Raw genomic sequence first — 53,460 nt, forward strand, 5'->3', positions numbered from 1 at the left:
CAGCATGAGAAAATAATACGTAACTGATCAACACTCAAAACTTCACATTCGATTTTGCTGTTTTGTTTTTTATTTATTTTTCCCGTAGGTCTCAAAAGACTCAAAGAAAACAAAAATCAAACAGAATTTACTGCTATAGCATCCATAAAAACATGAAATGGCCAAACGAGGAGGTTGCCTCATATAATTTACACCTATAGCATGATTAAATTTGCACTTTGATGACACAACAGAAACTCTGTAAACGTTTCCCTGTAAATTTGCTGGATTTGAAACTCAATGAAAGAAGCTTGGAGATGAAGACAAGAGATAATCAGAGGCTGAAACTTATTAACACGCAAGTGCCACATGTTAACAAGAACCTCAAAGTTATGCTCTTTATCAAATTATTCAATTCCAACTCTAGAAGCCACCCTCAAAACCTAGTAGTAATCCCCAAATTTTCATCTTCAATTACTTTACCAATGCCAATATAAGCAATGAAACCCTCCATCCATTCACTAGATTGGCTTCTACTAACCCCACTATGCATTGAAATTCAACTTGAATCATCCATCACATAATTTCAACCTTTAAGCTATATTGAAAAGGATTTTAGGTGATTCACATAAGAACCACTCCAACACCGTCCAGCGACGGCAAAATTTTGAAGGGTGAAGGTTGTCTCAGTGTTGTAGTCAAAACTTACAATAAGAGATGTCAAAAATATAGTTTCAACTTTCACGTTAGGATTTACATTTAAGTGAAAAATTTATACACAATAAAGAAATAAATAAAAAGGAGAAAAACTTTAATTTTTACAAGTGTGAATTAAATCTATAGTACATAGAAGATAAAAAAAATTATGAAACACGAAAAGAGGGGTCAACAAGAACTTTACAAGTAAAGTTTAACAAAAAATATCTATAACAAAAAAGCTAAGGTCAAGAGGGTCATTTGACCCTAGCTAGCTACAACCCTTGGGTTGTCTTTCAGTGAGGATCAATATCTATCGATCTGGGCTGAGTCTTTATTTTTCTAGTTTAAATTTTTTTTTTTTTTTTGAAAGAGAGGGTTGGGAGTCCTGTATTATTCAAAATAAACTCCCGCGGCGGGGGCAAGGGTTACAGTGTTACAATTCTCGATCAAGACATCTTGAATAATGACAAGACACGTACTTTTCTACATGACACATAGCAAAGTGAGCTAATATATGAGATACCCTATGGAACACATATTGAACATTGGTTTCATTTAGTTCCTCCAGTAACGGTTTATTTTCTTAGTTTACTTTTAGGTTCCCTAATTCGGGGCCTTTGTATCATCTATCATTTGTACCCTTGTGGGATATTTGTGCTATGCTGGCCATTTAGTCTCTACTAGTCATAAGAGAAGAACTGTTCATGTGAACAGTACATGAACAATTGAACAGTACCAGACTCGCACATTTAGAATAGAGAATTCAATGAAATTTTGTTTTTCCTTGATTGAAAAACAATTAAGTGGACAGTCCACCTATTAACAAATGTGTCCATCATTCAACCCCCACCAATATCTATGCCCTAGGTAGGTGGGCATGTTGTGCAACTCCATTAGCTGTAATGGAGTAGGGACATGAGATTGGCCAGGAATCAGCTTATTGACCAACTCTCCCGAGAAAGTGCGCAATTTGTATATACAAGTCGGCAACCAATATAGCTAAGTTGTCAAAATCATGGTGACTAAATACAGCTCCCAAGTTGAATATAACAGAATGATCCAAAAACAGATTCAAATCCTATGTTCACATTATTTAAACACATAAATCGAAAGATTTCCCCGCAATTGCAACAAAGCTATGAAAAGACCTCTACAATATAAAAATCAAAGGAGGTGCTAGGTAACTATTATCTGTACAATATTTGTATCCAAAATATAAAAATGGTTCGGTCAACAGATAAAACAATTATTCTAGGGCTGCATGTGACTTGGTCTTTCTAGGCATATATAATGCCACGTGGATGATGCTTTTTACCAAATTGGTTAGAACAAGTTTTATGTTAATATAGAAAAGAATATTCTTGTGCATAGAATATATTATCTAGTTTTTAATTTTGTCAAGAGTCAGCACTGTTATGTATTGGATTGGACTGCCTGAAAATGTCAAAAATATGTTCTGAATAACCATCAAGTCCAAGGTATGAAAGAAATTTTGATGCCAAGCAACTGTAGTGTAATTGGGTACTGAATGAATGATTTTATTTTTTATTTGTTTTTTCAGTCAAGATGAATACAATGTAATATCCAGAAATAAGAATGTTCAATTCAAAACTATAAAATTTATAATATGCATGTAATTGTGGAACTCTCCATTTTTTATATAAAATGTGGCCATAGTTCTTTCTCGTTGATGTTCTCTAGCATGAGGCAACAACTAGCTCACTATACTCTTGTGCATCGACGTTGGACATGTCTAAATGATAGGCTTTTGGTCTTGTGTTGCTCTTCTATGGCATCAATATTGGTTCAAAGTCTTTTTCATGCAAGGATTCGAGACCCCTGGAGTTGCTGCAATGCTCAATTCCTTGGTTGGACTAGGTTGTGATGCCCTTGATGTGGTATTATAGTTGGACTCGTACCGGCCATCTAAAAATCGTGACGATCTTAGATCGGCTTAACTAAGAGAAAGTTGGGACTAAACTAAATTCACTACTCGAGCTCAGGTCCTAACTGATTCGAGAGCCAATGAGCGTGCCAAGTTCAAGCACAAGCCTTTTTATTTTTTTAAAGTTATATTTAATTTAATTGAAAGTTGTGTTTTTTTTAATAATTAATTATATTCAATAGCAGAAAAAAAAAATTGTATTAAATATAAGGGGACAAGAATAACTATAATATTTTAAGCTTGTAAATTGTAGTCATTTTTTATGGGTAGGTTACTCTTTTTATGGCAGAGGTGGCGGCCGTGGTCTTTTGGCGGCGGATCTGCGTATTGGATTGGAGGGGAAGGGATGGGTTTTTTGTCTTTTTTGGTCACTGGGAGGACAATGGCGACAGGATTCCTCGGTGTCAGTTCCTCAACGTGTCTATGGGAACCTGGTTCCAAGTTGTTCATTTTTGCTTCCTTGATCGCATTGGTGGTAGCGGAGGCGGGGATCGAGGAGGGGATGGTAGGATGTGGTCTCTGTCAAACTGGATCGGGGTCGAAGATCAAACCCTAACCCTTGGCTGGGTCGATGATCAGGCCCGTACTGGCGGCGGTGAGCCTAGGTTGCTGGTGGATCGAGGTGGCAGGGATGGGAGGTGGCAGGTGGGCTTCTCCGGCATCGTTGGTTGGTGGTCGTGGCTGTGGTGGGGCGGCGGGCTTCAGAGGTGGTGACACACGGTGGCTGGAATGGTTCTCAAGCGTTGTCGCTTGGTAGTGAAATGGTCTGCCATAGTTGGCTAGGTGACGACTTAGTGGTCTAATAAGGTTGGGTGGCCTTAGCAAGTTCAGTTGGACCTAGAGTCCTTCTAGGCCTAGTGCAAGGGTTTCCTACCTTTAGGGCCTCATAGTTGCTTGTTTGGGTCTGGATTTGGATTTATTAGGCCTAAGCAGGTGTTGGGTCTTTTGTGGCACGTTTACTTACTTTGAATGAAAAATAATTATGAATCGGAGACAACTAGAATGGAAGAAGAAAGGAATCAATATTGATTCCTATTGATTCCGAAGAATCATAAATTTGATTTATAAACCCATCTTCCCCCTTTGTAATCAAATTCTTAAGTATTCAGGAATCGATTCTTGACAAAGAGGTGTGACCTACACTTATTCTGATTCCTTCATGTGTTAGTAAACGCATAAATACTTTTGCCTAGAATCATTCTGGTTCCCTTATGTATTAGTAAACGTAGGAATTTTTTTACCCCGTATCATTCATTCTCATTCAAAGTAAGTAAACGTGCCCTTAATTGTTTTGATGCAAGAACTCCTTCTCCTATAGGGAAAGAGTTTGTAGGTCTCTTTGAAACATGTCACTAAGAATGCCCAAGACATCTCTATTCTTGATTTCCAGGGATGTTTTAGGATAGTTTTTGGCTAAGCTTCATGATCTTTAAATATGTTAAATTACTTAGCTAAGGTAATTACTCTTTCAACAATCCCACAAGGATTGGTAGTTATATGTAATTTTGCTGATCAATGCAATAAGTAGATGTGTTTCTTAAAAAAAAAAAAAAAAACTATAATATTTTGGACAAAATTCTATTCAAATAACTATAATTTTTTTTTTCAATTTTTTTTTTTTACTTTTAGGGAATCTTATAGCAATATTACCTTTTTTTTTTTTTTTTGGGTACTTTTACAACATCAATTCAAAACACAAGTGAAATATTTTTCCAGTACAATTTGATCTAGTGACATTAGTATTTTGTAAGTAAAAGGTCTGATGTTCGATCAACACACAGACTAGTTGTTATAGGTTTTTCAGTTATAATTTGTTCAATTGTTTAGTGAAATTATTGACGTTTCTAATAAAAAGTATAAATAATCAAAGCACAAGTGAAGTTGAGATGGTATTTGATCTTAAAAATATATCTTGGTGCTGCTAAATGCAGCATACAATATGTTGGGACTCACTACACTCCATAACAACTTATTGTCCTCTCAATGTCTCTTGACACCCATTCTGACCAAATATGTTTCTGTTGTATCATGGCTACTGATGTTTTTGTCATTGGACAATTTACTTTGCTTTCTTCTGTTTTGTTGTTTTGATTGTAAGTTTTATGTCCTAGGTCTCCAATAGATGAATTTCAGACCAACACAAAAGGAGAAACAATCTATGGTTATGTTAAATAGAGGCTTCAATTTTTGAATCCACAGATTTTGTCCTAAATACAAGTGGTGGAAGAACTCCAAACTCTTAAACATTGGAACTTTAATTGATTGTGATCGAAAAGAGATCATGAATTGCATGGTTGAATTCTCAAAGAAGAAATGTTTCTGGTAGAATAGCATTCTTATCTAATTAAAGGAACATGGATGCCGTCTCTTTGGTGCCCCAATGGGCAACTTGTCTTAGCTAAGCTAGTTGTCTAGTTGACAACTTGACGTGAAAAGCACACTGCTAATTAGTCTTTACCAGGTGAGATCTAGAAGAGAAGTGGCCACTCCATTTTCAACTTTAGGACTTTGTGCTATTATCTTATTCTAGCGTAGTGTTGGATGTTTCCTCTACTTGTCGCTGAAACTTACCCTAATTGACTCCCAAAATCTTTCCACAAGGTTTGCCCTCAATGATAAATATATGAAAGATATATTGGACTTTATTTGTTCCATACTGTTCAGAAATGTAGAGTGTTTGTCTCACATTGCAAAACAATTTATTACATATTAATCATAAACCTAAGCTACAGAATATATGATACATATTGATCATAAACATTTAAAATCTAAAACATAATCCAAATACATGTCACGTAGGCCACTTTAATGAGAAAGCAAATGGAAATACTATATGTAGTAACGACACAATACTTGAGGTAAAAGAGAATTATAGATACCAAAAAAATCATTTTACAATAATTCAAGTACTATTTGGAGTTTCTACCCAAAATCTAACTACATGACACATAAGCAACTTCAACGGAAAAGGTAACAGAAGTACTATATTTTGTGACGGTGCAATACTTAAAAGTACCATTTGGGGTTAAAAAAAAAAATATATATGAAACTTGTGGGTACTAAAAAAATACATTTTGCAAAAGTTCAAGTACCATTTGAAGTTTTTACCTAATTTTCCAACTAGTCCTCAAAAAAACTTGTTCCTTTGTATCTACGGCTATCGCTCTAGCAGACTTGCGATAATTGAACAAGAAATACGTCAGGTTAAAAACAAGAATGATTTATAGAGAAAAATTGTAACATTACAAAAGAGTTTACTGAAGTGTGAGCCTCTCCATTTATTGCTAATAGGGTCTGGTTGGATTCTTTACACACTATTTTTTTTTAAATCCTTACTTTAGTCTCAAGTCAGTACGTAGTAGCATAATGTCATATAGCAAGCTCAACCGCTTGATATCAAGCATCTCACATATTAACATTGTTACGTCCCGAACCTAGAATTAACGATTTACTCACTATTTGGACGGTAATTGTCGAATACTTTCAATTTTTACTTTTTATCGATATTTTAGTGGCCCTAAAAGTTGACATTTTTTTCGGGTCAAAATTTGAGGAAATGTTCTTCATGAAAGTTGTAGAGGACTTTAAACCGAGCGCGTGCATATGTGGTGCGTAAAAATTGGACTTAGTATGTGAGAGTTATGGCCAAAAATGTAGAAATTACTGTTCATGGTAATTTATATATATATGGAAATTACTGTTGGTAGATTTCCATTTTCGGAAATTCTACCCAGTAACTCTCTCCTCTCTTTCCCCGACCCTTCCTCCCTTTTGGCCCGATTTTCTCCCTTCGATTTCTTCCCCCTCCGGCCGACCCACGACAAAATCCGGCTATCCCCAAGCTCGTCTCCTCCCCCTTGTCGCATCTGTGGTGGTATTTTGTGGAGATTTGGCCGGAGGAGCTCGATTTTTAGCTGGGAAGGTTGCTGTAGCAGTTCGCGAGTTTTGCCAATTTCCGGCGATTCCGGCCATCTCCGGTCACCAAACCGGCGTCGAAGGCTCGATTTTCGACGGAGATCATTTTCCCTAAGGTCTTGCATTCCAATTTGTTGTGTGGAGGCCAAATCGACAACCTAGGGTTCTTGAATTTCTGGGTTATCTTCACCGGCCGGAATCGACCATTTCCAGGTAAAATTTGGGTGTGTTGTAGTTGAGAAAATTAATCAGTGGGTTGAGTTGTTGCTATACATGGAATTTGGTAGCCGGTGGTGGAGGTTGGTACCGGCGCGTGGGTGCCACATGCTGCCACTATTGGTGGCGTGTGAGACAGTGTTTGGCCGGTCTTTAACTCCTGTTGTTGAGATAATTAGTCAATTATACATTTAGTTTCATAATTGCAGCTTTGGGATAGAATTGGAGAGGAGTGAGTATGGATTTTAATGTTGTTCAAGGGTGGAAATTGTTAATTGAATTACGAGGAATCCATCCATCGGATTTCCTTGATTCGGCCCTAAAGGCCATACATTAAGGGAATGACTTTAGTGAAGAAGATTGGGAGGTTTTGGGCATAAAGATAATGTTAGGGTTTGGTTTTACTTATCATAATTTAGTTTTCCATCCAGTAATTATGGTTTACGAACGTTATATTGTACAGGACGTGAGGAGGATTCCCTCGAGGAGGGTTCGGATCGACGGCAGGCTTAGCCGTACACTGTGAGTGGACTTTTGTTTTTAAATAAGTGATGCATGCATTTATTTACTAAAGTATGTTCTACTTAATTAACATATTACTTTCCGAGCATATGAATTTGATTACGATTTATCTCGTGGATTTGCTTCCCATAATGATTTTTGTGAAGTATTTATGATTTATACCGGTTGTGAGTTTCGGTTATTAAGTTGTTATGCTCGGATTCGAATTTATAATTGATGTTGATTTTGGACGAATTGTTTTCGATGTGATCTCCGAATTTATACTATTTATATTATATTTATATTCGTCGATTTGAGATTTTATTTTCGGAATGAGTTTTCGATGGAGTAAATCTCCATATTTATTTATCGACTTTCGATTTTGGCATTGGGAATGCCTTAATGATAACCTAATTATTCTTTTAGCGTGTGGGACACGCTGTTGATTTATACGACTTTTTACGAGAATTTCCGGGTACGGTTGGGAATCGTACCAGTGTTTTCTTTATTTGTGGGACATGGGGAAGCCTTATAGATTTATTGGTTTTGAATAGTTTTTACCCACCATACCTGGGTCGCTATATTTTATTGCTAGCTAGCCTATTAGTACTCCTCCCTGCTTACTATGTATTTGTGGGTGAGTAAGAGCAGAGCATGGGATGCTCCAGAGTGTGGGACACTCCGACCCGAGCCTGGGAGGCTCCCTTCTTTCGTATGGTGAAATTTGTTCCCCATATTTTATCGTTACTTGACTAGCGGGGCTAGTCCGATTTCTTTTAACCAGCAGGGCTGGTATGTTTTTCATGAGTTTTTGAATTTAAAGAAATACGTTTTATAAACGTTGCATGCATCGAGATTTTTATTAAATTTATATCTGTGGGAAAGTATAAACTTTTCTTCCGTTATGCTTATTTATTTTGTCCACTCACGCTAACGTTTTTATGTACTTTCCCCTGGGCCCTTTGGTTTCAATTGCCCAGATCGCAGCGTTGCTGACCGGCTTAGGAGTGGAGGCTAGCACCACCTTTTCCATCTATCCTCAGTAGGTTATTTATTAACCTACTTTATGTATCATATTTCTAGTGTGTTCTATAGATTGCTCTGATTACCTTAAAAAGTTGGATTTATACATTTGTATAATTATGAGTGTATGAGAGTTGTATATTATTGGAGGAAGTGGAAAGATTTGATTTGCTGGGTTGTAATTTATATAAGTGCTTATGTTCGTGTAGTACGATATTTATACTTGGAATTTGCGGATTGTTGCTTGGAAGCAGGGTGGCTTCAAGCATTGAAATTTATTATATTTAGAAGTGTTTTCAGTAGGTTTAGGGTTGTCCACTTTTAGGGGAGGTTCTGTCGAATTTTCCTGAAAAGTGGGCCCCGCAGGTCTATCTTGGAGTTAGGAGGGTAATTCCGGGATGGGTCCTGACAAACATAATTTTTCTTTTTTGAAGAATTCATATTAACATAATCTTAAACTAGCCTTCTTGCACGCACTTACGCACGTGGAAGGGCCACGCTCACACGTGCGAATTATGTTTTTGACCGTGGTATGGTTCGCATGTGTATCACATCATTCATTTCTAATAAAAGCCAAGTGCTTGAGATTAGCAAATATTCTACCAACTTCACAATTAATCAAGATTTGATAACTGGGCCTCTTTAGATTCTCTTCGGTTTTTTTCCTTCTTTTCCATGCTTCTTCAACCGTTTCTTCTCGGCTTCATTTGTTTTCTCTTCTCATGTCTTTTTTCTCCTCCCCATCTTCTTTTGCTTTTTTTTTTCTCTATTTTCTGCAATGACCCAAATGATCTCACTATGAGAAGGATTTTCTAAAGGAGGATCAGAAAAAATGTGTGTTCAAATCAGCATTAATTACTTAAATAGTGTATAATCATATTAAAAACAAAAGCAAAAAAGAAATTACAGACCTGGTTAAGTCGAAGGATTATTTGTCCAAAAAAAGTCCAAGCAGGCATGATTATCATATATGCAGTTTATTCTTATACCAATAAAGGGGCTACCAAGGCAGCAACTCCAAACCTCGTAAGGCAATAACATAATTAAGGCAGAAACATAATACCTCTAACCCCTTCCCACTGCACTTAACTAAGGCTCATAAACTGAAATTTTGCCATAATGAAAGTTCGAAACCATCATTTGAAGAACACTAATTATATTGGAGTTTCTTGTAATCAAATTGTTAACTTTTATCAATACAGTCACTTGTTGCTTTAACACTAAAACAATATCTGAAGCACAAATCAAAGCCAAAGTTAAAAAATATCATCGTTTGAGATGAAATTCGAAACTGTTGGCACCATTCCTTTGCCAGTCACTACTTAGTTTTTTCAATTTTTATATGCTCAAAAAAAAAAAAAAATTCAGCAAAACCAACCTTATATGAACAATGTTCCTCTTCCAGAACCCTTGTGAATTCCAATTATCGAGACAAAAAAAATAAATTGCGCAAGATCAGTTCAAGGATGATTAATCATTCCAATATAACAAACAGTTGAGAGATCACACACAGAAACCAAAAGGGAAAGAATTTCTTATCTTAAAGTACGTAGTTGCCATCAATCATTTCACGGAGAATTTGCTAAACACAATTGCGATGGAAGAGGTTAAAAGTACAGAGCTATACAATACAATTGGTACATGTAAATTAGACGAAAGAACCTAGAGCTTTGCATAATCTATGGTAACATGCACATCCCCCGTGGCAATGTTTTCATTCGATCTATCCGATTATTTTTCTCGTTGGAGACTTCTATAGATTGAAGTCTACGATCTTGAGCGAAGATTGCTCGGGAAAGAAAAAGAAATTGTTTTCTGCTCGCCAATAACAAATCTTGAAAGGAAGAGAGAACGTACGTAAGAGAAGAAAACTGCAAATCTGTTTTTATTCCTCCAACTGCTTGTGGGAGAGAAGAAAACTACTTGAAAGTGGTTTATGTTGTTATCTTTTTACTCTTTTACCCTCTTTGAATAAATTTCTCTATATTAAGCAACTAACAAACCAAGGGCAATTGCAGGGTTTTTTGAAAATTTAACCTTAAACCTTATTGGCTTAATTAATACTGATTATTGGCTTAATTAATACTGATCTTACACATATGGTCCTTTAATGTTTTGTAACTCCTGCAACTTATTTTTCGATCCATGCCTTAAAGCTTTAGGATATGTAAAAATTTAGGGTAGATAGCTCGAATGAACCACCAAGCTTATACCTAGCTCTCTTCCTTGAGTTCGCATCTTGAATTTTTTTACTTTATTTTTAGTTTTTTGGTCTGCGAGTACTTTCAATAGTAGCCCAAAGCAGGCAAAGGGGTGCCGTACACAAGGCCATCCGGCCTATAAGCATAAAGGTTTTTAGGCCAGATCAGGCTGGCCAGATCATGCGAGTAGTAACAAGTTAGGTATAGAGACAAACCAACGAGATGAGTTGGCATGGAAGACATCCATGATGAATGGATGGTGGTGGCTGCTGCTGCATGGGACTCCAGCGAACGTCACTGAAGAACTGAGAGCTAGCGGCAGCACATTGCAGCATTAATGATCGGGTAAATTCTTCATTTTTTACTTATTGGGCTTTCCATTTCTTTGATGATCAACACATGCATGTTTGAAGTATCACTGATATTAATCATATATACAAATACAAATACAAATACAAGAGAGTACATATATGTTGAATGTAGTCTTACTCATTTAAGAGACTGTTTTAAGGGATTCTGAGAGACAAATATATGCATATCAATCACATGTATTTTAATTTAGGATTAAATACTGTTTACTCCATATATTTATAGGATTTCATCGTTTCAGTCCCTAACCTTCGAATTTCACCTAAAAAGTCCCTGAACTCTCAATTTCCTCCCTATTGGTCCCTGCTGTCAAAATTTTCTGTTAAAGTTACCGAAAATGTCAATTATGCCCTCACTTACTTTTTTTTAAAATTTATTTTTTCTCTGTTGTATTTCTTTTTTTCATTTCAACTCTTGAAGGTCTGTGGATTGGAACCATCTTGATGAGGAGATGAACAGAAGGAGGCGAAAGAGCCGGAAGAAAAGGAGGTAAAAAGAAAAAAAAATAAAAAAAAGAGAGGAAGAGAAATATATATATTTTTAAAAGTAAATGAGGGTATAATAGACTTTTTAGGGGAAGATAACGGAATTTTTAACGGAGGCTTGACGGTAGGGACCAATTGGGAGGAAATTGGGAGTTCAAAGACTTTTTAGGTGAAATTCAAAGGTCAGGGATTGAAACGATGAAACCTTATAAGTATAGGGAGTAAGCAGTATTTAACCCTTTAATTTAATAGTTGAAATTATAACAACCTAAAACGGTGTATCTGTTTTCAACCGTTAGATTCACTTATCTCTTAACTGAGCAGACTTATGTTGAATGAGGTTCGAGGCCATGCATGAAGAAAAACCTTTGCTTCTTCCTCCAATAAGTCAAATAGAACAAGGTTGAGAGAATTAATTTTCTGATGATTTTATTCATCTCACAATGGAGGTATATAAAGAGGATTACAGGAATACAATCGACTTACTTCTCTATTCTCTACCACACACAGAACATGTAAGTACAAACTACAATACAATCAGTATAATTACAATATATTCCATTCCTAATATTGTACCATAACTTACGCTAACACTCCCCCTTAAGTTGGCACATACACATCAACCATGCCTAACTTGTTTAGTGAGTCATAAAATGCCTTCCTGGAAACTCTCTTAGTAAGTATATCTGCAAGTTGCTCTTCAGTTAGAACGAAAGGAAAGCTAATAATTTTGGCATCTAGCTTCTCCTTTATAAAGTGACGATTAACCTCCATATGCTTAGTATGATCATGCTATACTGAATTCTGTGATATGTCAATAGCTGCCTTATTGTCACAATACAACTGCATAGTACTTTGGAGTTTGAAACCCAGATCACGTAACAGATTTCTCAGCCACAGCAATTCACACACTTCATGAGCCATACCTCTATACTCGGCCTCAGCACTAGATCGTGCCATAACTTTCTGTTTCTTACTCTTCCATGTAACTAAATTACCTCCCACAAAGGTAAAGTAACCTGATGTTGACCTCCTGTCTGTAATATTTCCAGCCCAATCTGCATCTGTGAAGCCACAAACCTCAAGAATATTGTTGTGTTTAGAAAACAGTACTCCCCTTCCTGGAGCTGACTTCAAGTACTTCAAAATTCGCATAACAGCATCCATGTGACTCTCACTGGGGTTATGCATGAACTGACTCACCACACTCACTGCATATGCAACATCTGGTCTAGTATGAGCCAAATAAATCAAACACCCAACCAACCTCTGATAGCAATCAAGCTCGATCAGTAGGTACCTGATCTAGATACTCAACTAAACAATGGTTTTGCTCAATGGGAGTATCAATAGGTCTGTAATCCAACAAACCTGTCTCTGTCAGCAAGTCAAGAACGTATTTCCTCTGGCACAGGTAGATCCCTTCTCTCCCCCTGGCTACCTCAATTCCTTAGAAGTACTTAAGTTCACCCAAATCCTTCATCTCAAACTCAGAGGCTAACTGACTCTGCAATCTATCTATCTCAATAGTATCATTGCCAGTGATTACCATGTCATCCATATAAATAATTAGAGCTGTTACCTTCCCTTGTTGATGCTTGAGGAACAAGGTATGGTCTGAGTTGCTCTGTTTGTAACCAACCTTCGTTATGAACTGTGAAAATCTTCCAAACCAAGCACAAGGTGACTGTTTAAGACCATATAGAGACTTTCTCAATTTGCATACAAAATCATCAGGAGAAGCAACTACATACCTAGGTGGAAGGCTCATGTACACCTCCTCGGCCAACTCTCCATGGAGGAACGCATTCTTGACATCAAATTGTCGGAGTGGCCAGTTTAAACTAGCAGCAAACGAGAGCAAAACCCGAATAGTGTTCATCTTGGCAACAGGAGCAAATGTTTCATCGTAGTCTATACCATACGTCTAAGTAAACCCCTTTGCTACAAGGCGTGTTTTGTATCGACCCACTGATCCATCTGCATTATGCTTCACGGTAAACACCCAACGACAACCTACAACCTTCTTGCCTTGTGGTGGAGGCACAAGTTGCCAAGTATTGTTCTTCTGCAACGCCTCCATCTCTTCCTCCATTGCCTTCCTCCACTTTTGGATCCCCCAACGCATCTTGCACTTTGTTAGGTACTGATACAGTAGATATTTGATTCACAAATGATTCATATGACTTAGACAACCTCCTAGTTGAGCTACTGGGTATTTTGATTTGGCAGTGAGAATAGATTCAAATCTTTTGGGTGGTGGACCCCTAGTAGCCCTATTTGGTAACACATATTGCCCAACATTAGACTCACTACTACTAGTACCAGTGGGTAGACATACCTCGGATGAATGATCTTCAGTACCAGGAAGTTGTGGGTCAGGGCTAGGAGCCGTAACCGAAGGAGTAGTTGTGTCTTCAACTTCATTTTCAGTGATTGAAACTGGTGCCTGGATATCTGGAGCTTTTGCTTCTGGAGGTGATGGGTTGATGGTCTCAACTGGCTCCGTAAAAAAACCTCCTACCTGCATGACTTCTTCTCCTTCTTCTTATTCCTCTCCCTTTCCATGATACAACTCTTCAAAATATGAATTCTCCCCCTGAAGAGTTGTATCTGAAGAGGAAAAAAAGCTCATGTACTCAAAGAAAGTAACATCCATGGTGACATAGTACTTTTTAGTAGGTGGATGATATCACTTGTACCCTTTCTAATAGCCTATATAGCCAACAAACACACACTTAAGCGCCCGGGCATCCAACTTAGATCTCTGGTTTTTAGAAACATGGACAAAGGCAACACAACCAAAAACACGGGCTGGAAGATTATGAAATGAGGGCAAGGAGACATTGGATGCAAGAACCTCAAATGAAATTTTTTCCTGAAGGACACTAGATGGAAGACGATTAGTAAGATGAGAGGAAGCGTGTACAACATCGCCCCAAAGATACTTAGGCATATGAGCACTAAAGAGAAGAGCACGAGCCATATCAAGTAAATGACGGTTTTTCCGTTGGAACACTCCATTTTGTTCTGGTGTTTGCGGACATTAGTTTGGTGAACAATCCTATGGGTGTTGAAAAACTCTTGGAAAACATGATTAACATATTCTCCCCCATTGTCAGAACGAAAGACTTTAATGGTGCTATAGTATTATGTTTGAACTAGAGTACGAAAAGTTTGAAAAGATGGAAAGACTTCATCTTTGGTTTTAAGAAAAGCAACCCATGACAATCTTGTACAATCATCAATAAACAACACAAAGTATCTCATACCCGACACTGTGGGCTCTCTAGAAGGTCCCCAAACATTAGAATGAATTAACTCAAAATGAATAATACTTTTATTAGAAACACTAGGAGAATAAGTAGCACGATGACTCTTGGCCAAAACACATGTTTCACAATGTAAAACAGATTCATCCACACCAATAAACATAGTAGGCATGGTTTTTCTCATAAGACTAAAAGATGGATGCCCTAACTGGCGATGCCACAACCAAATTTCACTTAACTTATCAGAACTCGAAGTCAAAGCGGCGCGGGACTGTGCTCCTGGTTTCTCCCCTGCCTATGTCTAATCCAAATGGAACAACTTGCCCCTCAGATACCCGTGACCAATTATCTCCCTGGTGAGAAGATCCTGAAAGATCACATACATAGGATAAAAGGTTATGGAGCATTTAGACTTAGTATTCAACTGTGGAACAGATATCAAGTGATGAGATAAGTCAGGCACATGTAACACATTATGAAGTTCTAAGGTAGGAGTAATACGAACTGATCTTGATCCTAATACAGGAAAGACCTCACCATTGGCATTGGTGACATAGGACACTGGTGGGGAGGACAATTCAATAAAATACGATTTATCATAAGTCATATGATCGGAGGCACTAGAATCAATAATCCATGTATTAGAACCAACAAAGTTAGAAACCTTTAAAGCCATACCAATCTTACCACGACCAGATATAGAGGCTGTAGGAGTAGCCCTACCTGCAGTATGATGATCCTGTCCTGCCACGCCATAGAAATCTGGTTCTTGGACCAACTGAACTGCAGCTGCCTTCACCTTAGGATGATAGCCCTTCTTTTTAGGATACCCATTCAGTTTCCAACAAGTCTCTCGAACATGTCCAAGGTCGTTGCAATAAGAGCATTGGGGACGAGGGCAATTGGTGAAACCTGGTGGGAAAGCTTGCTGATGCGGTGAGACTGAACTCTGTTGCTGAAGAAAAGGTGTTGGTGACTTGGCTTGAATGGCTAGGCTAGACACTTCAACCTGTGCATGTTTGATACTTTCCTGCTCAGACTCATCCTTGCGGATGTATGTGAAAGCTGTGTTGAGACTAGAAGGGTATGTCATTCTGAGTAATTCTCCCTTGGCATTGCTATGCTTCTCATCAAGCCCTCTCAAGAATACATGAACCCTTTCAAGTTCCTTCTCCTTCTGGTACCACACAAGATCTTCTGGATTCTTGATCTCGCAAGGACGCTTCTGATCAATTTCAGCCCATACATTCTTCAGGTTGGTGAAATACATAGCTACTGGTTGTCCATTCTGTTGCATACTGGCAGCGCGCTTTGCATATCAATTCATGAACCTGTATAAAATCAGACTCATTTGTATACAGATCCCCCAATGTCTTCCATATTGTTTCGGCAGTCTCACACTCTTCCACCAACTGTAGTACCTCTTCTGTCATGGCTTTGAATAAGATTGTCATCACAGATCCATCATCACCCTCCCACTTAGTATATGCATCCACATCCTCCTCACTAGGAGCCTTGGTTGTTCTAGTCACCTGTCCCATCTTGTGTATGCCCCCAAGATGGACAGACATAATCTTCTTCCACGTTCGAAAATTGGTACCATTGAGTTTTGTACCTCCAAAAGAACCACCGTCTAAACTTGGGATAGAAATCTCAACTTTTTGAACCTCATTGATCTTGGAACTCTGACCTTCACTTTCATCACCACCCATTGCAACAATATAATAGCAAATTCACAAAATCACAGATTATGCAGCGGAATAATTGAATAAAAGGAACAAACAATAACTAGAACTTGCAGTAACCTTTTTTTTTTTTTTTTAGAACCTGTTGCACGGGCTTGATAGCGACGGTGACTTGCGACCAGAGAAGTCGGCTTTCTGAATCAGAGGAAGTCGGCGGTCTGGGTACCCTTGCAACGACGCCAGAACTGGGTGAGAATGTCGGGGACTGGGCAACGTCACCAAAGGGAAGTAATCGATCTGGGAAACGTGGTGATGCTGCTTGGAACTGGGATCTGGACGACGCCAGAGTGAAGGATTGAGATGGGATGCGAGTTGAGAGAAGAAACCGACCTGGGCTGACGTCTACTGGAGCGAAGAAACCGATCTGGGCGTCGGCTGAAGTGAAGAAACAGGTCTGGGCTGACGTCAGTTGGAGGTTGAAGATGACGTCGAAGTCCAAGAGGGCAATCTGGATAAATGAAGCAGACCTGAAAGTGACAGAAGACGTCGGCTTGAAGATGGCTGGCCTGACGTCAAAAAAGACTGACTGATAACGTCGAAGTCCAAGAAAAAGATGGTCAGATCGTTCTTGGACGAACGTTGATGCGAGGAAGATAACAACGGGATAGTAACGCCGTTAAAAGAACAATAACCCTAACAATGGCGTTTTTTGAATTAATTCCTCGAACTTGGAAAATAAAATACAGAAAATAAGAGACAAAGTCCTCTCGGATCTTTACTCTGATACCAAGTCAAATAGAACAAGGTTGAGAGAATTAATTTTCTGATGATTTTATTCATCTCACAATAACGTCGGGAGATAACAACGGGATAATAACGCCGTTAAAAGAACAATAACCCTAACAATGGGGTTTTTTGAATTAATTCCTTGAACTTGGAAAATAAAATACAGAAAATAAGAGACAAAGTCCTCTCGGATCTTTACTCTGATACCAAGTCAAATAGAACAAGGTTGAGAGAATTAATTTTCTGATAATTTTATTCATCTCACAATGGAGGTATATAAAGAGGATTACAGGAATACAATCGACTTACGTCTCTATTCTCTACCACACGCAGAACAGGTAAGTACAAACTACAATACAATCAGTATAATTACAATATATTCCATTCATAATATTTTACCATGACTCACGCTAACACAATACCCAACCTCAGAAGTCAGGCTTGGCTTGGCCATCGCACAAAAGTGAAAAATTTCCAAATAGAATTTAAGGATCTTAGCAGTCATATAGCCAAGATTTTATAAGAAAGGGTCAAAAATATAATTGAAATAACTTAGTAATTTTACGTAAACAAGACGTAACTTTACGTAACTTAATAATTCTACTGTAAAGCTTGCGAGAGAAAAAGAAAAGAGATCGATATACAAAATGTAAAATGCAAATCGTGCATGCTAGACTAATTACTAGGTTAATACATGCAGTTAGTTTACTACTACAAGGGGGAGTAGTAGAAGATAGGGTAATTAATTATTATTTTGACATGTTTTGTTTAACCTAATTATGTGTCAGATTAGAATGACACGAACCCGGCCGTAATAGAAAACCCAGTTCTATACAAACACATAATTAAAAACCCAAGCCTGTTACTCTTAAAACTTCTATATAAAAAGCAAATTTCAAAGTATGTTTCTATAAAGCCTTATTCATATTGTTAACATTAACTATGGATCACTTGTTTCTTTCAATGGAGTCAAACTACCAAAAAAACCCTATGTTCATTGAAGATCCAGTTGACGTTTATTTGAATTCTCTTCCGCCCGGTTATCGATTTGCCCCTACCGATGCAGAGCTGATTCTATATTACTTGCAGAAAAAGATTTTGAAGCAGGAACTACCCCTTAACAAGATTCGTGAAATCGATATTTATCAACACGATCCTCAGTACCTTGCTGGTCAGTCAGTACTGTCATTGTAGTATATCTCTTTTTCTTTCTTCCTGTTCTTTTTAGTTTTGCGAATAGCAAGATCTCTTTTATATAGTTTAAAGTTATTTTTGGTTTTGCAAATTTATACTTCATTAATTGAAAGAACAAGTGATCCATTAATTCGATCTTTTTAGTATTTTGCTAATGTTATTACAAACAAGTGTTTTCCATTTAATCAAAAAAAAAAAAAAAAACTTTCCATATGTATGAGTACGTTGTTTTATGTGAGGAGCTTTCAGAATCAGTTATCTCATATATCGCTAGCTAGTACTTCGTTTTATTTTAGAGCCTTTTTAGATTCAATATTTTGGACACTAACGAGTAATTTTAACAAAAAGAAAAAAGCTTAGTGGCACCAACTTGCCCTTATTTTTGGCCTTTGAAGACGTGCTACATATATTCATATATTTTCTATGGTTTCCAGCGATCATATTTTTCCTATAAAAAAGAAGTAGAAAGAATGTGTTTTTCATTTTTTTTTTAATATAATGAATATATGTTTAGCACATGGAAACAAAATTTCCATTTGAAGCTTTTGGAGTTGACCCAAGTGGTGAGGTGGTTGGAAATTGGGTTAGAATTAGGATAGATTAGAGGTCAAAATCTCCTTCAATATAACAAAAAATAATGTCCATCCGAATCAAATATAGGACGTGACAAAAAAGAAAGCAAATAATCTGTTAGAACATTATAAAATTAAGGCCCATATAATTTAGGAAATGATATTTTTGCCTTTCAAAATGTAGAGACGCAGTTGAACAGACATGGAGAAAGAGAATGGTACTTTTTCACTCCCAGGGAGCGAAAGTACCCCCATGGTTCACGGCCAAATCGAACAGCACACGATGGATTCTGGAAGGTAACTGGAAAAGATGAAGTCATTACATCAGCTACAGGTGAAATAATTGGATACAAAAATACTCTTGATTACTTTGAAGGGACACATTCAGAAAACCAAAAGACCAAATGGAAAATGCATGAATATAGACTAAAGAAATCAGAGAGAGATGAAGATATTGCTGCTTCAAATAATGAAAAATGTCAACGTGATATGAAGGTATATAACTTTACGTATTCGTAAACTTTATCGAGTTCAAATTATTTAGCCTATGTATATTATATATCTCCTTTCTAATATATTGTATGTTTTCTACTTTTGTTTTGTAGTTGGATGATTGTGTTTTGTGTAAGATTTACACAAGTAACAGATGCAAGGCCGGGAAAAGCACCAAGAAAATTAGCAACAGTGCAAAGAAATCATTCAATTCTGTCCAAGATAGAGATGTTCAGCATGAAAATCAGGATCAACCAACTTTTGGTGGTGATTACAATTCCAATTCTCCCGCTGCATTTAACAATGGTTATGGTTCGACGAACAAATTTTGTGACCCTGCAAATCTTCCTCTGCAAGATCAAGCTTGTGGCATCGCCCATCCTTCAGGACACATCAATAACTTCAATAATCAAAACAATACACATTACAACATGCACTCAAGTTCTTTGGAAGATCATGTCAGAGATTTTGAGCGTTGGTTAATTACAGCCGTGCACGAAGAAGGCAAAAAGTGATCATGTACCTGATGGAATACAGTCTTCTAACGTGCCAGATGATACTCTAGGTGACAAAGTTCATCACGATCAATCCAAGAAGACTTAATTAGTTGTATCTTAAAGCTAGCCAACAAGAAGAAAGAAAGAAAAGAGAGGGTTTATGTTGAGACAAACTGAGATATTGACATAGATAACTTTTGGGTTAATGGGATCTTACTCACTTTAGTTTTTGTGTGATTATTGGTAGATAGAAGAGCTTATGGTAATTAGTTAGATACTAATTCAGTATTTTATATAATGTTTGATTAATTGGTTTATGTATGATTTTACTATGAGAACTTGGCTCTGGCAGTCTGGCTTGTCCCACTTACAGTAGTATTTTTTTGAAGATTTCCCAGTGTTCTTCTTATATTTTTGAATTGTACGTTGTCCTAGCCGCAAGAGTTTTGTTTCCATTTTGCAATCAATATGCATGCAGATCTTGGTGCATATATTAATTAGTTGTTCCGTATCTTACTGGGTAGCTATTATACTTTCGTCGTTGTCGTCGTCTTTATCTGGAAGCATATACAATTGATCGATCAATTACACATGTTCGGATGTCCCAAAATTCAAACGTCTACATTTCAGATTATGAACCAACACGGCTAAACTCAAAAATTTCACACAACCTATCCCTTCAACTAGCATTTCATACTAGGAGGTGCCTTCTATACGTATAAGATAAAAATAACTTCATTTCAACTGCGACATAGACCAAAACAATGAAACATCAGTATTATTATTATTTTTTTTGGCAAAAGAACTTATATTAAAAGAACAAAGATTCATGGAGTATAGCAAACCACTCGAAGAACAGAAAGCAAATAAAACCTTAAGGCGGTCCAGGGCCGGCATCGTACAATAGAATTTTAGATAACCCAAAAGGACAGATCCTCTTAAACTCTAAAGAATTAAGGAACAAAATCAGCTTCATAAATTAGCCTGTCTGCTGGACCAGGTGTAGCTAATGTGAGGGAGTGGAGCAGTAAGTAGCTTAATTTGGTGAATGATGGGAGCAGCTGACCAATCTAAAGAGAACTTTAGGAAAGTGATGGCTTTTATGACATGAAGAGAGTCAGATTCCAACTCCACAGTCTAGAAATAAAGATGAAGCCAAAGAAATGCCCTCAAGAACTGCTAAAGCTTCGGCCACTGTAGAAGAAATTGCCTGAAGAGACTTTGAGTCTTTGATGATCATGCAATTAGATGAGCAGAAGAGTACGTCACGAAGGAGAGCAGCAATACCAAAACATCACGGTAATTGATAGAGGGAAATATAAGATACTATGTTTAAAGCTTGCGTTCACTACTTGTGGTGTTAATGGCAAGAAATAGCAATTGAGGGTGCATGATGGAGTACTGCATGTCATACAAGATATTGGTGATTAGAAACCCTAATACTGGTAATCCATATATTCTTAGTCTTAAAAATTAGCTACTTATTATTTTGACATATTTTAATCAATTTTGAATGTAATATCTAATTTTATAAGTGCCATGAATCCATGAATGTTACTAAATCCCAATCCTTTACAAACACATATTAGAAACCCGGCCGGTTTGTAAGCATTTAACACCTAGTACTCCCTTATAACAACGAACTTCAAGTATTTTTCTGCAAAAGACTTCACAATTTTAAACTATATATAGTCTTAATTTACTTGTCAGTTTCAATGGTTCCAAACAATCAGCAAAGTGATACGATGTCTGATGGAGAGATTGATGATTATTTTAGATCTTTTCCACCAGGTTATCAATTTGTCCCCACTGATGCAGAGTTGATTATATATTATTTGAAGAGAAAGATCTTGAATCAACAACTACCCGTGAACCGGATTCGTGATGAGAATATTTATCACTACCATCCTCAAACTCTTGCTGGTTAGTATTGTCCATCCTGTCTTTTTCTATTCTTTTCTTCTTTCTTGCAAATTTATAGTGTATAGGAAGAACATTGATTCTCATATCGGTATATTCTTATGTTAGATTTTTAAAATTTGTTCCATATGCTATAACAATAATATATTTCAAATAGGACTGAATTTTTATTTTTTCTGCTAAAGATACAAGGTTCTAATTAACCGTTGCTATAGGTTTTTTTTTTGGTCAAGTTGTTGTTGTAGGTGTTTAGGGTCAGAAAATAAGTGTTGGTATTTACATGTTGGAAAGTTTTATAGTACATACCAGTATGTCATATTCACATTTACAAATGTGACAACAAATTTGTTGTCATTGTGGTAACTTGAGTCCTATTTTGTGTAATCTTAGTTCTATTAATGATAATTACACCACCTATGACCTTGTTACAAATTTTTGAACAAATTTGTTGTCAATTTTGTAATTTTGATTTATATAAATTGTAATTTTTGTTCAAATAGATGTAAAATCAATGTATGATAAACATCACAGTATCATAACTTGTCTCTTACATGTTTATCCTAAATCAGAATGGGAGTGATGTTTTTTTTTATTAGGTTCACCTCAAAATAACTTATTTTATATATGTGGTTTCAGAAATGTATCCGAGAATTAGAGAAATTGAATGGTACTTTTTCTCTTCCAGAGACCGAAGGTACCCCAATGGATCTCGGCCTAATCGATCAGCCAAAGGTGGATACTGGAAGGCAACGAAAAGAGATGAGATCATCACAGCTCAAGGTGGTGAAGAAATTGGATTCAAAATGCATCTGGAATTTTATGAAGGAACACATGCACAAGGTAGAAAGACAAACTGGAAAATGCATGAATATAGGATCAAAGAAGAGAATGAAGAGAATGATATTGGTCCTCCTCAAAATACCAACAAGGGTGAAGGTATCAGCATGAGGGTACGTATATATGAAATAATTATGTATATATAAAAATAAATTTGTTGAAATTGGTATATTATATGCATGATTCTAACCATTCTATGTTCTTTTTCTTTGTAGTTGGATGATTGGGTTTTGTGTAAGATTTACATAAAGAAGAATTTCAAGGCTGATACAGACAGCAACAGTTCAAAGACATCAGACAATTCTGATCAAGTAGTACTCCCAGTAACAAATGTTACAACATCTCCTGATTGTCAAAATAAATTAGCTATTCAGCATGAAGTTCAAGATCAATCTCTCAATGCCTCACAATTCGACCACAATGGCTTCTCAACTTTGACGAACTATCGTGATGTAGAATCCAGCAGCAGCAACTTCTGGAATCAAAACTACACAGATGATTACGACACGTACTTGATGCAGATGAGTCGAGATCCATCATCGTCACGATTCTTTTCTTCTCCGTTTCCCTTGCAATCTTCAACAGACCAGATTTGCGCAGAATTGGAGCCTGTAGACGATAAGATATCAGAGGTCGATCCAAGTTCTATGTTACCTGCGCATGTCAGAGAATGTGATGAGAATATATCAAAGAATAAGAATCAAAACTATACAGATGATTACGACACGTACTTGATGCAGATGAGTCGAGATCCATCGTCGTCACGATTATTTTCTTCTCCGTTTCCCTTGCAATCTTCAACAGACCAGATTTGCGCAGGATTGAAGCCGGTAGATGATAAGATATCAGAGGTCGATCCAAGTTCTATTGTGTTACCTGCGCATGTCAGAGAATATGATAATCGTGCATGTAAAGCCGAGCCTATTCAGCCTGCAGTTAGGGATGAAGGTGATGATCATGTGTCTAAATGAAGTAGATCAGTATATTAGCTTCCAAGATGATACATTGAGTGATGATGAAGGTCATCAAGATCAATCCAAGGAAATCTAGTGCACCAAAAAAAAAAACAAACATATTGTTAAACGTTAGTTCCAAGTTATAAGTAATTTAGTTTCGTTGTTGTTTTGATTTTTTGTTGAAGAAAATTGTTACATATATACGATCTCATGCTTTTGATATTCAAAACTATATATCATGCGTTTTTGCCATCAGAATAATACATAAACGTGGTTTTTTTTTTTTTTTGAGAAGGAAAGAATGGCATTTATAAGCAATTGAGATAGGTATAACATATATTAGTATATCGGATTCACCATTGTGGTTAATCCTTTACCCTAAAATTGGAAAGCAGGAAACAAAAGCGCTCACGAACCTAACTAAATATGCGCTAACTGAAAACATTTCTTATGGGGTAATATGTACATATAACTGTAGAGAAGAAGCGAGATAAAAATGTCCTCACTTCTTGTCTCACTACATCGATCTTCACCAACACAATAGATGCACATCACAGATATAACAACCTAGTGGAAAAGATAGCAACCACAACAATAAAGTAACCACAGTTGTTTGAACCCAAAATGAGCATTTTGGCCTAACAAGGCGTGTCTTGGAGAAATTGAGCCAATATCAGTCGCTCAAGCTATATATTGTCTACAAGATTGAAATATATTATTTAGAGGCTAAATAAAGCCTACCTGCAGAATTATGGAAGATTATGCAAGCTGCAAGAAAAGGCACGCTCATGCGAATATTCATACTCCATTCAATTAAGAAATATGGCACCGCTATGTCAAAGCAAATAGAGTAGCCAATAGTGCACTCTTTGCTAATTGGTGCTTGTTGGAATACATGTATTTTGTAGAGTCTTCTGATAGTATTTCAGGACGTGCTCTAGATGCTTCTTGTAATCAGGGGTTTAGGCTCAATGTCCCCCCCCCCCCCCCCCCCTTTGTGTTCGGCAGTTTCATTAATCAAGGTTAGAGGGTAGCCGCACCAAGCCCTCATTTCAAAAAAAACAAAAAAAAAAAGGAATATGGCATGCACGTGGGGAAGCATTCAACTACATTTCATGGTGGCCAATAGGGAAAACCTATCATGATTCCATTTAGTGCTTAATTGGAAAACCTGTCATGATTCCATTAGTGCTTAATTGGAAAACCTATCATGATTCCATTTAGTGCTTAAGTGCTTAACCCACCATGATTCCATTAGTGCTTAAGTGCTTAACTCATCATGATTCCATTAGTGCTTAAGTGCTTAACTCATCATGATTCCATTAGTGCTTAAGTGCTTAACCCATCATGATTTGTTTAAGGCTAAATCGTGCTTAAGTGCTTAACCCACCATGATTCCATTAGTGCTTAAGTGCTTAACTCATCATGATTCCATTAGTGCTTAAGTGCTTAACCCATCATGATTTGTTTAAGGCTAACCACTATGGCCTGGTAGCCTATATATGGAGGCTACGACGAAGTAATAAGACACACAATTCATCAATTAATCTCTACGATTATCCAAGCCTCTCCAGAGCAACCCCTCTCCTTCTATTACCGGTGACCACACTCTAGTCCAAGAATCCTCATGAGCCGACTGTCAGTGCCACCAAACCCTCTGTCAACGTGCTTCGGTCCTAGTCTCCTCGGGAGCCGACTGTAGTATCGGGACCACAACGGTTATGGAACCAGCCAAGCAAGGGTAACCCCCTCGCAAACCAGCCAAGCTAAAGTCATGCTTTAGCAAGCTCTCCCCACTTCCCAGTGATTTTCGCTCTGCTCGATCTACGACGTCGAGTTTTGATTGTGTGATTATGAAGAAGCTTAGCAAAAGTCCTCACCACGAGGCACAAAGAATCCCGCAACAAGGTTGGTGCTCTCCTCGTCCATAATCGCTCGAAAGAAGTCAGGTCAAGGGATACCCCCGACGACCGCACCCGAAAGGTGCTAGCACGCCCCGCAGAAAAGAGATTGTTGACCAGTTGCAACAAAACTAGAGCCAAACAACAGTAACGGGGGAATACTTCGATGTAGTCACTTCAAAGGTTGGCAAAGTCATAATTGAGAAAGTCCGCTAACCTAAGTACCATTTAACATCAGAGGTCCTCTTTAAATCTGCTGTAGACCAATACTACCCATATCAGCAAGATGAAAATGAAGAAACAAAACTCCTTGAGCTTTATGGCGTTTTGAAATTGCAGGAGAAAGGGTGGCCTATTGATAAAATGGAATCACCAACATAGATAGGTGGTGGCCTACTGACATCAAAATTCACTTATACCAAGCAGAACATCAACAAACCTTCACGTAGAGCAGCCATGAGCATCCCTAATAGCGCTAAAAGCCAAACCTTTACAAGCAGCAACAACTGTAGGAGCAGAATAATTTGCTTCCAAGACGACCCAATACTTGAGCACACCATGAAAAGTCATTTTATGAATTGGCTTTGCCGACCCGAACCCAGAGGACCCTTTCCTTTAGTAATAGCTCGTGAAGCAGAACTAGTTTTGATTTTAGAGTTGGAAGTCCGGGAGGAGGCCACAACTAAAGAAATGCAATCACCAACATCTTGGAGACTGGAGAGGTCCCATTGGAGTTTCAATGGAAGAGGGATGTGATGTAGTAAGAGATTTCTTTGTCCTTATATAACGTGGAGTTAATAAATGCGTTTTGACCATCTGAAGGGTGATGACAAGGAGTTTGGTTTACTGAACAAGGCATCAAATTCATCCTTTACATACTCTAGTAACATATATCACATATATCTTTCGCCAAGAATTTATGCAATTCTATTGGTATTTTTATTAAGAAAGGGTAAGGATTCCGGGAGTAAAATTCACACTCCATGTTTTCTCCTTTAGTATCTTAACATCACATTTTTACAATCCACGCTATAAAAAGACATAACTTAAAATACTAACAAGGAAACATTGAGTGTGGATTGTAAAATGAAGAGTATGGATTTCACTCACTTAAGAAAAAGGAAAGAAAAAATGATTTTTCTTTTTGGTAGGCTCTCCCTAGAATTTTTAGATGGCGCCTCTGCACTTTGGTTTTGGATTGACCTCAGTCTCTTGTGGGAGTGAAGGCAGTTTAGTTCAGCAATGTCTAGCATAAGTAGGCTCAAGGATTGAAATATCTACTAAATCTCTGATATGTCCTCCAATATATACCTTTTTTGAGTGACCAATATATCATAGAGGGAAAATATCTTATTTTCCACTGTTTCTGTCAAATTTCTCTGATATCATCAAATATCCTTAATATATAAGATATTTGAGATATATTCTGATAAAATGAAGATATATTTGTGAAATCTGATAAGATAAAAGATAAAAAATTCAAAAAGTTACTCAATTATTCACAAAGAAATATTCATTATGAAATATAGACTTATAGGGTTGGGAAAAATATCTCAAGGTGGAACCTCTTAAGGTTGGTTTGGTGAGGTGAAATTCCTTCAAGACGAATCTTGGTGAGGAGAAATCTCCTCAAGGAAAATCTAGGTGAGAACTAAGAAGTAATTCTCTAAATGCGAATATGTGTGAGGAAAAATCCTCTCAAGGCGAACATATAGGTAAGGAGTAATTATCTCAAGGGGAATATGGGTGAGGAGTAATCTAGCTCCTCGAGAGAAATTTGGCTGAGGAGAAATTTCCCCAAAATGAATTTGGGTGAGAAGTAATCCCCTTGGAGCAATTTTAGCAAAATAAAACAAACGTCATAGAGTCATTTTTCAAAAAGTAACTCACTCACTTCATCTTTCTCAATTACATAGTTCAGATGATGATGAAGATGGTGGAAGTGGAAAAGGTGGTGGAGGTAAAGGGTATGAATATGGACAATCTTCTATACGTGGAGGATTGAATCAATTTACCTGTTAAATTAATTTTGATCATGCCACCTAAGATGAAAACTATGGAGCTAAAATAGTAGGTCATGATGCTCAAGAGAATATTATTTATGGGAGGAGGATTAGAGTTGCAACTGACGATCAAAATACCTCATCTGATGTTGCTTCAGTTGCCTTAAGTTTTGACTCTACTGTCAATTTAAGCACAAAGTGAAGTGGGACCTCATATGAATCTCATGAAGGCAACAATCAATTTGGTTATAACACTTATGAATATAATGCGCATGTGAAAAAGTACATGACCAGTCATCCAATTAGATTCATCCTCACTATCCTCTTATAAGGGAAATAGTCAGCAACTCCAAAGAGATCTATAACTATCATATTCATCATTACAATTCTTATAGTCTTGGTTTGATTATTATCCTTTCGTAGACCAGCGAGCGTCTTTTCAACCATAGAGTCGTAGATAAAGTTGACATTTATATTTCTTTATATGTAAATCCAATAACTTGAATTTTTTCAATTTTTTTTCTTCAGATTATCCTCAATATTCTCCGATATCTTCTTCTTTCAAAGTTTCGATAAATCTGTATAAATTGATATTTTAATTCTTGAGTAGGTTTTGTCTACTTTTTCTCCTCAATCTGCACCGCTAGCTTTCTATGGATGTGGTACGATTGAGATCCCGGCAACAGGTTGGGTTATCAAGAATGGCTGTGAGACTCTCCCGGAGCGGGGATGAGCAATGTTGTAGTCTTTTCACGGCGGTGTTCATAGTTGGTCGTGTCGATCCAGTGGGTTCTTTTTCTTGTACTAGTCTGGATGGACATATCGGGTTCCTACTGCTTCGGATGGAAGGGTTTCGTAGTTGTCTCTTTAGGAGTTTTCATCTAACTCCTTTATTTTTAAGAGCAATTATGGTGATGCTGTTGGTGGCCTTCTTATGAGACCTCGCTTGAGGTTTTTCTAGCTAGATTGCAGTGGTGGTAGTCAGCCATTTTACTGCCAATATCCCTGTTGACAACGGTAGAGGTCCTGTTGCTGGTATGGCTAGTTCCGGTCGACTGGTTTTGTCAGTTCCTTTGTTGTCTTTCATTTTGATCCAATAGTTGTTTTTGTTGGTAGACTTGGGAACAACTCCTCTATGTAGCAGCCTCCTTTAGGATCATAAATAAATTGGAGAAGGTTTTTGACTGTATTCGGAGCCTTTCCAGGTAGTATCAGATTATTGGTTACTCGGAGCTTCACTCTAGGGTAACATTATGGTAGATTGCTTTAGGGTTTTTTATTTTTTATTCTAAGGCTTTCTAATCATATGGCTAAATTTTGGTTGTAAACCAACGGGTGAATCATTGTGTATCATTACCTTCATTTACTCTTTAATAAATTGACACCTAACTTCAACAAAAAAATAATGTAATTTTATAAGAATATCAATTTTATTTCTGATTTAAAAAATACCACTTTTATAAAATTTAATTTTTAATTATTTTATTTTATATTGAAAGAGACCGAACCTCTAGCAAAATAAATATAAAATTTTAAGACCCTTGATAACCCCAAACTTTTCAATCAAGCTCTCTCCTGTACACTGTAATTTTAGAAACCTAATTCTACACAAACTCATACCGCTCAAGCTTTCCGCCTCATTAATAATACTCAATGGCGTCGCTATAAAAGGCGTCTTTGGTCTAGCTAGCTAACTTTTCTCAATTCATTAATAATACTCAATGGCGTCGCTATAAAAGGCGTCTTTGGTCTAGCTAGCTAACTTTTCTCAATTCTTAACCGGCCCTAACAATCATCAGGCCCTGAAGCTCCATGTCGAACAACATGGTTCCAGTAGTCTTGAATGAGACTGATGATTACTTTAATTCGATGCCACCCGGTTTTCGATTTGTTCCGACCGATGAAGTCTTGATTCTATGTTACTTGAGGAAGAAGTTATTGAACGAACCATTGCCCATTAACAGGATTCGTCATGTTAATATTTACCAATACCATCCTCGAGACCTTACCGGTCAGTAATTTCTTGCCGATTTTGTTTGTTATCTTCTTCCTGGCAATGATTTGGAAACTCGTTTAAACTTTGTTCATTATGGAGATTCTAAATTGTGCTTACTGTTAACTTGTTCATGGTTAAGAAACAAACCCTCTCTTGTCCTTCTCTTTTTTTTTTTCTCTTGTAGTGATGATAGAATAATACGTTTCTGTTTCCTTTTATGTTCTCAGCTATGTACGACCTCCTTAGAGAAAGTGAATGGTACTATTTCACTCCTATTACTCGAAAGTATGTGAACAGTTCTCGACCAAATCGAGTTGCACCGAATGGTTTTTGGAAGCCAAGAATGAACAACCCCATCAAAGATAGGAATAATGAAGTAGTTGGGTACAGGACGAGTCTGGAATTTTATGAAGGGAAATATCCAAACGGAAATAAGACAGGGTGGAAAATGAATGAATATACAATCAATGAAGCAATTATTCCTCCAAATATTAATACAAATGGCAAAACTCGCATCAAGGTACCACAAATATATATAGATGCAATTTTCTTTCGATAGATAGCTCATTTTGTATGTGCATATATAGATGACAATGTGGCGTTAGCTCAGTGGTTAGAGCACCCACTACCTATGTACGAAGTCACTATGGAGACAGGAGTGAAACCCTTTGATCATCTTTTAAAAGAAAAGAGAAAAAAAAGTATGTGCATATATAGATAGGATCATAGATATATGTACATAGTCCTCTTCTACAATTACACCGCGTATGTGGATAGCCCTCTTTTGCTGCACCTTCGAACGGGCTTGTTTGTGGTACTCGATCATACCGTTCTAACATTATCCGCATTCTAGATCCAGTGACTCGATCATTTTTGTTATTGATAACTATGCTTATTCACAATGCTCTACTTGTAATCATGTTTGATCTTCTTTATTTTAATTGTTCTTAATTTAAAATTCATCAGCTGTTGTCTTTCACGTTTACCATAATTTTCAACTATAAACCATTACTAATCACAACATATTTTCTCAAGACATACTCACTATTGGGTAATCCCAAAGTTTTACCAAACTCCCTATTTAGATGTCTAACTAATTATTTTTGTACGTAGTTGGATGATTGTGTTTTGTGCAAGATTTTTACGCTTAAGGTGGCCAGGAAGCTTCAGAATGAGATACAATACCAGTTGGAGAATCCTATAGGTCGTAACAAAGCAACATCAACATCAATTGTTGGTCCAAGTAACACTACTACAACAACTGGTGATCAGTTACCTGTGCATGACGCCATGGAACATGAGCCGCATAGTAACCATGAAGTGCAACAAGATGGTTCTTCTGATTCTAAGCACGAAGAAGATGATGATGGTTGGTTGATCATTGGAGTAGAGTCTCTGAATATCTCTTCAGATCCTATGATAGGGTGATTTCGGCCGTCACAATTAGTTCAAGTGAACTTTAATTAGGGAGAAGACTATCTCAATATCGGTTGGTTTTTTATTTATTATTTTTGGTGAAAGTTTCAGCTGGTTATTACTCAAAAGGAATTAGATATGATTTAATTTATTTCCTTCCTCTGATTTTCTTTTGGGAATGATTTTTCTGTTATGTTCTTTTATTTTCCCTCTCATGGTATCTTTCATACAAGCAACAAAGAGAAGTAGCTAGTAGAACAGCAATATTGTCAAAATATTCCGCAACTCATATGGTTCTTTGAAACCGAAAACTTTAGAAATAAATGTTCTAATAATAATCTTGTACGAGGATGAAGTTACTGGCCGGGTTGTGCTATTGTTCATATAGACCGTGATGATGCGTATGCCTATCACGTGGAAGTTGTGGCAATGGCGCTTCAAGCAACAGAACCTTCATCACTTGTCCTGCTTTTGGTCTCTCCTTACTATTGAGGTGAGTGCCCCATAATCCCACGATTAACAAGCATTCCATTTCACTTGGATCATATTTCATATCCAATCTCTCGTCAGCTGCCTTGAGAACATTTGCTGCAAGGTAAAACTGCCAAACCCACTCGAAAAGTGGCATGTGATATTCTCCATCGTAATAAGTCTGCCTTCCACAAGCAATCTCCAAGGCTACTACTCCAAAACTAAACATGTCCGACTCTTTGCTAGCCCTCCCTTGAAAAGCATATTCCGGGGCCATGTAGCCGAAAGTCCCTGCCACCCCTGTTGCCCTAGTCCTCAACCGCGCATCTACAAGCTTAGCAATCCCAAAATCCCCAAGCTTAGTGCTAAAATCGTTGTCTAACAATATGTTAGCTGATTTAATATCCCTGTGAAGGACACAATATTGCTCTGCATCTTCATGTAGATAATGAAGGGTCGAAGCTAAGCCTAAGGCTATCTTGTACCGGAAATCCCATTGCAAGGTTGCTCTACTGCCAAAGAGATGAGCATCAAGCTTGGCTGCTATTCGGCATGTATGCATAAACAAGTAAACATTCACCTTGCTCATGACACCATCCAATGAACTGCACCAGGTTTTTATGTATTAAGCGGCTTATGATTTTCACTTCATTGGTGAAAATTTTCTCCTGGTGCTCAGATTCAGCAAAGATTCTCTTCACAGCAACCACACAGCCAAGATCTGGTATGACTCCTCTATATACCTGTCCCGAGCCTCCTTGGCCTAGCCTTCTATCATTTGCAAAACCAATGGTAGCTGGCTAGCTGCAACTAATTCTTGATAAGAAAATCGTCTTGGCAAGGATAGTCTCTCGAGATCCCTAGTTACAGAAGGCACTGCAGCATTGAAGTGGTATTCATGTCCTTCAATATTCTTATTTATCTGCCTGTTTACCAACAACCAACACAAGGCCACACCAAGTACCAAAATAAACAAAGGAATAGCAGTGACTGCCACTATCAAGAATGTCTTCCATTTTCCTATATTATTCACCTCATCAGAATCCAACTTGGAATTGAATTCCCATGATTTTATTATATGGTTCTCAATGTGTCTTCCGGTAGCAGCTGAAAACCCAACTGTAACCCATTCTGGCAAAATATTGGGGAATTCGATTTGGTAAGAAAGAGGAGTAGTACTAGGATTTAGGGTTTCCTCGTCAGTCCAAAGAACACTGAGGATCTTTGTGGTAGCATTGTAAGTTATCGATGTCTTAACTACCTTGGTGCTGCTGAAATCCAAGCTGGCGGTAATGGCTGATGAGATATTATTTACATTGATCCCAACATGGGGTCCCGGGGGATCCCAATCATCTTGGAATGTATCAAACTCAACCATGACAATTTGGTTATGGGACAATGCAGTGGTGCTATTGAATAATCCAAGAACACTACCAGCAGAGTTGGGTGGAATTGGATAGCCAACAGGAGCAAGGAAAAAAGCAAATCCATCAGAGTAATTTTTTTTTCCATTAGTATCGATCAGGAAAGTGAAATGGGTACTGAAGTGTGCTACTGACCGGGTAGCGGGTAGCAGAGTTCCACAGGTGGAAAGGCTCTGTGATGCGGGAAGCGTGAACACGATAGTAAGAGGCTCCGTCAAGCGTCGAAAGCCATATGAGATGAGCTAGAATCCACTAGCAATTACGGGCACAGCCGTAAGAAAGATAGAGAAACTTCTCTAATATTTGGGTTTTTATTGATAACTTGAATTAATATTACAATCTAAGAGGTGCCTTATATATAGGGCACATAACATAAACCTAATACAACTAGAAAACAAAAAGAATAATTTATTATAGACTAAAACTAGAAAACCTAATTAAACCTCATTAAATAAAAATCAGAAATAGAATCCTAGATACTAAAGAATATTACGCAAATATATAATTGGAATCCCAACCAAGATTTTGTTCGACAATTCCGATATATCCAAAATAGTAATTTATGATTAATTCCATCATTAAGAAGCCTATTTGAATACCAATTCCCAATATTCAAATTATTCTTCTTAATGTGAAGACGCTTCTTTCTTTTCGGGATTCTTTGTTGAAATTGGCTAAAATCTCGTCCTACATCACTCTGTATAAGTAAACCGCCCTACGCGGAGCATTTCAGTGACTGGGGTGAGTTCGACATTTCCTTCTCTAGGTGTGACGTCGCCTTCATACAGTATGTTCTTAATTTGTGTCAGGGAATCGGATAGATCGAACGAAAGGGGATTAACAAAGAGAGAAAGAAAATTGATGAAAATGAAGATGCTAAAGGCTGTTTTCCTGCAGCTAACAATAAGAAACATGGTAACTTTGTGCAGGCTGCAGGGATGGATGTTCACAAAAATCTAATATTGCATAGAATCAAAGAAAGTCGAAATAAGCATGTTATTTGTAACCTGCAGGCAATTAATTAAGGACCAGCGAAGAATCTGTTCTTTTTGTCTTAACTGTATGAGTGCCTTCAGCCTTGTAATTAACTACTAGAATGTTGTACATATCTGGAGAGATTCTGAAAATGTCCATGCACAATGATACTCGAAATTTGGGATAGAAACCAATGCAAATATACCATTCCCATGATAAAGGAATCCAAACTATAGGCATATTTGGATTATTTCATATGGACTGACAGTATTAGCTCATTTGATTGACCAAATACGACATTGTTTCATGACATTGGAAGGACCATCAAAGTTGATTATATCCACTTGGTATCTCTACTGTGTTGGAGATATCGACATTACAATAAACTAATGGTTTAAGCCAACAAGAGGAATCCGACAAGGAGATCCACTCTCTCCTTACTTGTTTATTTTGGCAATGGAACCCTTAATCAGACATATGAATCATCTGGTTGCGAACCATAAATTTCAGGTTGGACTACTCTCTTCTCCTCTTGGTTTTAGAATCTCAAATTTAATGTTTGCTGATGATTATCTAGTTTTTGCCAAAGCCACGACGAAAGGAGCGAGAAACATCGCAAATGTTATTACCAGGTTCATTGAAGCCTCAGGTCAGAAAATTAACTTCAATAAATCCTCACTTTATTTTTCTAAGAATGTCCAAAACAGATAAAGGAATGACATTGTTAGTATCCTTAACATAAACCAAAAAGCTACAATTGGAAAGTACCTGGGTGGCTGGTTATACATAATGTCATTTTTTGGAAAAATCCCATCAATACTAATGAACTTTTATTGAGAATCTCCAACAAGCTTGCAGGATGGAAGAAAGGAACTCTCACACGAGCAGGTAGACTCACTTTAATTAAATCAAATCTAGCTGGGATGCCAAACCATGCTATGTCGTGTTTTAAACGCTCCAAGAAGATAACTAACAGTATTGACAAGCAGGCCAGATCCTTTTTATGGGGATCAGACATAACATGTCCCCCAATTGCTTGGAAACAGGTCTGCCAACCCAAGTCAATGGGGGGTCTAGCTATAAGGCCCTCTACTTTCTTCAACAATGCAGTTATAGCAAAATTGGCGTGGAAGATAATCAAAGACCCAAATAACTGGTGGGCTCAAATAATGAGACAAAAGTAATTAAGGAATGCCTCTTTTTTCCAGGCCAAGAAGAAAGCAGTCAAACTCTCTTGCGTGGAAAGGAGTACTGGATGCATGAGACCTCATTCTTAAAGGCATAAGATGGATCTTAGGCAATGGGAAATCAATCCATTTCTGGATATTTAATTGGGTGTTTGATCACCCCTTGCACATTTATGTTGCAGAAGACAAAAGACACCTAATCAACTGGGATGAAACTATTGACAACTATATACAAGACAAGGCCTGGAACAAAGGTAAACTCTTTTTATTTTTTTTATCATAACATTATTAATCAGATTATTAGTATTCCTATTCCTACAACTGAGCAGGGAGATGACTTCATTTGGGGACCATCTTCAAATGGTCTTTTTACTATCAAATCAGCTACTTGAATGCAACTTAATACACAGGAAAAGCACAATCAAATTGCTCTTATCAACAAATTATGGACACTGGATATCCAGCCAAAAATAAAAATTTTTGGTTGGCTACTACTAAGAGGAAGATTGAAAACAAGAGATAGACTCTCTATATTTAGAATGATAGATGATAATTCATGCCCTATGTGTAATTCTGACAATGAAAATGCAGATCATCTTTTTGGCTACTGTAATTTTGCTACAGAAGTATGGAGACTGACAGGTATGCCTAGAACCTTGAACTGGAATGATGGATATCTTAAAGTCTTCCATGATTTATTCCTCTCTCAACCTTTTAATAGTAGTCTTTTTGCAAAAATAATCACCTCATGCTGGAAAATATGGAAAGCCAGAAATGTTAAAGTGTTCGGAAATGCAAACCCAAACCCACAATCTGTGCATAGCAGCTTTTGCTGCGACTATGGGTAATGTACGATCTATAAAGGGACAAGCAGTAAGAGTTGCTTCTCAAACTCAACAAACCACCATTAGGTGGACAACTCCTGTTGCTTGTGCAGTTAAACTCAACTTTGATGGATCAGTAAATGGAAATTCCGCTACAGGTGGTTTTGTTATACGTGATGTTCATGGCAAGCCCTTGGTTGCAGCAACTAAACAAGTTGGTACTTCTACAGTTCCTTTAGCAGAAGCCATTGCTCTACGTAACAGACTCGTCTATGCTTTAGAACGAGGACACAACAGAATTGAAGTTGATGGCGACTCCAAACTTGTAATAGATGCTGTCAATAAAGTTATACACCCACCCTGGCGATTAATTAAAATTATTCAAGATATTGCTACAAGATTCAACTCAATCTCCTTTTGACATATCTTCCAGAAAGCAAACTTTGTAGCTGATGCCTTAGCTAATCTAGGCGACAACTATACTAGTGGAAATGTGTGGACAAATAGAGTCCCTTTGGAGGCTTCAAGAGCCTTAATGTTTGATATTGAGGCTTCCATCTTTAATTTATAGTATTTTCGTGTCAAAAAAAAAAAAGACATTACAATAAACTAATGAAATGGAAATTAACAATCGATTCAACCAATATTGCACCAAAAATGTAACATGATGAAAGCATGCACTTCAATTAGGAGAAAAGAAGTTGCATACAATTACCCATATATAATGATATTAAGTACGGTAAAACATCAGTATCATCAAGATTTAATTTATACTATGCCATTTAGACTTTGTATTTTTGAAGAAGATATTATCCGGCCAGCTTATATCAGTATGAATTCGTTTCAAAATTTTAAGATCTAACTAGTTTTAAACAAGCAATATTTGGCTACATTACAATTGAACTGACTTGAGCCATTCCTTTATATTGTTCTAGCTACTACGTAATTATTATAACTCGCTGGTTGTGTCTTTAAGAAAAATAAGAGACTTGTATGCAGGGGCGGAGCCACGTGGGGACCCAGTGGATCCCGTGTCCCACTGAATTTTATATATATATATTTTTTACTTTCTGTATATGAAAACAAAGAATAAGTTGCTTAGAGTTTGCAAATTTTACTGCCAGCCAACTTGGCGTAGTGGCAAGGATTTTTGAACTGGTTTCAATTTGTCCCAGGTTCGAATCACTTGCGTTGGCTTTTTAAGAGCGTTGACACAATTTTTCCTTATAGTTTGGCATAACTGAGATGCATTGACAAAGTTCTTGCTTATTTTTTTTAGTTTTTGGTAAAAATTTCACAACATTATCAATAGAAACATGAAAAATATATCACCGCATGCAATTGACCGGCTCACAAAAGTTATTTCTTCAGTTCGAAACAAAGCGATTGCTCATCTAGCCATAAAAAAAAAAAAAAGCGATTGCTCATCTATATGTTCGAAATGGCCAGAACATGGTTTACCTTAGCAAAAAAGAAACATATACAGGTTTCAATGTCTTAGCAAACAAGAAAAATTCATGGTTTAATACTTTTAATTTAATTGACACCATTTGAAATGGACTTCCATCGTTGATTCCCAGCAAGTTCTCGAGTCTATAACTAATTGGCCTTAAACATGAACCATCACCAGCTCACATAATAGACAGATGAAGGGGTTGTTCTCACCCAACTCAGTTCCAACATTTCCAATCAAGATGCAAACAACCATCCACCAAACCTTGTTATATTAATGTTAATGATGGACACTTGTCAAATTCCACTTCCAAATACAGACTTCAATTACATCACTGAATAGATTCCGAAGAAAGGTCATTTCCCAAATGTTGATCTATAATTGGTTGTTCAAACCGTACCCAGAAAAATAAGACTAAACACTGAAAGCCACTGGACCGTTCCAAACCAAAAGGAGCACATTTGATAATACTAGTCTAATATTGGATTTGATTGCTCCGGCACGTGAGACGTCGGAAATGTGAAGACCTAAATTGGTAACCATTCTGCACCGTACGCGTGTCCTGTGGGTGAGCTAGTGTGATGTAGGCGGATGCCCTTGCATGGAAGTAACAAACCCTAATCAATCCTGATGGGTATATGGTTCAATGGGTTTACGCCACGTGTGCTCGACAATACCGTGTGACACGCATCTCCACTTGACCCAATTATTATTTGTGGGCTCTCTAAAAATCTTTACTTTTCATTTTGTGATCTAACCTCTTTCGGCCGACACTAATTAAATATTGTTAAGATTTTTGATCAAGAGTACTTTTGCAAAGGTGTGCCTCTGTTTTACTTATTTAAGATTCTTCCCCAATAATTTCGTATTTTCTCCAAAGGCTACTATGGTTGAAATTCAGTGAAGCTACGGTGTTGGGTTCTCACACTTTTATCGTACTTTTTATTGTCCTTTGATGAAGATTGATATTGGGAAGAAGTTGTGCAAGTCTATGCAGGGGTGGGTTCGGTACGGTACCGGACCTTGAAACCCAATACCACGTACCGTATCAAACTAAGTTGGTACACAAAAAAGCCTACCATTACCGGCCACAGAAGTCGGTATACCAACTTCTCGGTATACCGATATCTCGGTTCGGTTTCGGTTGGTTGGGCTTAGTACCGAGTTTGAAATTGGGCCAGATTTCAGCTAAGGCCCAACTAAAATTTTAAAAGCCCAAACCTGTCAACAAATGAAAAAAATGCAATTGTCACATCAATTTAAAGGACCAACCTGGAAATGAAAAATAAGCTAAAAACTCTCATACATCAACTTCACTACTTGAGTTCATCACTTATTCACTTCAGTTCATCCCCTTCATCACTCCATAGTTCATACAAACTTTAAGTCAATAATTCATAGTTCACAGTTCACACAAATGAATCAAAATATCAAATGATACAATAACTAAGTGCAATAGTTGAAAACAAAGTGTTCAAGGACTCAAAGTTCATCTCATCATCAGTTCATCACTTCATATTTGCTTGCTGCCTTGCTGAGTTGCTGTGCTCCCTCAAATTCAGTTTCTGGAAAAACAATTTCTGCAAATTCACACTTCAGTCAATCACAATGTTTTGAACCACCTTAAATGGAAAACAAGGAACGCCGTTAAGGCCATTAGATTGTTTACAGTACAAGGACACAAAGCATAAAATGATCTTAAAACCATATGTTAATCAGAATCGGCGACAGATTCCTAGAAAGGGTCCTTCAAGACTAAATCCTCTAAGTTACCGAAAACATTAACAAAATTTCACCTAATTGATAACACCAAATGGATGCCAACTAAACAATCGCACTCTCACAATAGTTCTTAACCATGGCTTAAAACAAACAACAGTCCATGTATATTATCAAGCATCCATTCCCTTAATTTAGCTGACAACAGAAACAAACCAATTCGCCATTCAAATTATTGCCAATTAACACTTAATCCATATGAATCAGATAAACCAATGAGTGTCCAGACCTACAGATCGAATCTCACCAAATCCATATGCGAGAAATTATATTTAATTTTCAGAAATCCGAGTCAAAATCATACAAACAAAGCAACAGAAGGAGCAGAAATCCAATGCCACAATCGAAGATCAAAGATCCAGTGGAAATCGTAAGAGAATCAGACGCAATTTGAAAATTTTGAAGAAAGAGAAACTGAAATTGAATTGGTAAAGAAAGAGAAACTGATGAAACTGATTCGATTCATGACTCAATCTAGAATCCAAGTGCTTCTAGCTAAAATTAAACAAAGAGAAAACTCACCGCCGTAGGACATGAATCGAACTTCAAAGGAGAGGTCCAGAGGCGGAGAGTTCTGGGTTTGAATCGAAACGAGAGGCAGAGAGAGGGCGGAGAGGCGGAGATTTCTGGGTTTGAGCCTTGGAGGCCTCGAGGGAAAGAGCGGCTGAGGGAAAGAGTGGCTTAGTGGGAACTGGATTAGGTTCTGTACTCTGTAGTCGTATTACCCCTTTAGGGTTTGGAGAGTTCAAGTCTAATCAACGGTTATAATAAGATTTGAAATCAAACTATTAATAATCAACGGTTCAGATCGATAGATATAAAATATATTTAAATAAATAAATAATATATATAATATACGGTACGGTATACCGTATTTATCTGAAAATCGGTACCAGTACCGTACCATTATCTGGAAATCGTTCGGCACTACCGTACCAATATCTCGGTAACCAACATAGCTGGTTACCAACATTGTTGGTTCGGGTGGTAATCGGTTGGTTGGTTTGGATCGGTAGAATTTGCCAGCCCTAAGTCTATGAACCAATAAGTTAAAGCAAATGGAGTAGTCATTTGTGCACTCTTTGTTAATTGGTGCTTGTTAGAATACATAGACTTTGTGGAGACTCCTGATATTATTTCGGGAGATTCTCTTGATGTTTATTTTTAAAAGAAAATATATATTAAAAATTAGATCGAAGATTACACATGATGCCACACCATATTTAAAACACAATAATGAGAGATATCAATTAAGTAACTTTAGCTATCTTCTAACACAATCAGTACAAAAATATCAGCCGCGAATTAAAAACCATGAACTCAGGCCTTGAAGCTTTCTGTGTCCTTTTGGCTATTAAAAAATGGTCAATTTTCCAAATTTGAGTCTAAGTCCTGTCTCAAAGGAGATACAGCAATTAATATCTTTTTTCTTTAGCGTAAAGCTTAATTACCCCAATTATACTAGTTATGGGAGCCCTTCTAATGAGGACCATTACAAAGAGAACTAGTTGAAGACTTTTGTGTTACACCCACTTTTTTTTTTATCACATTTCGGCAAATCAACCGTTAGATGTTAAGATATTTATATGTAGATCATTTATGCAATTTTTCAACCAAGTTAAAAATTGTTAAGATATTCATAATCATGATTTATCAGTTATGAACATGAACGGTTCATGTTTGATAGATTTGGTTCGTTCATTAATTTGATCTAGTTTGATACCTTCACGATTAGCAATTTGGAAGAAAATTTTCAGTAGTGATCTACTGATGGATCTAATACTTGATTTGCCATAATGTAATCGAAAAACAAGTCTTCCGAACTATTGATTAGAAAGTCCTTAACTAGTCCTCAATTTAGTGATATTCATTAGAAGAGCTCTCTACTTGTTATCTCAAAAAGCCACCAAAATTAGGAGTAGGACAACATGAATAGAATTAGATGCAACAACAGCAAGCCCAATCAAAGATCTGGCCCAAATTAACCTTTGCAACAAATCCACCAACCAAAAGCAAAATGATTTGGTAAAACTAACCAAATATGGTAAAAATCTGGTAATTCTAGGTACTAGTAACTTCAGCATATGTAACTGCCTCTAACTAGACCCTTTAAACCCCTAAATCCATATACAAGTAAGGGTGCAAATTAGAATAATGTTTTTCAGTGAGGCAATAATAGAATAAGACATAAATTTAGGATCTTAATAAAATTCACGCTAGAACCCAAAGCTCCTTTTTTTATCTTGTTAGCATAATTAGCATCCCTCGGTCTATTTACGTTATGGGTTTTCACTTCAAGCCTCCTTTTCAATTCCACAGTTCTTCCATGTGTGTGGCCTATATTTCTCTCTAAACCATTGTCAATATAACACTAGGCGTAGACAACTTTTCCAACTCTTAAACTCTGTCGCAACTCAGAATCTCTTTCCACTGCTATGTTGAATGATCAAAGGGTTGGCACCAGCCGTGAACATGAAGATGATGATCACGGTGACGATGAGATAGTCCGGGATATCCACGCCTTGACACCACCTCATCCTGCACAGGCTGCTAATCGTGGAGGCCGTCAAAGAGAGGCTTGGGAAACTGGTAGTCAGAGATCATCATCTCTGTCCGTGGCTAGTATTGAAGGTGCTTCTAGTGAGAATTTTACTTCCATGAGTAGAGAGTTCAGTGCTCTAGTGGTTGCAGGGTCAACAATTCCGCATAGTGGTTTTAGTAACAATGATATGAATGATAGTGCTGTAAATAATCCTGGAAACAACAACTTGGGATTGGGTAGAATTGGAGAGGAGGACAATATGCTGGAGGAGACCAATCCCTTGGCTATAGTAACAGATAATTATCACTCTTCGGATCCAATTGCTTCTCCAAGAAGTATCGGGGCTAACAATAATAACATGGCTAGCTCTTCTTCATCAAGCATGATTGGCACTAATCAAGGGCATCAAGGTGAGATTTCTGTGCATATGGTCAAGAAGGAAGAGGTGGAATCAAAGATATCCGCGTGGCAGAACGCAAAGATTGCCAAGGTTAACAACAGGTTCAAGAGGGAGGATGCTGTTATAAATGGGTGGGAAAGTGAGCAGGTTCAGAAAGCTTCTACATGGATGAAGAAAATTGAGGTAAGCAAAGCAAATCTTCATAGTTCTATTTAGGAAAATTTTTGTTATCAAGATCGTGATGGTTTTTGTGATACCACTTTCTTTGGTAGTCAATTTATCAATCTCTTTTGAGCATGTACTTCATAGTCAAACAAATAATCATAGTCATCAACAAATCCTAATAAGAACAGTAATAGTGTAATACATTCTTATCATCTTTATCATAATCTTATGATATATATACTTTGATCCTTCTTTATTAGTTTCACTAATATTTTATTTAATTCATAACTTCTATTTTTGTCAGTGTAAAAACAATTTGTTATTGTCTTGGGTCTGATTTTTCAAAAAATTGGGAAGTAATGGGAAAAGTGAATACTCATTGGTACCCAAAATCACTTGAATTGTTCAGAGGAAGTTGGAAGAGAAAAGAGCAAGGGCCTTCGAGAAGATGCAAAATGATATAGCCAAAGCTCACAGAAAAGCAGAGGAGAGGAAGGCATCCTCTGAGGCTAAGAGAGGAACAAAAGTGGCCAGGGTTCTTGAAATAGCCAATTTAATGAGAGCTGTTGGAAGAGCACCTGCCAAAAAGTCCTTCTTCTAATCCTGACATATTTCATGTTCAGGGAAAATAATTGCCTCAGAATCATATAAGGACCTTTTCCTTTTGAAAAGAAGGCACCCTATATGAAATGGGGCGGTGAAGAGTGGCATCAAAGGAAACGATCAAACTATGTATTTTGAGTGTTTTGGATTGATTGATCTTTCTGAGTGTTGTAAGTGTCTTCGAATTTTAGATGGTATTGTTAGCTAAATTAGAGTAGTGAAGAAACCTTTTGGGTCTTGTACATTTAGTGCCTAATGAGGTAATGTCCGTCTTCCCAAATATGAAATGGAATGGTACTATTTCCTTATGTAATCAGCTAAACAGCAAACTAATATTCATATGGAACCCGAAAATCAAACACTGCATATACACATTTCTACCACCAGAATGGAACAGGGCCACAATTCTATTAGAATTAGTGAAAACGTAATGAAATGTAGGAATCTAAATAACTGTGACATACTTATATTATACAGCTACTTTGATACAGCAATATAAGACCAATGAGTTATTACTTTCCCCGTATCTAACCATGCCAAAATAGCCAAACTCCAGGAGCTCTATTTAACGAGCATCAACCTAGCACAGACTAATCACTAATGTATGCCAACCTCGATCAGACTAAGCAATCTGAAATCTTTTCAGAATCTCAAAAGTGACCACACAGTTGAGACGAATGATTATGACTTTTCCAAGCATCTAACTATAACAAAATAGCTAAACTCCAGGAGCTCTATCTAATGTGCATCAACCTAGGCAGACTAATGTATGCCAACCAAGATCAGACTAATTTATGCCTGGCAATGAAGAAAGACACGTTATATTAGAAGGCATGCCTGATGAAAAGATCGATCCCTTACCTAATGATAAGAAGGTTATGAAATTACCTATCGAAACTTTCAGTAGCGACAGAGTCATTCTTTATGTGGGTTTTGAATTATTTATTTATGGTTTAAGGTTGCCGCAGAACTATGACATTTTAGAACTTCTTTACTGTAGAATCCTCGTTAGGAGGAGTTTTAGACACCCACAAATTACTCTATGGAGTCAAAATAAACAAATGAAAAGCATTCTAAAGTGAATTTGCTTAGTGCCTTGGTCACAACATACTTTCACTAGCATGAAAGCACTTCACTTAATAAAATGCACCTCGAGTTTTAGAACAACACAAAAGACTACAACAGTATAAAGCAATCTGTCTTGGGTCTGAGATAATGAATATGGACCAGTGAGTGATCCCTAATGTGTTAGCAATGTCCAAGGCTTGCAATTATGAAAATGATCTATCACCGACAAAAGACATATTGTCACCTAAATAGCTTACTACTCGTACGGGATTCTTTGTTTAGTAGAACAAAAGGCGAAAAGGAAGGATCCAATTTTTCAAGAAGCTAACCACTAACAAAGGATATTTCATTCTCCCATTTTCCACGTTTGCAATTTTTGCCAATAATCTCCTGAATTTCATTTTTATGATGGGTTGTTTACTGTTTAAGGTTCTAGCTTGAGTTTGGCTGACAACAGGGTGGGAGGGAATGGACTTTGAAAGAGCGAATGCTACTTCTCATTTGTGGATTACAATAAGGCTAATCATCTCTTTCACATTCAGTATTAAAGAAGAATACCGACACCATTTCATTGTTGTACTGAACTATAAATTATATCTAATAGCGAAGGCCAGAACACTGTCACAAACTGACTTCCCAGTTGGGTTGAGGTGTCAAATTCCATCGCTATTAATTTAACATTTACATTAAGTAGTGGGTGATATTATGTACAGCGTGCCTTTTCTCACTACTCTACTTTCAAGTGGTAGAACAAGATCATAACAAAAAGGGATTTGACCAATCCCCCGGAGGTTTACATGCCCAGGGCGTTTCTTAACATCTAGTTAGTTATTCCAAGTATGTCCCAAAAATCAAAGCACGTAGAATCCATATTCCTCTAGCATTTAAGATATCAGAATCAGCACTTACAGTAGGGAAGCACCTTGACTGATATCCATCATTATTGTATTCTTCATCTTAGGGAAGTGATCTAGTTGCATATGCTCCGTTGACAATGAAGTTTAAGAATTTTAGTCCAGGAATAAAAGCAACCTTGCTGCAAATTCAAGGACGAAGATAAAATGATTACTCATAAAGGATCTGCAGCCAGACAAAGATCACTTCTATCATGACTGTTCAGTTTTATTTGAATCTTCAAGAGATTCAACTTCTCATAAATTTCATCGCTTTTCGGATGGTCCATATCACTAGCCACAAAATAATGAAACTTATTATCTACTTCAATCCAGCTGCAACCTGCTTCTTTGTTTACTTTCAAGTCATTCATAACAGTTCTAACTTTTGCAGCCTCATCAAACATTCCTCCTCCAGCATACATATTTGAAACAAGTATATATGACCCAGCCTCATCAGGTTCCAACTCAAGCAAATGCTTTGAAGCTAAAATGCCAAAATTTAAATTCCCACATAACATGCAGACATTGACTAAAGTTCTCCAAAGCATTGGTGAGTCTGGAAATGGACTTGTGTTGATGAAATCGATGGCTTCTGAAAATTTCCCAGCCCGACCCAAAAGATCGACCATGCAACCAAAGTGCTCAATCACGGACCTAGTCCCATATTTTGGCTCCATTTCGTTGAATAAGCATAACCCAGTTTCCCATATTCCAGAGTAACTGCAAGCTTGAAGAACAGCCAACAACGTAATTCCATCAGGGGCAAAACCTTCTTCCTTCATATTTTCAAACAGTGAAAGTGCTTTGGTGCCTTCTCCATGAAGAGCATATGCTGAAATTATGGCATTCCAGGATACACAATCACGACTATTCATACCATTGAACATTTGAAAAGCTTCTTCAATGCTACCACATTTGGCATACATGGTAATTATAGCATTACCTACAGTGGAATTGGCTTCAAGTCCAGCTTTGATAGCATAAGAATGAAGACTCTTACCCATAACCAAGCAGGCTTCCTCAGCAGACAAGCTAAGGAGCCGTGAAAAAGTTATGGAATCAGGAATTATACCAGCATATCTTGATTGATTAAATAAGACAATGGGATCGTCTTTAACATGTATATGTGATTCCATGAATCCAGCCAGAACTGCATTGAGTGAGGCAGTATTTTTACCTGAAAGACCATCGAAAACCCGTCTTGCAGATTGAAAGTTCCCACATTTGGCATATATGTCTATCAAAGCTGTCCCAACATGAACACCAGAGTAATAACCAAGTTTTGTAACACACGCGTGGATTTGACGTCCCAATTCCAGATTTCTGCACTCTGAGCAGGCATCAAGAATAGTACATAAAAAACTAGAATCACAATGAATGCCTAGATCAAGTACTTTCAAGAAAACATCCAGAGCCTTATAAACAGGGCCATTTTTGACATACATTGATAAAACAGCTGTCCAAGAGATCAAGTTCCTCTCATCCAGTGCATGGAACATTGTCTCGGCCTCTTCAATCATCCCATGCTTTCCATACATTGTTATAACTGCATTTCCAACAGAAGTTTCACACATAATTCCATACTTCAGAGCGAGCCCATGTAATTGCTGGCCTTCATGCACACCCACATCTCCACTGCATGCACTGATTAAATTAGTAAATGTATAATCATTTGGATCTATACCAGAACTCAGAAGATCAATAAAAACCCCAATTGCTTTCTCTCCGAGGCCGGCCCTCCCATATTCTAAAATCATATAATTTAAGCACTGAATATCTTTGTAATCCATGTCACTGAACACTTTCTCGGCATTGCCCAAGCAGTCACTTCTAGAGTACATAGAGACCAATGAAGTAGCTACAAAAACGTTGTCCTGAAGCCCACTTTTTACAACAAAACCATGAACCTGTTCCCCACGTCTTGACTCTTCTAGTGAACCACACGCCTCCAAAATCACAGAGCAAGTATGCTCATTAAACTTCTCCTCTCCCTGAAACATGTCCCCAGCAATGCGAAAAAGAGATGCATAATCGCCAACCTCAGAATACCCCTTCATTAGAGTAGTCCAAGTGATTGTGTTTCTCTCAGGCATTTCATCGAATACCCGGTGTGCATCATCCAATCTTTTGAATTTCGAGTACAAGTTGACGAGATTGTTGCCTTGAAATGTGTCGGTGTCAGTTTGGCACCGGCATTTGAGTAAGAAGGCATGAATTGCCTGACCCAGCATCAGATTTTTGGACCCAATTGAGAATTTGAGGAGCTGAGGCCATTCATTGAAGAGAAGGCTGTGTTGTGCTTCTTGTGGAGAGGCCGGAAGAGTTGAGTTGGTAGAAAAATGGAGTGACTTGGGTTTTGGGTTTCGGATTGAAGAGGACTTGCTGATGGTGTTCTTCAATGGAGGGAAGGGTCGTTGGGGTACGTAAAGAGCGGGAAGCAAGGAGTTAGAGAGAAGGGTATCCATGGAATTTTATGTTTGACACTGTGGCCTCGAATGGAGATTTCTTCGTGATATAAGAGCGCGCCTTTGTTTAAACTTTAAACACAGGATTTTATATTATCCCTATTCCAACGGTGCCCTGCTTAGCTGGTGAAGACAGCAGAGGGAAGAAGAAGGGAACGGGACTTGGTGAAGCTCCGAGCAATATCAAGGTTAATGCCCGGGGGCCTCAATTAAGGCCTAACTCTTAGACATCAATATGATGTGACAATCCATGATTCCATGTCATTATTTCATGCAACAAATCTTTCTACATGGCTAATTTAGAAAGAAATATTTGAGTTCATACTAATGCAGACGTAAAAAAAACTAAATTGTCTACAATTCATCAATAGATGTGTTAACAAGACTAGAGATAAGTTCGAAAAAACTAACCTAGCTCTGCTAGGGTTTCGAGTGCCGTCATCTAGGGTGACTGCTGCTCCTACACCTTCTCCATTTTCATGGATAACAGTGTAGGCCTAGGCCTGTGGTTTCTCTTCTTTCTCTATTTGATCGGTGCGAGCCTGACGGTGGAGCGGGCGGTGCTTTCTGATTCTATTGGGATGGACTGGCCGGGTTTTTTTTTTACTGTGGTGGTGGGTTGAGGTGTGGTACCTCTGTCGGTGTTGCTTTTAGGGCAACACAGGTTGCTGGGTGGAGCCTGGATCAGGAATCTTTGAAGGATCTGAGGTTTTGTAAGAGGTGATACTGGGAATTTCTTCTTGAGAATATCGAAGGTCTTGGTACGTTGGGTATTACTGGCAGTGATGGTGATCCACCCCTGGGGTCTCGAGTCAGTGCTGATGACTGGGTTAACATGGGAAGAGAATGGTCGGTTCTAATGGTAGGCTACTGGTTTCAGTCGGATCTGTGGCGTTGCTATGAAACGGAAACGTATGGTGGAGGAGGTGGTGATCTGGACTTTGGTGGTTGCAGACCGACTGACAAGGATGATTGCTATCACGCCCCTAATTTTTAACATAAATAAAAATCGATATACAATCTCATAATTATACATGCATGATCGTTCAGCCATCAATACAAAATACCTGAAAATCTTTTTCCCTTTAAACCAAGTATATAATGATGTCTTGAACCCACTATGTCAATATACACTCGCTCCACAGAGTTATATATTACACAAACTTACGAATTAAATTGTCAACAACAAAATAAAACGTAAATGCTCCTAAGAGCTTACTACAACAGAAGTCCAAATAACGGTAAAGTCACAAAATTGGCTTCCTACCGTTAAGCTGCAGGTACGCTACCCCAACTTCAGCCACGATTATCCTGACCTGCAAGATTAATCCCTACACCATTGAATAGTGCACCGGGTTGCCACACAACAAACCCGGTAAGCTTGTGAAAGCTCGTATGAGTAACTCAAAAAAATCAACACAACTCACACTGGAAATAAGGAAAACAACTCACACTTTGATTTCCTTAAAAGCACGTAATATAGAAAACAACTCACTCCTTGGTTTCTATTAAAACGTAACATAGAAAGCAACTCACTCCTTGATTTCTATCAGATCATTAATAAGGAAAACAACTTGCACTTTGTCCACTTAAAAACCATTAATAAGGAAGCAACTCTCACCTTATTCCCTAAAAACATGTAATCTCATGAGTTAGATATAACCTTGCCCCGTTACCCCATGACTTACAATGGCAGACAGACTAGAGCTCTAACTGAATTCGTAACCACTCGTCCGGCCAAGACGTGATTACCTGATATGATGCCCAAGGTCGATCATAGACCTTCATTCCTCGTACTTCTTAGTGCCTCGGAATAAAACATTAAAGAAGTCGCACATGACTCAAAATGTTACACAAATCTCATCGCTTTTCAAAACAAATCGAATCAACAATTCCACAATCATTTGTTTTCCAAAAAGCCACAACACAAAACTATAAAAAGCATCACTCATGCATATTGTTTTCATAAATCAACAAAATCCAACAACACATATATTTCACGTAAATATATATATATATATATATATATACACACGTAGTCATCCGCTCAAGAATGCCTACTAATACCAACTATAGTTTGCAGTTAAATAAATAACTCTCAAAACGATAAAGGTAATTCCGTTTGTAAATGAACCTTGTGAGATTACTCACCTTAAAATTCCCACTATGTATTCATACCAGTAGACTACTTACAGAACGCTCTCTGTCAAGCACCTAAGGAAGTACAGCCTTGATTCAGTCAATGAATCACAATTAAATAAAGTTCGAATCCCCAAATCGAACTAAAATCTCAAAGTAACACCAATTGAGACAAAACCACTTTCGAGACCTCCCAAAGTCTCCGGAATACTTCCATGATTGATATGTCCAAACCACATGTCGATCGGACGCTCGAATCCTCACGGATCGAATAAATCAAACGGTCCTAAACCGTAAAAAAAATCATAACAAATTTATACGAACTCCAAAAATTGCGTATTATATATCGAAATGCTCGTATCGACGAGTAGAAAATATATGATACCAGAAACAATCCCTTACATGGCTAGAACGCCGCCACAGGAGGTGGCGCACCGCCGCAGGCCAAAACTCAATGTTTCACAAAACTCCCAACATCAAAGATGTTCATCTCAGCATGCTTATCAATTTTCAAAACTAGCACGAAGTCAAAATCGAAGCTAATTGAAAACTACCTCGCAAACTGAGAATCACTGTTCAATCCGAGTTTAACAAAGTTTCACGTGAATCGGTCCAAACAACCACCAAGGATTGACTAAGGAAGTTGTTGGAGTTCCCCAAGCCTGGTTTGAAGCTTCGCCGACGTCGGAGACCGGAGAACCGATCGGGTCCGACTGCACTTGAAAATCTCCGCCTTGCAGCGCCGTCGTGGGTGAGAATCGCTGCTAGAGGATACCACAGGGAGGTGCGCATGGTGAAGACGAGCTGATCTGGAAAGTTTCACCACCGGAGACCGTCGAAGCTCGCCGGAAAAGACGGGTCTGGTCGGTCGGGTCAGGGTCGGGTCAGCCGAGTTTCTTCAATACTGAAGGTATCAGTAGAGACAGAAGAGAGAGGAAGGAGAATTTCCTGAAATGAAAATTGGAATTATGAGATAATTTTTGGAGGGAAAATTTTAAGAACAGTGCACGAAGTTTGGCCCACTATTAATTTTCGTACACGAAGTTACAAATTATGAACTTTGGTACACGACCATTTGTTCCCGACCAAAGACTTGTACACGACGTTAATGACGTCATTAGAAGGTGTGAAACGTGGCAATTTTTTAGGGGTAAATATGTCCTTTTACTGTTCATCTTCTCCAAACCTCTCTCCCCTCTCTCTGCAATATCAGATTTTTTTTTCTTCTACTTCATACCTCAATACAAATTGTTCTTCTTCTTCGTTTGGATTCTACCATTTGTTTCCTTCTCACCCTTCTTGATCAACCCGAAATGCCAACCCATCAAATAAGGCCAAGCCAAATATAGTTCTAAACAGCCTTCCTGATCCCATAAACAAAATATAACAGTCCCTTCCTCAGGATGAGTTCCTCTCCACAAAGAACACCATAATCCTAATCCAACCCGAAACCAGCCTCCCACAAATCGAAACCAAAATCAGCACCTCCCTTTTCCACAGTATCAATTTCCACAGATTCATCTCTCTCAAAACTCTGATAAAACGTTTTCTGAGAAATTCTTGCACAAAATCTCCACCTAACCAAAACAAACCAGAAACTAAGTCCTTACTGTAGGCGAATTCGGCTGCTCCAAACCATATCCTGCACATTGCAAACACAAAAAGCAAGAGGTAACACAAATGAGAGAGAGAGAGAGATCCAGAACTAGAGTCACGAAATCGATTTCAAATCAGATCTGATACAAACAGAAGAAACAAATCTAAGTGAGTGTGAACGGAGTACAAAGTTCACAGTTCATTGCGCACACACAACCAATTGACTACAAAGTTCCAATACCCGCAACAGATGCAACCAATCTCAGTCCACAATCTCACTTCACAAATCTGAATACAATTTAAAACAAGACAACATAACCCATTCAAAACAGTTCTCAATTTCACAACATAACCCATTCAAAACAGTTCTCAATTTCACTCTATCAAACCAAGCTCGGTCCCATCACACCTGATCACTAACACAGGAGCAAAACGTGATTCTGGTTCAAGATTATACCTTCGAAAATCGACTGATACTGAGCTCAACACCCTGCCGAGAATGGAAAGGGGATGAACCGAGGAGTCCTCGTGCTACAGCCTAGAAGGCTTCACAATACCTCGCCTAAACCTGCAATCGAACAAGAAACGAAGCCCAAAAGGCTGGAGAAGTCGCCGGCAGCCAGGTAAATTTCCCCATCCAAGGCGACGATTCCAACCGCAATCCACCGCAATTTCAGCTTCTATGTGAGAGTCTGTGTCACTGCGATTCAAATCAGCATCGATGCCTTGACGTTGATAACGTCATTAGGGACGGTGGTGGGGAGAGAGGGATGATCGAAGGGCTGAGAGAGGAGGAGGGTGTAGGAAGAAGAAGAGAGAGGAGGGATTATAGAGAAGGGTTGTGCGAACTGCGAAGGAGAAGAGAGATGGGTTTGCGGTGAAAACCCTATTCTACCCTTCATTATATGGACAATGACATACCCACTGACGGGGTTATTGACGTCATGTATAAAAAGTTAGTCGGGTTTATAAGTTCATGTACCAAAGTTCATAATTTGTAACTTCGTGTACGAAAATTAATAGTGGGCCAAACTTCATGCACTGTTCCTAAAATTTTCCCATTTTTGGAAATCCTCTATTTATACCAAAATGGAAACTTTTTCCGAAAGCCATAACTTCCTCATATGAACTTCGATTGACGCATTCCACATGTCCACGAACTCATATCGACGCGCTCTACAACTTTCATGAAGAAAGTTTTCGAAGAATCACAACGTATAAAAAGTCAAACTTCACACAACCCCTAAACCGAGAAATTTAAATAATTATACTTACGAAAACCATTCCACTTCACATTCAACTTACAAATAAAGTACAATAACAATAATTCGTACAACTGGTCCATTATTAATGACCAAAATTAAATGATGAAAATCCAGGTCATCACAATCGTGGTGGCTCTACCGTCGTTGGGCGAGGTGATCTGCGATGTCAAAGTCCTCTGGCAGCGGTGCGGGTTGCCGGTTGTGGTGGTCTAGAATTCCATGGAGAAAGCTATGGGGTGCCCTTAGCATATCCTGATTAGGGCCCCTAGGGTTTCCACACCTTGGGCTATTTGGAACAGGCTTGCTTTGGATTAGGGATGACAATGAGGTGGGTTGGGGATGGGGACCATAATACCATCCCCATCCCCGGGGTCATTCTCCAACTCCATCCCCACCCCAATCCTTAATAAAAATATATTGGGGATTCCCTGTCCCCATTTCTACCGGGGACTAAGTCTCCAAACCCGCCCCAAATCCCCAATAAGAATTTAATAAATAAAATAATTTTTTTCTCATATTGCCTTTTTTAAAATCAAAATTTACAACAAATAAAATTAAAACATGATTAAATTCATAAATCATAATTCAGTGAGTGCAAAAGTTAAAACACCATTAAAATAAAAGTGTAGCTAATTAGCTATTAAAGTAAAGTAGTAAATTTATATATTTGTGATTTATATTATAAAAAATAAATTTATATATATATATATATATATGTATTAAAATATATATAAATTAAATATATGTATATATTATTGGGGCGGGTTTGGGGATGGGGATCACAATACCATCCCCGCTCCATCCACAATCTTAAATAGCGGGGATTGGGGATCCCCATCCCTATTTCCCATTTGTCCCCGAAGTCTCCCCCCATTAGGGGCGGGTATCCAATGGAGCTCCTCCCTGCTAGAGGTTTTTGCCATCCCTATTTTGGATGGTGATGTGGGCGTCGTGGGCTCAGGTAGAAATGGAAAGGGAGTCTGCTACTCCTCTTCCGGAAAGTATTTAAATTCTTTAGGTCGCAAAGATCATAATCTCTGAGAGTTTTTTATTCTTGCTTCGGAGGTTTCTGATCTTTGTTTGGAATAATGGTGCGTGAATTGTCTAAAAGGTGGGTGTACTGGGGCCTGGGGGTATATTGGGTTCTTGTTCTTGTTTTAGAATAGGAGTCTCAGGGTACTCTGAGAAATGATTCTTTCTGTCGACCCCATAGGGGTGTTTCGTTTTTGTACTGCTTGCTGAATCTATATAATGGGCTGACCGACCTCTTTTGATAAAAAAAAAAATGCATACGTATTTTTAAACTATCTTTTATTTGCATACATGAAAACATTCAGTAAAAAAGAAA

The 53,460-nt window shown here is 37.8% G+C and overlaps 5 protein-coding genes and 1 pseudogene across 8 annotated transcripts; 4 read left to right on the plus strand and 2 right to left on the minus strand.

Moving 5' to 3' along the window:
• The first annotated feature begins 18,018 nt into the window (after window positions 1-18,018).
• LOC112194375 (NAC domain-containing protein 2-like) lies at window positions 18,019-20,072 on the plus strand. Its single transcript, XM_024334623.2, has 3 exons — window positions 18,019-18,247; window positions 19,027-19,337; window positions 19,448-20,072. Exons 1-3 carry the CDS (start codon window positions 18,019-18,021, stop codon window positions 19,847-19,849), a joined length of 942 nt encoding a protein of 313 aa, XP_024190391.1. The 3' UTR covers window positions 19,850-20,072.
• Window positions 20,073-22,368: 2,296 nt separating this feature from the next.
• On the plus strand, window positions 22,369-23,623 carry LOC112194376 (NAC transcription factor 25-like). Of its 3 annotated transcripts, none has more exons than XM_024334624.2 (2): window positions 22,369-22,701; window positions 22,804-23,623. In XM_024334624.2, the coding sequence occupies exons 1-2, from the start codon at window positions 22,390-22,392 to the stop codon at window positions 23,557-23,559; spliced, it is 1,068 nt and encodes a 355-aa protein (XP_024190392.1). In that variant the 5' UTR covers window positions 22,369-22,389; the 3' UTR covers window positions 23,560-23,623. The 3 variants fall into 3 exon arrangements, with proteins under 3 accessions (XP_024190392.1, XP_040371748.1, XP_040371749.1); XM_040515814.1 differs by having other exon boundaries at window positions 22,369-22,687; XM_040515815.1 differs by having other exon boundaries at window positions 22,369-22,681.
• A 6,050-nt stretch (window positions 23,624-29,673) lies between these two features.
• Window positions 29,674-30,872, plus strand: LOC112194377 (NAC domain-containing protein 19). Its single transcript, XM_024334625.1, has 2 exons — window positions 29,674-29,964; window positions 30,558-30,872. Exons 1-2 carry the CDS (start codon window positions 29,674-29,676, stop codon window positions 30,870-30,872), a joined length of 606 nt encoding a protein of 201 aa, XP_024190393.1.
• Window positions 30,873-31,233: 361 nt separating this feature from the next.
• LOC112191402 lies at window positions 31,234-35,609 on the minus strand (annotated as a pseudogene).
• A 5,643-nt stretch (window positions 35,610-41,252) lies between these two features.
• LOC112193197 (remorin 4.1) lies at window positions 41,253-42,996 on the plus strand. Of its 2 annotated transcripts, none has more exons than XM_024333269.2 (2): window positions 41,253-42,098; window positions 42,385-42,631. In XM_024333269.2, exons 1-2 carry the CDS (start codon window positions 41,409-41,411, stop codon window positions 42,415-42,417), a joined length of 723 nt encoding a protein of 240 aa, XP_024189037.1. In that variant the 5' UTR covers window positions 41,253-41,408; the 3' UTR covers window positions 42,418-42,631. The 2 variants fall into 2 exon arrangements, with proteins under 2 accessions (XP_024189037.1, XP_024189036.1); XM_024333268.2 differs by having other exon boundaries at window positions 41,255-42,098; window positions 42,490-42,996.
• Window positions 42,997-44,332: 1,336 nt separating this feature from the next.
• On the minus strand, window positions 44,333-47,339 carry LOC112191869 (pentatricopeptide repeat-containing protein At2g33680). Its single transcript, XM_024331340.2, has 2 exons — window positions 44,823-47,339; window positions 44,333-44,741 (listed from the first exon to the last, which is right to left on the minus strand). Coding segments are annotated over exons 1-2 (2,292 nt in total). The 5' UTR covers window positions 47,113-47,339; the 3' UTR covers window positions 44,333-44,739.
• Between the last annotated feature and the right edge of the window lie 6,121 nt (window positions 47,340-53,460).

The sequence above is a fragment of the Rosa chinensis genome, chromosome 3, assembly GCF_002994745.2.
Source record: "Rosa chinensis cultivar Old Blush chromosome 3, RchiOBHm-V2, whole genome shotgun sequence".
Lineage (NCBI taxonomy): Eukaryota > Viridiplantae > Streptophyta > Magnoliopsida > Rosales > Rosaceae > Rosa > Rosa chinensis.

Coding starts and splice junctions, on each gene's coding strand:
- LOC112193197 (XM_024333268.2), top strand. CDS start 41,409: ATGTTGAATGATCAAAGGGTTGGCACCAGCCGTGAACATGAAGATGAT. Junction 42,099..42,489: donor CATGGATGAAGAAAATTGAG/GTAAGCAAAGCA, acceptor TGAATTGTTCAG/AGGAAGTTGGAAGAGAAAAG.
- LOC112191869 (XM_024331340.2), bottom strand. CDS start 47,112: ATGGATACCCTTCTCTCTAACTCCTTGCTTCCCGCTCTTTACGTACCC.
- LOC112194377 (XM_024334625.1), top strand. CDS start 29,674: ATGTACGACCTCCTTAGAGAAAGTGAATGGTACTATTTCACTCCTATT. Junction 29,965..30,557: donor ATGGCAAAACTCGCATCAAG/GTACCACAAATA, acceptor TTTTGTACGTAG/TTGGATGATTGTGTTTTGTG.
- LOC112194376 (XM_024334624.2), top strand. CDS start 22,390: ATGTATCCGAGAATTAGAGAAATTGAATGGTACTTTTTCTCTTCCAGA. Junction 22,702..22,803: donor GTGAAGGTATCAGCATGAGG/GTACGTATATAT, acceptor TTTTCTTTGTAG/TTGGATGATTGGGTTTTGTG.
- LOC112194375 (XM_024334623.2), top strand. CDS start 18,019: ATGGATCACTTGTTTCTTTCAATGGAGTCAAACTACCAAAAAAACCCT. Junction 18,248..19,026: donor CGATCCTCAGTACCTTGCTG/GTCAGTCAGTAC, acceptor TTCAAAATGTAG/AGACGCAGTTGAACAGACAT. Junction 19,338..19,447: donor AATGTCAACGTGATATGAAG/GTATATAACTTT, acceptor TTTGTTTTGTAG/TTGGATGATTGTGTTTTGTG.